The sequence below is a fragment of the Glycine soja genome, chromosome 7 (genome assembly GCF_004193775.1).
Source record: "Glycine soja cultivar W05 chromosome 7, ASM419377v2, whole genome shotgun sequence".
Lineage (NCBI taxonomy): Eukaryota > Viridiplantae > Streptophyta > Magnoliopsida > Fabales > Fabaceae > Glycine > Glycine soja.
Genome location: NC_041008.1, coordinates 6,235,824 through 6,296,365, shown reverse-complemented (window position 1 = coordinate 6,296,365; position 60,542 = coordinate 6,235,824). Strand labels below are relative to the sequence as shown.

Below are 60,542 nucleotides of genomic sequence, written 5' to 3'. Positions count from 1 at the left end.
AGATGATTTTCAAGAAAAAGGTTTGTAAGAATGATAATAGATATTTAACCTGCTTTTAAGAAGAAGAAAAAATTTAAAAAAAACTAACTCCTTATCACTTATATAAATAAAATATAATCTTAGCCTTTACTCCGATAAAAAAGAAATAAAAAATATTGAACAACCATTTAAATGAAAATAAAATCAATTTTTTATTTTTCTTCAATAGAATATTTTCTTTACATATTTCTTTTTATTTTATTAATGCAAATTTAAGTAAATATTAGAATAATTTTCTAATTATCTATTTTATAATAATATGTTTTCATATTTTAATATAATTTTACGAGGAGTGTAACTAGAAAAATAGTTAATTATTTTAATATTTTTTAAGTTTACATGCAAAATTATGTATCATAGATTGTATCAACACAATAAGAATTTGAAAATAATTTCAAAAAGTAAAATTTTATTATTATTTTAGATTATAGATTCTATAAAGTTTGAAAGAAAAAATTCCAATAAATAGTTGAGAGAAAATCCTAAGTGGAAATTCTTTATTTTCATTTGGTGTATCTACTTGAGGCAAATGAGAGGAAACTTTGGGATCGAATTTTGATAGTGAAAAATCTTATTACTTGATATAAACTCTTCCTTAATATGAGATAATTTGTGGACTTTATTTAGATTTTTTTTATTGCATATACATAGCATAGATTGAGATTAATGTAGATTTTCTTGACATAATTTAGCATGTGGTATATCAATGTTTAATCTTGGATACCTTTGTTGCTTTTGTAATGTTTAGAAAACATTAGGTCTTGGATTTTGATATATTGGATTGTCTAAAATGAACACTTAATATGAAAGAATCCGCATGTATTTATCATATTGCTAAACCTACCTATATGGATGAATCTAGCTAGATGTAGGTAGGGCTATGGCCCAAATTGAGTTGTATGTCATAAACCACACTCTGACAATATATAAATACATACATACACACACATACACACACATAAAGGTATTTTGAAACAACATATGAAACAACATAATATTATAAGAATGATATACATAATTATATTGTGTAAAATTTAAATAATATAGAGATATCTAAGTTATAAACAAAATATAAAATATAAAAATTTAAATATGACATACTTCCTTCTCAAAGGAATATGATTTCTTCAAAGTAGTTGATATTTAAAACAACTAATATGCTAAGTATTGTTGGTGAAAAATTAAATTTTGATAATGAAAATAAACAATAAATAATAAATTAGAGAATTTTAAGTAAATTATGCATATTTGAAAGTTTTTAGAGCACATTTTATTTATAACACTAAAAATAAAATATTAATAAGGGATTAAATGCATTGAAAATGAAAGAAAAAATATGTGTTCTCAATAATAATAAAAAGTCACATGTTTGATAAAAAAAGTAAGCAAGAAATCTAATTTGTCATATAAGGTTACATTTATTATTTTAAATTATTTACAGTAAATAAACTTGTTACAAACATATAAAGTCACCAAGTTCGTTGGTCTAATCGAGGACCACGCATATATAGTTTATTCCTTATTGATAATTGCAATCAAAAGATTTTGTATAAAATAATTGTGAAGTGGAATCTGAATGTACCGTATTGATAGGCTATTGTATCAATGCTAGGACGTAAAAAAAAACTTTAATCTCTCTTTTAATTAGATAAATAGATAAAATACATAAAGAAAAGAAAGAGTAACACAGAATTTATATCGATCCATATTATAATTCGGGTTTATGTCCAGTATTTAATACATAACCAAGATTTTTATTGAAAGTGTACGGAAATATCTGATTCTCATTTTTTTCAAATATTCTTTTAAAAAAATTTCAGGGTCTATATTAAGAATTTCTTTAACAAGTCTCTTCAAACTTTATTCATTCTATTATAATTGTATAATTGTTACGTAAGAAAAAAATTATTCTAAACTAATTATTATTTTAATTTTTTAATATTAATATATATTTTTTAATTTATATTTCTTATAGTATTAATGATAAATAACAAAATTCATAAATAAATTAATAATGATATAAAGTTAATTTTATAAAATTATTGTTATCTTTCATCAATTTATTATTTTTTATGCGTAAAATAATAATTATTCTAAGATGGAATGAGTATTTTTTAAAACGTCTTTTTAGACTCAAAACTCAATTTTTTTAAAATAAAATCTCTTCAAATTTCACATATAAAATCTTGTATTTTTTCTTTTTCTTTTTAAATAAAAGTATTATGCACAATTATTGTCATATGATATACAATAAACTCGAAGGGTAGATATTTATTCTAAGTTTTTTACTAATAATATACAGTAAAAGCATTTAACTGAATCTTAATTAGCTCAAATAAATGTGATTTCGTTTACAGCGAGCCAGTGACATTTAATGTTTCATTCCCGATGTTTATACTTGTAATATTATCTAAAATGTATAAATGATTTATTTATCATAATTTTATATAAATATAAATACTGTACTTAAAAATTTATTCTAACTAATGCTAAAGTTATTGAAGTAAATGTTTAATTAATTTTATAGTTCTTAAGTACGATGCTTGAAAAATATTTTAAATATAATATAAATTTGTTAAACAATGATGTTTATATAAGCAATGTCATATTATCTACTCCAATGAAAAAAGATTAAATAACATCACTTAAAAAGTTAAATAACTCATATAAACACTCAGATTGAAAATACTTTTAAGATGTATTATTTTTAAAGATTACTTCTTAGAGAGATATGTTAGGGGTGTTTAGACTTTAGAAACTTTGAACATTGGTTTGCATTTTTTGTATATATAGCTTAAATATGATTTTCTAAATCCCTTAAAAGAATGTTGCCATTTATTGTAAAAAAAATTGTTCTCTTTTATAAGAAATTTTTTATTATTGTTGCTTCATTATTGAGACTATTTTTAAAATACATTTCATTTAATAGAGAGTTTATGATTAATATCAAGTTCCAATGAATGATAGATTATGAAAAATATTTTTTTTAATTAGAAATGCATAATTTAATGAAATTAATTAATTTTTGTTAATAAATATGAAATTATTATTTTTTGTTTATAAAAGAGAACAAAGAGGTATCTTTTCACATCGATTGCCTAGTTTTTTTACATCGATGATAAATATAATCAATTAAAAATATTGTAACAACCAAAACAAGAGATGTCGCTCTAGGTGACTTCTCTTGTTACACGACAAAAAACAAGCAAAAAGTTTCACTCAGACTATAATGCTTCTTGCATCCTATGTGATAAAAACAATTCATGCCATGTAAATTATTTTCAAACCACTCTCTTTAATTAAATTGTTTTTTTAAGTACCCATTTTTGTAAGGTCCAAAGATTGCTTCCTCATCAGAGTTTTATCTTGATACCTTTTGTCTCTTCTAATTTGATTGTAATAACATCCCTAAGACGAAATGATTTAAAGACTTGTTAGATACAATGAATTGTTCAAAAAATATTGTCAGTATATTATTTAAAGACGGTTTTGTAAAAACTATCTTTGAAATATTGTCAGTATCTACAAAATATCACTGTCTTTAAACAAAGACAGTTTTTGTAACGACCGATTTTAAATGCACGTTGTGGAATATGCTATTTTTAGTAGTGAATTATTGATCATAATTTTACGAAAATGTTGATGATATTGTATATTTTTGGATCAAACAAATTGTCACTTCTTAATCATTGTATATTTAAGGTCTTTTCATGGTAAGATAAAATAAGGTATGATAAAATATAAGAACTGGATAAGAGTAAATAGGCTATAAACCTCATACATTATCGGATTTTTTATGTGCATAAGAGATAATGTTAGACTGCATATATGATATTCTGTCCTAAGTTTGAAGTGAATTATTAGTTGATAGTAGAATATGATAATAATATGACAATATTGTCCTTTTGATTAGAAATACATAGTATTTTTTTTAATGATAAGTTTGAAATATTTTTTATCTTGCAAATATTGCATAAGTGGTGCGTGAAATACACTTATATAAAAGAAGAGAAGAAATAATCCTAATTTTTTTTTCTACATACATTTATTTTTATGTTTGGTATTTTTTGTCTATTAATACACTTTTTTTTAGTGTTACGAGGGGAGTTGAGTTATTGTGATCCTAACCTAACATGTTTCCTTTTGATTGGGTGAAACCACCGTACAGTTTGGGCCGAAATCTTATTCAAGAATGAGAAACTGCAAGCAGTGAATAGGCCATGTAATAAGTACATAAACTTCAGACAAGCATATAATTGGATAATTTAGTATGAACTAGATCAAGCCACCTCATCATAACCCACTAGATTGAGTAGGTCCAGTAGGATTTGGGTAGTTTAAATAAGATCGTAGGTTTTAATCTGTGACCATTTTGCACAAAAAAAGCCACCTCATTCTGTGTTAACACTCAGTCTCCACCCTTTACCATTATTTGGATCTAAAAAAGCAACATTGTAGTCATCATAGCTCAGTTTGACAATAATATTAGTATTAATCAAACTAGGACTACTGTATATAGTATATATCAGACTACATTATCGTGTATATCTTATTATCTTATCGATGTTAATTCCACTCGTTGTCACACACACATCAATCAAATGACCAAAGGACTATGGTAGTTACAAGAATCTGTTCTAATTTGTGAAATTTATGCATCCTACACCCGCGAATTCAAGCCATTTCATTTCTATATGGTTCCTTCTTTGACCAATAGCTGCAGGATATATAGCTAGCTAGCTAGCTCCACTTTAGTGAATAAACAAGAAATCTCAGTAACCATTCTGTGATTGCAGTACAATGGTGATGTACTTTGTCTGAGAGGCACTGAGTCGTTGTGGCAGGAGAGTAAGATAGCAAGCCACAAGGACTAGTGCGTCTGGATATTCTCTGAATCAGAGACACTGCATGCAAACAAGGATTATCAAAGATAGTGATTACTTGTCAGTTGTGACGCAAGTGTTTACTCACACGGAGATCAAAGTTTTAGACCACAAATGACTAAGCATGTGGATTAATTATTGTTGAGATTATTCTTTCAGTTTAGTCTTAAGTATGCAATTGCGATAAATATTCTGAGGAAGAATTTTTTCACTTATAATAGTCTCACCTGCTATCTGGCTTGAGCAGAATTACTTCCAATAAAAAATATATGTAATCTTAAAAAAATGTTTTAGACCACAAGCACCACTTTGAAGCAATTGCAAGGTGAAAACACAAAGGAAAAGAAGAAGGTATGTGGGTAACGACACCAAGCCAGGATCCTCACGAGAGAAAGGGCCTCAGAGAGCACATGTGGTGGCAGTCAAAGCAAATCAGTGTTGTTTGCAATCCAAGTTGAAGACTCAGGACTCTGCCATTGCCCTGCTACTTTTGCATCCTTTTGGTAAGTGGGTTAATAAAAAAGAAAAAGGTTGGCTTAGTTTTTTGCTGGTTCATAATATGTTAAAAGATGCAATTGCAAACACTCTTTGTCCCCCACTTCATCACATATCATCTGTTTTGTGCCAAGGAAAATTAACTTGTTGCATCTTGATACGAAAAAAAATACCATTGTAAGAGAAAAATAATTGACATTATATATAAGAAGCAAAAATGAGGAATAAGATAAAGATCACAGACAAACATAAACATCAAACACCAATTTATTTGAGAATTACATTAATAACTATAGCCTCACATATAAGTAAGCTATCTGACACCTAGTACTCTTCCTTTCATCCAAACATTTTGTTTTATCCACCTCTATCATTACTTATAAACCATCTTGTTTATCTCCTTATATTCAAATGCTCTACTTTAGGTATTTGCATTTCTGTATTTGAGCTAGGTTTAGGGTTAAACTGGAAGCACTTTATTTCCTTATCTTTTTGTGTTATTTATTTGGTTATACCATGCTTAGGGTTCGAAGTAGTTTATTTTGAGCCTTCATCTCTACTCCTTCACCATTGCTTCTGAATAAAATACGACATAGAACGTATTTAACTGTGTTCATTCAGCCGAAATTAGGATACGGAAACAAAAATAAAAAATAAAAAACACAGAGAGTAGAAAATACAGAAAATTTCTGAGCTTAGAGGATAACTATATACATTTAGCTAATTTCCTTGTTTGGCCATAATTATTCTTTTTACTATCAACAATTATGGTTTTCAATTCATATATAATCTGCGACAAACTAAAATACCCCATAAATTCAAACATTTAGTATGATTCTATTTTTCTGCTCTGTTTTTCCTTTTCATGCATACTATCCTGCAGTGTGAAACAGAAACCACAGAGATCGGTTTATATGGAATTCTTGGTGTTTCTGTGGAAGTTATCTGCAGTCACGAAGTTCATGAGATCCTAGAAATAGTGCCGACTGCTGAAGTGAACAGTTTTGATGTTTTCTATAGAACATTATCATTATCATTATCAGTACAATGAAATTGCAAAAAAAAAATAAAATAAAGTATGTACCTGGGAATTTGTGGAATTCTTCGTATGATTAGGCTCCCCTAATATATAGGAAGCGAAAATAAAATAGGTTATCCTATTCGCTTCATATAAATTCTGGTCAAAATAAAACAAACAAAAAGAAACCCTGTTTCTTTAGATGGACAAGGTAGCACCTAGCTAGAAGTTATATACAGCAAAGAACGAGAAGAAAGAAACTCTTATGTAATGATATAGGCCAAACTTTACCAAACTCTGCATCTTCACTGTTGCTTCATTCCTCTTCTGTTCATCTGATCTTTTCATGCAGAAGAACTCAATCAGAAAGAGAAAACAAATTCCAGTGGATCATATTAACATATATACAAAGGTGTGTTAAGTGACACTGTTTTTAATTATTAATTTTTATGAGAACAATAAATCTTAATCATACAACTATACTTACATAAATTGTTAAGATTAATTTTATTCTAACTTTAATTTTTAATTAACTATGTATGTGTGGTTATATAGTTAAAGTTAATTAATTATTTGCACTAGCAACCCTTTTTATCTCAAGGTTTTGGCTAATAAAAATCTCAGGGTAAGAATAGTGAAAAGTAAGTTACTTGATAGAATGAATATTGGTGTGAAGAGGTTAATTAAACAGTAGAAAGATATATATGTTAGGGGGTTGCACAGAAGAACTTCTACGTAGAAGGGTTCACTTTGGATATGTATGTCTTGCCATTTCCTTTGTTTCTAAAATAATGTTATTTTTGGATAGCTATCTCTTTCCAAATGTTATCGTCATGATTGTTAAATTGAGTTAAGAACTAAGTCAAATAAACGTATTATTATTCCCGTGCCTTCAGTGTTAAAAGGGTATATTTTGTAACACTCGTGTACTCCAACAAGAAAAAATATGAATGAATTGTATATGAAGACACGTAGTAGCCTTAGTTAAACAAGTAGAGTTATAGATTTTTTAATTATTGGGGAAGACTGCTGAGGAAAAAAAGAGGGACAGGAAAAGAGATTAAAAAAAGGTGTGTGCTTTCTATTATATTACTCTTTTTAGTCTTTACCCACACCTGCTGCACAAATTGGCTGCAACTCTTTTCATTCCTGTGTGCCCCACAAACCAGTGCTTGTGTTTAGTCATTTTTACAGAAAAAGGGTCAGGTAGTGTAGTATATATAGTGCCATACACTTGCAAGGGCTCGGATCACACAGCTTGTATATAATAATAAATACTACTTCAGAGACAGAGAACTGAAATATTGTCTTTTTTTTTTTTTATTCTTTTGCCCTAGCTGTAATTATGAATAAATTTATTTATTTATTTATTCTAGTTTCAATATTTTTATATTCATTTACCTCATGTTGTGGTTGTTAGCTAGCTGCCCTAGTAGCCCTACCATTTGGTTATACTAAAAGGTTAAATGTAAATCACTTATGGCCAAATTGAATTCAGTCAGGGTTGACCATTGGGGTTTCACTAAATTCAACAACTGTTTTAAACGTTAAAGAAAAATAAAAGTTCAAGCAAAACATCAATGAAAAAGTAAAGGTATACAAAAAAATATTGAAAAAACAGGAAAAAAAAAAGAAGAGAAAAATAGTAATAAAGAAACAAGTTCTATAATTGCAACCTTATTGTAAGATGTTCTGGACAAGGATAATGATAAGGGAGATGTTTGTATATGAATATCAAGCTTTTAGTGCCACCAATGTGTTGTTACAACTGTACACATCAAATGTTTTGGTATCAGAAGCATATACTCCCAAAGTTTTTTTTTTTTTTCAACATTTTCATGCAGCTCAACTCAAGTCCCTCACATTCACATTACTTCCCTTTCCTTTCATCATCAGAACCGTTCATCCTTTTAGGCTCCAAATGGGACCCATCAAGTACAATGGTCCAGCCAAGTTTTCTGTGGGTCACTCTTGTTGGCCACTCCTACCGCACGCAGGGGTAGAATTTCATGCGTCTCAAACACGCGCCTTCATTTGTGGCCTGCCGTAGTAGCAACTAGCAACAGAGAAAATTAAAAGAAAATTGAGAATAAAACAATATATATTTTTCTTATAATTATAATGTTCATAGAAAGTATCTATCATCAACCTTAGTAATATTCAATTTTTTAAAAAAAGAATCTGATCAATCAACTTTAATTGAATCTTCTTCCCCAGTCATATTTTTATATCCTAGAAATTTAAGTATGAAATCATACATAAAGAATCTAAATACTTGGAACAATGAACATTATTGTAAACATTAATCCAAACTTTCCAGAGAAAAACCTTATTCGGCAACTATACTTTATCCATATTTTGTTTAGATAAAAATTAAGGAGATTTAGTTTAATTTTTTGATTAATGCGTGAGAATTATTGTAAATTTTTTATACTTGAATTTAATATTTATAAATAAGTTTATTAATATAAATCACATATATTTTTTTTATTAGAGTTCTTTTTTCAAATATTAATTACATATTCAAAATTTAGGATTTGTCTATAGTGAATGTCTTAAAAAAGGGCGTAACATGTGATTTCTTATTTATCACCGTTAGATATATTCATATTTTATTTAATGATTTGGATTGTGGATGGGCAACTGATTGGTCCAGTTGCATAAATCTACTACAATTTAACTAAAAAATGCAACTTAATCCTTTTAGGTATGGTTGTAGAGGAATGATTGTATATACTAGTAGAATGTCTAGAATACTCTCATCTCATAATATCGTTACTTTACCCTGAATTCAAAATACCATAATTCTAATATTCTTATCCCTTCCAAAAACAACCAAGATGACGACAACATCTCAAATCAACATATACTTAGATGTTCAATCAAAATTAAGAACAAACAGATGTGAAAGAAGGATCAGGATGTTCTTCAAACAAAAAGAAGAATGAACACATAAGCTATCATTATTGCACAATTATAAAGAAGAAATTAACTTAATTTCAAATATGTTGTTATGACAAAATCATTAAATTCCATAACAATAAATTATGAAGAAAATAAAAAATGAAAAAAAAATAAGAACCAAAAAGTGCAATCTCATTCTCATACAGAGGTCCTAGCCTCCTTAACACTTTGCCTTCTCTGCTCGTCGTGCAAGAGATCCAAACGAGGCTATTAAGCGCATAGGACCACCGTAACACTTCGCCTTCTCTATCTGTGACCTTCATTATGAAAATCTAGATTTTGCGAATGAGTTTTGAGGATCTAGGTTTTTAAGATTTGTACCTCAACAAATGATGTTGTTTGTAGATCTAAGTAGTTAGAACATTAGTAGATCTAGAATTCTTGCGACATTTTCAATTTTGGGTGTTTTAGACACACTTGAGTGAGTTATACGACTCGCAAAAGGGTCGGACAAGTGGCGAAATTGAGAGTGATAGATGCAACACAATGAAAATTGTTTTGTAAATCTACGAATGCCTCAAGAAATCCAATGGAAGCAATAGATTTGGGTGTTTTGAAAATGTTGATGTGACTCAAATGATCTCTCGGAGGGATGACAATGATCTTGCAAAAGGAATGCAAGGAAAAGGGGGAAAGGGTTTGGAGATTAAGGAGATAGGGAAATAACGACAAATTAGGAGGCCCATATTTGAAAATAATTGATTAAGGGTGTATTTGGAAAATCCAAATCAAGTGTAACCAAAATTCTCGTATTTCAATGCAAAAATCTTAAAGCAAATCAGGTATTACTTATGTATTGCGTTATGAGAAGAAAATAAAATATTATTTTAAAAGCCAAAATAACTTTTAATTTTTCAAAACTTTAATCTAAAGATATACAAATTAGATATAACATAGAGTGAGAGTCATTCAGAAAGGAGAAAGGAGAAGAAAACAATAATCTAATAAATAAATAAAAAACACTAGTATGCTTGAGATTCTCCAAGTTGAACCAAGCCCAACAACATTGAAGCTTTGGAGCGAACAGGTTCCCACGGTGGGATTGTCTGCAGGCAATGATTTCCTGAGAAGAATTAAAAAGAAAAAAGAAAAAAAGACAACTAAATAAATAGGTTTTGGACAACCAAGAGTGACGTGGTTGTAGCTAGCGGCAGGGGGTTCCTTTTGATTCGTGGAGTAAATGTAAATCCATGGAAAACCTAAGGACGAAATGGTCCGAGCGAAAAAGGAAACAGAAACATATGAATGAAGGGCCGAGAAAGCGAAGCAAAGAGAAAAAAACCCTGATTACCAGCCATCGAGGTGAGTGAGATCTGCGAGAGAAGAGAAACAAAGGCTCGAGCCCCAAACGAATAGTGTTCCATTTCCCCCTGAGATATTACATATAAAATCCCATTTCTACCCATCCATTTGGCGGAAGTAACAAAAAAGGTTTATCTTTATCATGAGGATCCGCAAGAACGCCAAGCTTTCCCCTCTTCTCTTCTCGTCGTCTTCGTGTCTCCAAGGTGGTTCGGTTCCGCTGGAGACCCACGTGTGCCAGTTGAACCAGTCCCCGTGGGATGTGATCCCCTTTGACTCTGACTCCATCCAGGTTAGTTCCCTCTCCCAATCTCTTCTTTCTCTTCCTTATTCATTTTTCTCGTTTAGATCCATCTCCACTCTCTCCCTCATTTAGGGTTTCCTTCTCCCCCGTTAGGGTTCCTCACCCTAAATTTTCCTCCCTTTCTTCTTCTCTTCTTCCCTCCTTCCTCCCAATTAGGTTTATTCCTCACCCTCATTTCTCATTCTTGTTATTATTATTCCCCTTTCTTCCTTCTTTATTCCCTCCCAGTTCCAGCTCGACCACAGCTTCGCCGCTGGAAACAACAATGGCAGCGCCGAAAATTCCTTCGGCGCCGTCGAGAGGTACGCAGCGAACGTATCCCAATCTCCGCTCAGTTAGGGTTTTTTTCTTACATGAACTTAAATTCTTCAAATTTCTCTATAAACTATTATCGTCGTGGCCACAGCGTCGCGTCGATGATGGATGCAGATAAAACTTCTTACCACTCGACTCTAGTGGTTGATGTGGCGCCGATAAATATCGACGCTACAACAAACATGACCAATCCTTGTCAGTTTAATGATAAGGGTTGGCCATGTAAGAATGAAGTCAGACAAGGGCAATCATTCTGCGAGCAACATTTATCTTATTCTCTGCTCACTCCCCACCACCACACCAGCAAGAAACCACAAGCGCAAGCTCAACCATCCGCCCCTGGAACTCGCCGTGGCAAGCCTCGGGGAGCGGCGGGGAAGAAGGCGGCTGCGGGGGCGGGGGCAAGTTCGAACCCGTATGAATTCTACTACTACTCCGGGTTCGGGCCCCTGTGGGGCAAACGAAGAGGAGATAGAAATGGAGGAGAAGGGAGCAAGAATAGTAGTGTTGGGGTCGAGAATTCGACAATGGTGGAGTCCAAGAATGGAGTGGGTGGTGCTGACGATGGTATTAATGATAATGTGGCGAGCGTTGAGGTTGGTCCTTCGGTTTCGGAGATGGAGCATGAGGGGATTATCGACTATGTGGATGATGACGAAGAAGAAGAAGGAGAAGAAGAGGGTGTCGACGATAGCGGGAAGAAGCGAATGAGGAAGCCCGTGAAAGCAAGGTCGCTGAAATCGCTGATGTGAAGAAATGAAGAAAGAAAGAAAGAAAAAATAGTGGGTAACGAGATATAGTAAGATCGAGGGTTGGGGTTCAATGTCTTTTGTTATATTATTATTATTATTATCGTAATTTGTTGTTCTTGTCTTTTTATTATTTTTATTTTTCGGAGTTGTGTTGGGGGTGGGATATTTAGGGTTATGAAAATAATGATGTAATTTTGGTTTCACATGACGAAGTGTTAGTTCGCGGGTGAGGTTAGTCTTGCCAACGTGACTGTAGGGGTTTTATTCTAGCGGAAAGGAGGTGGACCGTAAAATTTCTGTGTTTGAAAAGGAAAGGGTGTAATGGTAAATTGAACATGTGGATTTTAGAGTAGTTTTTTTTATTTTTCTCAAGGTGGTTCGTTTTTTACTTTGATATTTATTATATCTCGAAGCTTTATCCAGAAGTGGTGGATTGGACTTTATTAATTGGCAGTTATATCCATGCAAAAATATACTGTGGGCCACTCTGGCAGCATATTTTGAAAGTTTTCTTTTTTTTCGGGTGATCTTGATTTTTTTTTTCTTCAAAAAACGGCATTTGCTGATGCTAATATAAAATTTAAATATGTAATTTTTTTTTTGTCTTCCATCAATTTTATATACACCTGCACTTTTACTTCATGAGGTCTCTTGTTGAAAATAAAAGTAACAATAATATTAATATCAATAAAACAATAAATTTGGCCTTTTTCCTTTGGACAATGTTTTATTTATTTATTTATAATATTAGCATTGGCAAGCGTGCCAAAGGATCAAAATGTAATTTGTGAAATTAAAATAACAAACAGTTACACACTAGTATGGCAGAGATTGAACCGGCATGTACTTTGTATGATTTTTTTTTTTTATCATTATGTAACACTAACAACTGTACCAAAAAATTATAATATCTAGCAAAATTCTTATCTATTTAGCATTATTGTCTCGCTTGCAAAAATGTCAAGACAACAATCAATTGTGTCTTTAAGCATGCTAATTAAAAATTCATGTTGAATTAAAATTGACACTTTTTCTTTTTTATTCTTACAAGAGAGTTAATTCTAAACATACCCCTAGTTCATTTCATCTATTTTAAGGGTGATTAGATAAGTCAATATCTTGTTGCGTGTCTAATGAAAATATTATTACATATCTTGTTAATATACGCCGCCTAATGAGATTAAGAAAAAAGGGAACATGAAACTTGATATATCATTAGGTACTTTTTTTTTACGAATATATAATTAAGGATTTATATTTTATATTATTATTTCATGTTTTTTTCTTAAAAATAACATTATTTTGTCAGATTTTCCTTAAAATTGACAAGGAAAATGTAATAATTTTTTTCTAACAAGCTCAAACAATAACGAGAATAAGAAAAATGTAAATCTATCCGATAAAAAATGCATGTAATTTAAAAAAGTTCCTAGAAGAATTGGAAAAAGATTTTACTCCTAAAAGTTGTAATTAATATTGGAAATTGTGTAATTACTTGAGTGTTGAGAACATTTTTGTAGAAATCAATGCAAGTAATTGCTCCTAAAAGTTGTAGTCTCCCCAAATTTTAAACGTATTACAAACTGTCTTGTAATTTTCTTTTTTACTCTGTCTTGTGCATTTGGCTTCAAAAGTTTTCACGGTGTTGAGCTACGGGCATAGTTTTTTATATGATGGCAAGCCTTTCATTTCATCAAGGAATAAAATTTAAATATAGGACTTGATTGAAATAATTTAAGCTCTTTAACCTAGCATTAAGTTACAGTTTAAATACTAAATGGATGTAACTCAGTGTAATTAAGTCTCTAATGAAATATTAGTTTCATAACTTATCTAAAAGATTAAAGTTTGTGAGATACCATAAAAAAAAATCAAAGACTCTAATTATGATGATTATAAAATAAAAAATTACAGTTTGAACAAAGGATGCAATTTGACTAGAGGAATTTGTGAATAGATCTACACATAGTTGTCCTAGTGTGTTCAAATTGTGACACTTGACCTTAAGTGAAGGGTAGAATTATGAAAAGAATGATAATATATAAGTACTTTTATATGTTAAACACTTCATCAATGTCTATTTTTTTAATTACATCATATCACTAAAATATAATTGTCTCTCATCTTTGTTAAATAACATTTAGTGTACATTGAGTATTTTTCTTATTGAAATATGATCGTATCTTGGCTTCCTTGGCTAGCTAGCAGCCTAATCATGATATGGACAATATATTTTTTGCCATATTGTCATATAAAGGGTGTTAAAACTAAGATATAAGCAAAAACTAAGATATTATCCTAAACGATGACCAGTTTGCATTATTTGAAGCTTACTTAGTTTTGTTTATCTTTTGTTTTTTATCACTTGAAATACAAAATTTATATCAAGAAACAGGGGTCATTATCGTTAACACATTCTGATTTAAACTAGATGATAGCAAGTGCCAAGTGCAACCTTATTATTAATTCTACAAGCATTGATAAACGAAATTGATCTCAATCTACAATCTTAATATCATCTCACTTCTAGTTGCAATTACGTTTTTAAATCAGAAAATTTAATATTTTTTCTTCTAGAAAACACTTATCAGTTTCCACTTACAAGTCATATATGCTGAATTTCAAAGCTAGGAGAGATCTTGAACCTGTTTACTTATTTTCTTCTAGAAAACACTTATCAGTTTCCACTTACTTATTCATTATTGTCAAATTTATAGTATTGAAAATAAAATAAAAATAAGTGTTCAATGTTTCCAAAATATATAAACTCCAAAATAATAATTGTATATATATTTATACTTTTAATAGTAGTTTATTATATTTTCAATGCTATAGGTTTGCATGTCTATGTTTTCCTAACTGATTAAAATTTCTGGATGAAAATATGATATATTGTACAAAACACATTATATCTAATATGCTAAGAGAATTTTGTGGAATATGAATAGACATTTGAAGTAAATGTTTTGAAAGAGAGCCTTCATGCAATTCTTGGAGTTGATGTCGTGTGACCAGGAAGCCACAAGTTCATGTCATAGAATAATGTTGTAGCAAAGACAATCGAATTTGAAAAAGCTATCCCAAAAACCGGTCCAAAATGAGATCACAAAAGCACCTTAAAATGCATGAAATCGTACCGGGTAAGAGTAATAATATCATACAAGTTACTCATGTCTTGGTGACCTAACAGAGCAGGGAATGTGTGACAAAGAAAGCATGCCAAAAGTGTGATCAATTTGCAATTGCCAACAAAATGACCAAAGCATTTACCTCAAAAAAAGGATTACCCTGTGCTATAAAGCTTCCCTCATGAGTCATGACAGGGTCTAAGAAAGAGTCAATATTGTAGGCAACATTACCTCTCATTTACAAGAGGTTGATTCCATGACATGAACTTGTGGCTTCCTGGTCACACGACATCAACTCCAAGAATTGCATGAAGGCTCTCTTTCAAAACATTTACTTCAAATGTCTATTCGTATTCCACAAAATTCTCTTAGCATATTAGATATAATGTATTTTGTACAATATATCATATTTTAATCAGTTAGGAAAACATAGACATGCAAACCTATAGCATTGAAAATATAATAAACTACTATTAAAAGTATAAATATATATACAATTATTATTTTGGAGTTTATATATTTTGGAAACATTGAACACTTATTTTTATTTTATTTTCAATACTATAAATTTTTTTTACTTGTATAAATAACTAAACAATCATTCAACTATTTATCTTTCATATGATTTTGCATTCAATTCTTAACGATGTTCATAAAAAAGAAACATATTGAATAACATAAAGCCACTAAATTCAAGCAAAGAAACTCTGCAAACTTTTGTCCCCCATTTTATTATGCTTACTGGTTTTCTAATATATCTCATAATTTTTTATATCAAGCATTTACATACTTGATACTTGAGGTGTGATTAAGTTGACAACTTGAGTAGGTGAATGTTAACTATACCACTATAGTACACGCTTACCAGGGTTTAAAAGTTAAAACCCTTATTAACTTGTCCTAATCTAAGCAATAACATGTCACAAAAGTCCTTGTTCACTAAACTAAAATGAAATCCTCTGTTTTACTACCCAAACAGTGGAAGGAAATGACATGACAAAGGGACAACTGTTGTGTTCTACAAGTTAAACTAAGACTAAAATCTACATTGGGTCCTCCTAACCATGTAAAACTATAATCTGTATTTCCTGATGTTTAATTTGGACATTTGGTCCACATGCTGGTAAATCGAGTTAAGCCGTTAAATGTCTTAAGTGGACTCCATTATTGTTGACATGGCATGTTTAATATGCTATATTAGGTTAACAATTATGTCCTTAATTAAAATCCCTAATTCATTGATCAATTAACTTATATTTTATTCCTTCAAACGAAAACAGGCCGGAACAACATTGCATCGTGTTGTTGCCAGAATGACACATTCTTCTTTCAAAATCCTTTCTTCTTCACCCATCAAACAAATTCATGAAACCAAACTCAAATTTAACAAATCCCAAGTCAAGTGTGTTACCCATCAAAACACTCCATGGTGCTCCATGTTGTTGTCAAATGCTGGTTCCACAAGAAGCCTTCTATTGATGAGCAGGTCCATGGATAGGAGGTAATCACATAGAAGAAAAAGAAAGAGTTCTTCATATAAAGTGATAGGGTGTAGGATTTGAAAAAGTAAACATATTCAATTTAATTGAGTAATCAAAATTCTGAATTTTTAAAGATGAGGAACTAAATGTTTGAACTAAATACGAGATGAACCAAACCATGATGTTACAAAGAAGGGGATCAAATATGAAATGAAGAGGAAATAATGAAGAAAGTAAGAAAAGAAATAAAAAAGAAGGAAAAATTGTTCTACTACACGTAAACGGATGAGATGTTTAGAAAAATAGGAGTTAATAAAAAACTACTCTTTAGTAAGAAAAAAGAAGTTAAACCACATTATTTAAGCAATATTATCAAATATTAGGCACAATTAAAACACATAATATTTATCATTGTTCAAATAATGAAGTATATAAGTTCATCATTATTAATTATTATCACGAAAGCACACACAATAGCAATTTATTGCAACAAAAGTTTCGAAAAAGTCTGAAGATGACAGTAATATTCGTATACTCTTTTCCTTACCTGACATATTACAAGTATGAATATCGGCAGATAAAACATACATGTCAAAATATTCGATACAATATTTAGAAGTCGGATTATCAAACAAACTTTATGATAAAGTATAAATGTTAGTTTAAAACTTGTTATCCTTCTAGACTCCCTATAGACTTATAAATAAATAAATAAAGTGGTTTTTATGTTAAACTTAAATAGGAGTAAATTTAACTAATTTTATCATGTTATCATTTTTAAAATATTTTTTATTTAATTTTAGTTCTATTTTCAATGATATTTTTTTATTTATGATATCAAATTTTAATGAAAATTATTTTAAAAATAATCTTAATTTTTTACTTAAGATTAATAAAATTAAATGATGTGAATTAACTTTTTTAATTAATATAAAATTAGTTATTTTGTTTATATAAGAATTGAGAGCAGTGACCATGATAAATAATTTATTAACCATAGATACTCGTAAAATTGACTTTATTACAAATTATATGCTTTTCAATTTATTGTAAAATCTTTGATGTTAATTGTGTCTTTGATTTTTTCAGTTAACTTTTATATATTGTGTGAGTTACACTCTCTGTCTCTCTCTTTCAACAAAGAAGATAATGAAATTTAAATTTAAAATTTTATACAAATCATCCAAATCTTCGATAACTAAGGCGACTCTAATAAATTATTACTCTCTTTCTTCTTTATATCTTTGATATCAAATTAAATCATAAATTAATTTTGTGATACAATATTTTTAAAGAAAAAATTGACAACCTTTTTAGATTTTTTCATTATATCCTCTTAGTTCTAAGACAATAGCCTATCATGGGTATCAAAGGAATAATTATAAAAAAAAAATCAGGAATAAGCTATATATTTTGTCCTCAACCAAGTTACAAGAACGAACATTGTGACTTTTTATATGTTGGGATTTGGTAATATGACATGAGTTTATTTCGGTTTAACAAGTTGATTTAAGTTTGAGTATTGGATTTATATAATTATAAATATTTGAAGGATGAGTTTTATCATTTATAACTATTTTGTCCAACTAAAATATGATTGTTTCTGGTTGAAGATATTTTTAGTTTTCATAAAAAAATAGTTATATTTATAGCATATATTCTATTTTTTTTTATCAAGCATGTGACTTTGTCATTGAAAAATGCATATTATTTTTTTATTTCATGTTTTAATACGTTCAATTAATTATTAATATTTTCTTGTCAATGTTACTAATAAAATATGCTCCAACAAGTTTTCAAATTTACATAATTTACTTAAAATTGTCTAATTTCTTATATATCTATTTATTTTCTTAATCGAATATTAAATTTCTACATATCATACTTTACCTCTATTAATTAGTTCTATTAAATATCAACTCTTCTAAAAAAAAGTCATATTCATTAATTAAAGTAGGATGCATTCTTTAGATTGCAGCTTAATCTATCTTGATTAAGAGATCTAACTCAGTTGATTGAATAAGATGCGTGAATTATTATAAACCTTTTGATATTATCTTTGATTCTTATGAATAAAAAATATATCCTAATATGTCTTGGTTTTTCTCTTTGAAAATGATGTATGTCATTTAAAAAATATATTTTAAATTTTAAAATTCCATTTAAAAAAAATAAAATTCACATATTTTATTTATAAATTTAAATACCTTGAATGTATTTAATTTAAATTTATAAAACCTTTAATTTATAGTATGTGTGTGTAGATATATATTGTCATATCAAGTTTAGTTATGAAGTAGAGTTTGATGAAAAAAAACGAAAAATGTTTCTTTATTGGACAACCTTGAGTTGTCTATAACACACACAAAAAAAAAAAAGAAATGAGAGATGCATCATTGATTGGTTTGATTGATGGTGTGGTATGATGGAAAAAGAGAGATAAAGAAAAAATAAATATATTAATTGGGTGTTTGAAATTTTTTGATATCCAAATATAATCACTCATAAATGTCTAAAAGATTATGGTACATGTCAAACACAAGCTTGTAAGCACCAGTGATTTGTGACATACCCAATCTAGGCTATTAGGTCAGAATTTCGGGTCATGGCTTCTAAACCAATAAGGAACTAATTGAAATTCAGTTTGGGCACACTAATCCTAACAATCTAAAACTCACAATCTATAAAATTCCTTTTGTGATTTCAAAACTTTGCATAAATATCAAAGGTGAGTTTAATGGTGTGGAATAGAATGAAAGGAAAGATAATCGAGAATAAATATTTGAATTAAAGTAATTTAGTAAGGTGCAACATCCCACACAAAATTTTGAAATTTTGTTTCTCATTTCTTCCTAATTTGAACACAACCAAATCAAGGATTAGTGATTGGAAAAGAAGAAAATTAGGTCACTACATAAGGGATTTGTGTACCTTTTATAATAGAAAACCTACTCATTCACAAGGTTTCAATAGCTAATTGGTTATTCTTTCATAACACGATAACAACCCCTATTTTTGCTATATCAAAGCCAGGCCATAGCCCAACCTATATACATAACTATGGATTCTTCAAGATTAATGGTATGTTTGGTTGAGTAGAAGAGAATGAGAAAAAAAATATTTGAATTAAAATAGCAAAAAATGTCAGACTCACAATAAATAGTAAAAATTTCTCTTCAAATCATCTACTCTTCTTACCAATCAAATCACCCCTAGATGTCCATTTCCAGAAACCCAATATAACAAAATCTATGACCTAACGTTTAATTCAAAATCACACAAGCTACAAAGATATACACCAAGATTAACCATTGTTATAACAAAGGTTAAATTGTGTTAAAAATTCTACAACTAATCTTAATCTATTTCATATATGTAATAGTAAATCCAAATAGAGAATTGAGGAGAATTACCCGATAAAAAGCAAGAGTTTGCATCAACTAATAAGATTTTTCTCTTTCAAAATTAGACTTGAAAGTTTCTTCTCATTTATCTTAAGAAGTTACACCAAATTAAAATAAAGAATTTTTCACCTTCAAATTTGATAAAATCTCTTTCTAAACTAAGAAAAGTTTACTATCTGAGTTGTCTTCAAATATTACTTGTGGTAATAAGATTTATGTTGCACAATAAGATTATTTATTAAGATATATTTAAATTTTTTTAACTTTTTTTTTCTTTCTTGACTATTTGGATTTTCACTTTCAAATTTATAAAATCTCTTATTTGAAATAAATTTTTTTACTGTTTGAATTGCTTCGAATTTTGATTGGGGTGATAAGATTTATGTTTCATAATAGTACAATTTATCAGGAAATTTTTTAAATGTTTTTGAAACTAATTTCTCTCTCTCAACTATTTATTAGGATTTTTAGTTTCAAATATTATGAAAGAATTCAATATGGGTTATTAACTCTCTTTTAATTAATTCTGTAAAAAAAAATTCTCTTTTAATTAGTAGATCCTTTATTGCTACATAAGATTCAAATATTATAAACTAAATTTTTACTCCAATGGTAAATTCCAACTAAGGCTATTAACTTATTAGAGAGTCTCATTTTATCCCTCTATTCACACAATAACTCTCATTTTAATCTATTATTGGATTAAAACTTCAAATTTTATTTTTGGATTAAAGTTTGATCTAGTTTGTTTAGGCTTAAAAAAGATGGTCCAACATGAATAAAAAAAAAGATAAAATGAATCTAAAAAAAGAAGATGGCCTAACACATGAGATTGACATCGAAATAAAGATAATGGATGTGGAAAAAAGAAGATAGATGTAACTTGTAAGAGAGACTATTTTTATTGGCCAAAAACTTTAACTTGCTTTTGGCTTATAAAAAACTTAATTAGTCGCAATATTCAATCACATATCAACGTGCTACTGAATTAAATGTTTTACTAATCAGAATCGGAGTTGTCCATGAAAGAGGAATAAATGACAAACTATATATAACTGCCTTTTCAAGCCAGTATTGTAGCATTCTTGAATGTTCAAAGTTCATCACATCAACAACGTGCAAAATTAGTTTTTTTTTAATTTCTTTATACTTTTACAATTAACTTCACACTTCACCTAAATATCCCCCACTTGTCAGTTGCCACGTGTTTATTCATGGCTAGGCTTAGAGGTAGCAACTTCTTTTCACATTTACTTTCCTATGATTATGATTTATGGGAGTTGGCAGTTCTAATTGAAAGGAGAAAAATGAAATTGCAGTGTCACATTTTGTCTTGAGGACATGAACAACCTAAACAAATACTGCCTATTTTCCGGAGAAAAACGTGACAGATACAAGCTTAAAATTAAGACATGCTCATATGTTGTTTGTTTATTAAGCAGAATCATCTCAAATGTTTGTACCTGCCATGACAAGACAAAACTTTATAGCGTTATAGAGAAAATTAAAAACCTCGTGTGCCAAGAACATGAAAACTAAAAATTTTCTTACGCTGAAAACAAGAGTTGCACACCATTATCCATGAACCCTTATCAAATACCAACTTGTTGGGGAGTTTGCAGACGAAAAAAGAAGGTTGTGGACTGATATTGTAAAACAGTTAATTATTCTAAATCAAATCACAACTTATTATTATGTATGATAAGTTTATTGATTTTGATAATAATTATCTTAAAAGACATATTAAAGATGATTTGTAACTTAATAATAATATAAAACCGTCGTGATCATTAAACTCTTCACACAATTGAGGAGAACATGTAAGACTTAACGGATTATGACAAAAATTAGGTAGATAATCAGATTTTACATCTTAACCTAAAACTTTAAAACAGTAAGTATATGAGCAAATCTTTTATACATCGTGTATTCATTGATCCATTTCATAACAAATGTAAGCTAATACACAACTATCCCATAACATATTTTGGAGTGATTTTCATCCAGTACATCTGAGTCCGCATTAGATCAGATAATTGCTGGAATTTCACTGCATCCCTTTTTCTCTTGCTGAATAGTTTCTTGCCATATATGGCAGCCAGATTGTGATCGAGTGTCCTCTGTACTTGACAACAGCATGTGATCATCAAATTGTAACATGGGATAATAAGAAAATTTCCATCTGTGAAGGGTGGGGTCATTACTGTCTCATAATTTTTAAGGGAATTTGGTGGTAATTGGATTATACAAAGAATCTAGAGTTGTTTGTGATGAAAGTCAATTAGCCAAGCCAATATACTTTGACTCGTTCACTATCTCTGACATTATTTCTTTCTGTAATTTTAAAGCTCAAATATCTATCAAATCGGGGAATCACAAGTGAGGATGGGAATTCCACATTATCAGAAATCTGAACCAAGTCATAATTGTATTGCAGCTGAGTTTCCTCTGTTGATAGAGTTTCGAGCTTAGCTTTTATTAGATATATAAAAAAACATAATTTAAATTTTATGCATCATCGGATGAGCTTAAGAAAAATCAAGTTACTCAAACCAAATAAATATAGGATTTTTTTTTTTTTTGTATAACATGTTATTGATACAGAGCGTCTACCAGTTTCGTTGATGACTAATATTCATGAAAAAACCTTATTAACCATCTATATAGTGGAATTCTTTTCTAATTATATTTTTTTTATCCACACAAGATTTGAATTTAAGACTTTACTTAAAAGGAGTCGAGCCTAGTACCACTCAACACCAACAAATTATTGGTAAAAGAACGTTTCTGTCAAAAGTCTAGCTATGCCGGAAACAATAAAATATTGTTAGGTTAGTTAATCACATATATTGATACTATTCAACAATAATCAAACATGTTTATGAGAGGAAGAAAGGAAACAACAACCTTTTGATGTGGTAGTTAGGAAAGAGCAATTCTCACTTTCTTTCAAATCAAACCGGCACTGGTAAACATCATCTTCAGCTTCAGCCAACTTCACACTTGATGTCTTGGTCATTTCTTCATCATAAAACTTACCCTTGTAGTCCCATTGGATAGCATCAATAAAAAAGTTAACAGAGCAATATAGAAATAAAAGGGGCCACTATAAGGATTCGGGATAAGAATGTAAGATCAAAGAAAGTAGTAATTGAAGCTTCCTTTATTTCTGCTTTGCCTGTGTTGTGTGTTTGCTATTTTAAGGAACTTTCAGTATAGTAAGTGAAATTCTTCATTTAATTGCCAAAAAGAAAAATCCCTTTTAGTTTGATAGGCCAAATTGGCATAGGGTCCTCTCCACCCCAACCTCTTTATTATTGGTAATAATGAGAAACCACATATCTTTCTACAAGAAGCCTTTTAATTTGGAATTTGAAGAGAGGAATTAGCCAAGTATTTGGAAGATTAGTAGAGTAATGAAATAAGAGTTACTATTGAAAGAACTTTAAAAGGAGAATTTATTATAAGAAAGAATACAATGTAAGGCTAAAATTGTTGTGAGAGATATTGAGAGGAGCTTATTGGCTTAACTGAGGTGTTGAGAGGCTTATTTATAGGTAAGTCAACTGTCCAAATGTGTGGTGAAAAATGTTACTTCTAAGATTTTTGAGAATTCATTTATTACTCTATAGATACATTCACATCTTGTAAAACATGTGACTGAATCTAGAAAAATCTATATCTTATAAAACATGTGACTAAACATGTGATTAATTTAATCTAGATATTCCTTATCTGAAAATATGCATCACATTTAACAAAGCCTTGAAATTGACGAAAGATTTTTTACGGAAGAAGGATCAGACAGATTGTATTCGCTAGCACCAATGCTGTTGTAGGAACCAATTTTGTATTATTGACCTTTCTTCACAGAGAAATAAGGAATCCATATTCAGTGACCCCAAAAGCAATAAGACCGCAAAGTGTTTGACATAATGGACTTCTCAACATGCTATGTGTGAGAGAAACTACCCTCCCCCTTTCTTTATTTTTGGTTTTCAATTCTAGGCTACAATTTTTAAGATCAATTAGAGTCACTTAAAGATTTATGCACAGTGTGATCAGTTGGTAGTGACTTGCGTTATATCCATTTATAAAAATATATATAGTTTTTGTTTTGTATCCATGGATTAAAGGGGTGAAGATCAAACTGTAAGAGAGATAAAAGAACTTATTGATACTCATGTGATAACATATTGGATTGATCGAAAAAATGTACAATACAGAGTGAAGATTACTCTTATTCAAAGAGCATCTTATACCTAACTAACTTTTCAACTAAATTTTTAATTTTCTATAACCTCAACGGAAAAAAAAAATCTTAAGCTGGTTAGTGAGGAATCCCTTTTTGGCTTAATTGCATTTTTAGGTCTTATTTAGTCTGTGTAATTTTAGTCTTTTAAGTTTTTTTTTTAATTAAGCAAAGCTGGCTCTATAATCTAAAATCCTTTATTCTCATTTTCTATCCAAAAATTTGTAAATTTATGATGAATTATTTGGGATTTAAAATAATTTTAAAATATTAGAAATAAAAAATTTAATGAAGTTATTTGAAATAGATGGGCTTGAGCTTGCTCGTCATTCTAATGGACTATTAGTAGCACTCGTCGTACAGAAAGCCCAAGTTTGATAGTGATAAATATTTACTGCAATTACAAGATTAAGAACTTCAACAAAAACCAATTTCATTAGCATTACTATTACCTACACAATTCTTAAATTCTGTTATAAAAATAAATCCTAACTTCTGCTAAGAAGTGCAGAAATAAAGTTTAAATAAGCTAAGCATAAGGGAGGGATCGCACACCAAAGCTAAAAAATCTGTTATACGCTTAAATTTTCTTGTAACACCTAAACTTTCTAGTTCCTCTTTGAACTCGAACGCAATTACTTTCAATTTTGAATTATCGCGTTATTTTTTTTTACTACTTATTGTTCACAAAATAATTAAGATATTTCTTAAAAGTGGTTATCACGCATCCTTTTAGAAATATTTCAACACCATGATACAAAGATTTTATGTTAGTCCGTCCAATCTCAACCTTACTAATAACTAATAATCTCATATCCAAATAAAACACTAGTAGACAGCACTTGTTTTTGTGTTCCTAATTCAAGTAATTTAGAGATAAGAATCGTGACATGCCTTGATTTTGAAATGGGATAACTTATTCCATTAAACTTTGGTCACCAAGTAAGAATTCAAACCTTTATAACTAAACCTTGTTCTACTTATGAAATAGCAATTAACTTAAAAAAAAACTTAATGAATAGCAATATTACTGAGGGAGTTAGAGAGACAAAAGTGTACCAATGCATAACCTCGTAAATTCTGGAGCATTTTTGCTTTTCATAGCATTCATTCATTTAAATGCTCACGAGAAGTGTTCTGGGCCTCCAAGTAAGGCCTTTTGTAGTTTTATTCACATAATTTCTTACATTTAGTTCTCGTGTTTATCTTGACCGAATAAATAATAGTATGTTTGGATGAAGTGATTTAATAAGAGAATTTATTTTTTAAGAAATTTAAAATGATTCATGATAAAATAAATTATTTGGATAGAGTATTTGAAAGGAGATTTAATTTTTATTATTTTTATAAATCATTTTGATTGATTAAGACAGTGAGATTTAAAATTTTCTAAAAAATATAAAATTTGAAATTCTTTTTTTTTGAGATACTTACTCTAATTCACGTTCTTGCTCGTGACTCTTTCTCTCTCAACATTCATAATTACTGGTAATCAAAGTTTTTATGATCGATATTGACATAAGTTGTTTTTCACTGACGTTGACCGAGATTTTTTCGGTTAGAATTTTTTTGTATAATGTCAACCAAATCTATTTTTTGTCGATATTGGCTAAGATTTTTTTTAGATGATGTTGGTTAGGGTTATTTTCTCATTGACGCCAGTCATGAGAAATTTTTGCTAACGTCGACCAAGGATTTTTTTGGTTGTTGTCATCCACGTTTTTCAGTTGATGTTGACCAATAATTTTTTTTGCCGACATTGGCTAGACTTTTTCTACTGACATCGGTGATGACTAACTTTTGAGTAGACACTTGTTAGGGTTTTTCAGTCGACATCAGCTAGGTTTTTCTAGCCAACATTCGTCAAAGCTATTTTTTAGTCAATATCGGCTAGGATTATTTTTTAGCCGATGTTAGCTAGGGTGTTTTGGCTGATGTCAACTAGATTTTTTTAGCCGACGTCAGTTAGGATTTTTTTGTTGACATTGACTAGGATTTTCTGGTTGACATCAGCCATAACTATTTCTTAACCACATTAGCTAGGTTTTTTGATTGATGTTGACTAGGAATTTTTCTACTGACACCAGCTAGGTATTTTTGACCGACATCGGGCATGACTATTTTTAGTTGACATTGACTAGGTTTTTACAGTCGATATCCACTAGAGTTTTTTCGGTCAACATCGGTCAAAGCTATTTTTTAGCCAACATCAGTCAAGGTTATTTTATAGTCGATGTTGGGTAGGGTTTTTTGTTCAACATTGGTCAGGGTTATTTTTTAGCCAACTTCGACTAGGGATTTTTCAACCAACGTTGACCAATGATGTTTTTCAGCTGACATCGGATAGGTTCTATTGGTCGGCATCGACCAAGCTATTTTTTAGCTGATATTGGATAGATTTTTTTATCAACGCCTGCTAGGATTTTTTTTGGCCAACATTGACTAAAAATAGTCTTGGTCAATGTTGTTTGAAAAGATTCTAGCCAATGTTGGTAAAAAAATCTAACCAATATCGATTGAAAAATAGACTCAACCAACGTTAGTAAAAAAATAGCTCCGACTGACGTCAGCTAACAAATATTCTCGGCTACTTTGACAAAAAAAAAAAACTCTATTTGATGTTGATCGAAAAATAGCCTTGGTTGATGTCGGTTTAAAAATATTACTGGTTGTAGTCAAACAAAACAACCCTAGTTAAAATTATTAATATTTTATATTTATAAATTATTAAAAATTAAAAATAATTTTTAATTAATATTTCATAATTAGATTGTGCTTATTTTCTATAAAGTTTAATATTAAAATTTCATATATTTAAATTATAAAATTAAAATTTTGGATATGGAAGAAATTGAATTGTCCTATCCAAACAAAACATTTGAAAAATAAAGAAAATTAAAATTAAAACAATTCAAATTTTAGACATTTTAAATTCGTTGAAATTTTGAAATTCATTATTGAAAAATAACGTAAAAGTTCTCTTGTTTATGAGATTCTTGATAATTGCTCATTGAGAGGCACCAATCAGAAGGTTACAAGGCATGCTCCTGGGACAAGGATTCAGAGTAAGAGACGAAGAAATTGACAAATGTGAAGTAAATAACGTGTTTAAGATAAAATGGGAGGCGATTATGAATTAGTAGTTAAGATTAGATGAGTCAAGCATTAATTTCAGTTCATGAGATTTATTTGATAGTTTCTAAAAAATGAAACACACTAATCATTTTCCATTTGATTGTATTTTTGTTCGGTGATATTAATTTAATTCCCAAAGTAACGCAGTCAACTAGCTGACCAATGACCAGCACAGAAGAAGTTGTTCCCATTGTTTGTGTCCATTGTGGACGCCATCTATCTTCACTAGTTTATTGCTTTTATGATGGACTTTGAACAAATTCTTTACGCATTCATTTTGGTTTCTTCTGGGGCACCTCCACTCACTGCTTACCGTTTTACCATTCTTATCCACATAAACGGCATTTATCACTTTCCTTTAAACTACGTCATATGTAGAGCCCAGATTACTGCTCCATTCAGACTGTAGAAAATTATATTCATTAATTAATAGAATAATACCATTTGCTTGTTCTTTAATATTTTCCACATATTTCGTGAAGAAAATGAGTGTGTTGATCGCCTTGTAAACCTTGGTGTGATTTCGAAAGGTTTAACATGGTTAGATACTATTTCAAATTTTGTCAGAATCCTTTAGCAGGGTAGATATGGATTACCAAATTATAGATTTGGTTGATTTATTTCTTGTTCTAGCTCTTGTTTTTCAGACTTTTATTGTACTTTTCCATTTTTTTTAATTATAATATTTGGCTTGTGGCAGATGAGAGGTTGAACGGATTTCAATGTTGTTGGGATGCCAAGTGTTAGCTTTGATGTTCGTCTTAAACAAGTATCATGTTGCATGTATCAAATTTTTTTTATAAACAATACAAAATATTATCTATTAATCACACTACTTTTCTATCCCTAAATATATCAATATGAATGTTTTCAAATAATTAAAGCTTATTTTTATACAGGGTAATGCGTGAGCTGAATCTTCCCACTCGCTCGTGCACAACCAACAATGGTTTTACATTTTAAACAAAATTAAATTTATAAGAAAATAATTACTATTTTTAATTAATGCTATCTTTGTAATCATGTTAAAATCATGACGTCACCATAATTTTCCACCACTATAACGTAATTTTAAAATCACCATGTTTTTCAACATGATTTACCTCCATTCAAAATATGCTATAAATTTGTCTAAACAGCTATAGCCTTTTTGACACTTTACTTCTAGACAATCTAACACTTTCCTATTATATTAGTCACTACGAGACAAAAATGTTACAAAAATGGAACAAGATACAAGTTCCTCTTCAAAACACATGTATACTAGAAAAAGAGGAATCTACACAATCTAGGTGGCATTCAAACTGAAATAATTACATAAGAGGCTAAAATTTGTAATTTTCCCGTTAAAGTAGAGATAAAAAGGAAAAGAGAAGCTCACCACCAACTGCAAGTATAATTAATTCCTTTTAAAACATCATATGCCGAAAGCTATTCCTTCCCTTTTAAATACTTGTAAGCTAAGGTAAGTAAGTACCACCAATAAAAGAATGGATCACCCATGAAAAAATATTTCACTTTACCATTTATTTTAAAAATATAAATTTAATTACTCATTTGATCCTTATAAAAATTAAAATACAAATTATAAGAATTAAAAATATAAACTAAAAAATTAAAATATAAATTATAAGAACTAAAAAAATCATTAAATTAAAAAATAATAATCCTAAAAATATGAATGAAATCAGTAATTTAACTAAAAATATATTATTATTTTAAAGCAATATTCGGTGACCCCAAAAAGCCACACTAAACAGAGGACATTTTTTCCCAAGAGAATCACATTTCAATTATAATAGTAGTAATAATCATTAAAATAATAACTTAATCCTCTACTGACAACCGTGGTTCACAAATTCTATTCAATGATTCACAAGCCACCGTAGTAGTGGATGAAATTCGGATAACACCACTATCAATAATAATAGTAACTAAAAAGTGTGTCCATTATGCAATGGCTCAAAATTTTCATTTTTTCTTTTATTTTCGGTTTTGTTATATACAATTCGCTTTCATGATTGATGATGAGAAGTTCAGAAAGAAGAAGTGTAATCGGTGTAAAACTCGTTAACCCCAGAAGCAGCCCAGAGGCGTTGATTATAATCATCAAGCATATCATCTGGCACAAAGGGGGTCCTACAGAGAGGGCAAGTTTTCTGATCGTGGTCGATCCAACGGTCCACGCAGGTACGGTGGAAAATGTGCTTGCAGTTGCGCATGCACCGAATCTCCTCCTCCTCGGAGAACTCGAACAGGCAAACCGCGCAGGCGCAGCCGTTTTGTCGGGCGGCAATGTCGGAGTCTCCGAACTTGGCGACGGGCAGAAGGTCCCGGATCAGGAGCGCCGACACGGAGGGGGGGCGTGCCTCCGCCGTGTCTGAGGGGCGGGGGTCCGGCCAAGCGACCTCGGTTTCGAAGAAGTCGGAGAGTCCGAGGAGGTGGAAGAGGAAGAATACGAGGTTTCGGAGGAGGCCGAGGAGGGCCAGCGTGTGCAGGAACGGGTTCGGGAAGAACACCTCCACGTAACCGACCGGAAAACCCATCGGAAAATAAATAGGAGGCACGGTTTTGTTTTGGGGTCTTAGAGAGAGGCGAGGAAGAGAAGCTTCGATTTTGGGCAGCGAGCGAGGAATATATAGGCACGGCTTGTTTATAAAACACTTCAAAATACATTATATATAGTCCATAGAGCAATTATTAAAGCCCCTTTAACAAGGATACAATGACATGAATTAATAAAGAGAAAAAATATATTTATACACGTAAGGTAATTACACAAGCATATATTTTTTTAATCATTACTTTCATCTTCATTATAGAATATGTTAGTTTAGTATTTGATGGATTGTGAATATAATGTTTCAAAACATATAAAGGGGTATAGCATTATCAAAAAGGGTGAGTTATGTGTAATTGGATAAAAGCTCTCTTGCTGTAATTTGTTTATTTATTTATTTTTATTAAACTTTTGGTTATATGATGTTTAATTATAGTTAAAGCTCATAAATTTTGATTTATTGGATCAATTATAAAACTAATTTTTAATCTAGAAGTCATAATTATAATTTCATTCCTTTCCATCGATATATTTTATGAGAACTAAATTTAAATTTTTTTTTTCACAAACTTAACAAATATTGTCAACATATTACCAACTAAGTTACATTGGTTTTATATAGAGAGTATTCTCAACTAAATTAAAAAATAATATCTCAAAAAGTAATAATATTAATTTAAGAAGTTGAGTGTGTATGCTTAAATTTTAGTTAGGAAATTTCAAAAGTATTTTATTTTAAAATAATATTTTTTTTAATTTTATATTGTGAATTAGAATTTAAAGCCGTGTACTGAAATTTATTGAAGTATTTTTCCAAATTTTATCCAAACATTATGTGATCTTTATTAATAAATATTCTTTCATGTATACAAACTCCCAAACTCATATATCAAATTTCTTTTTCTTTTTTAATAACAGAGATCAAATTTTTAATTATATATTTAAGAAATAAAATTATATGTGAGTCATATTATAACATTATTTTAAGAAGAAACGATTAGTTCTCGTCAGTATAAAAATGTTTAAACAATTATTCAATCATAATTTATTATATATAATAAAATTATTAATTTTTAAAATAATTATGTTAAATAACTATCATAAACAAGGTAAAATAGTTTATATTATCATAGACCTTAAACTCTTAATTTTATTCAATTATTTTTTATTATATAGAAAACATATATAAAAGTGTAACCTTGGTTTTTGTATAAAAAATTACTTTTATTATTTAAAATCAATCCTTAAACATAAATAATCAATAACATCCTAAAAATGTGTTGATAGTCTTCTTCTGGATCAAATAAAAGTGTGACCCGACTTTTTTTTTTTGAATTAAAAACTAAACTGAACTGATGTTGAACCATAGGTTAGGTTTGGTGAGAGTAAATTTAATAAAAGACTAAGTATACGATTTACTCTGTCTTTCACAAATTTTGTGTGTAATACAATTTGAAAAAACTGCCAACTGCTTTTAATAAGGAATTGAAAGACTGAAGAAGTAGTGGGTTCTTGATCACCATCATCATCTGTCTGATTTAATTATCCATTCTAGTCGTAGATTCATAATTGGCTTTATATAAGAGTTATAAAGGACAAGACGATGATTATGGAAAACATAAATAATTCGTATCCAATCCCTAAATATTTGATACATATGTCGTAAGTGACTTTATCAAAATACATCTCATTCGTTAATCTGAATAATAAAAAATAATGAAGTTAAACATGCTTTAACTTAAAGCCATGATTAAATAAACTACTTATGATATTAAAATAATTATAAAATCTAGCTAACTATTTTCTTAAATACATGTTAAGAAATCTATAAATAATTTTTTTATTGGAAATTAAAGTAAGAATGTATGGAAAATCGTTATGAAAATGTTTTGATAACATTTTTTTTAAGTTTTCTATTTTTTATTCTTTCATCAATGTTAAAATAATACTTATTAATATTATCGATAATTATATTTAATATACTCACTAAAAATTATTGTTGATAATATTAATTTATATTTTTTTAAGTTTAATTATTCATTTAGTCTTTATAATTTTTAAATTTATATCTTTTAGTTTATATAATTAAAAATGAATTTTTTAGTCAAAGTGAATTTTTTTAGTATTTGACTTTTATATTTTAATTTTCAAAAAGTTCTTGTTGTTAATTTTTTTTAACTACGGTAGTTAAACTTTTTTAACAGCAGCGATCTTTTAAAAATTAAAATTTAAACTTCAGGAATTAAAAAATTTATATAAAAACTAAAATAGATAAATTTAAAAATTATATAGATTAAATGAGTAATTAAACCTATTTTTTATTTATTAATATGAGGGATCCCATTTTAAAAAGCTGGAAGACCTTCTGCTATATATGGTTGAAATTAAAATGGCGCAAAGGAAAAGGAACCCAATAATAAGGTGTCATTTTACCTCAACAAAATATATATGTTTTCTGCAACTGCTGGGAAAGGTATATTTTCATTTTAGTCCTTAATAATTTATCTTGTTGTTTGAGGCCTTATAGTGTCATAATTTTGTAATATTTCCCATGAAGTAAAACTTTTTCCAAATAAGCTAGAGAACGTTGAACCCTATAACCCAACGTAATTGAGAAAAGTCAAAGCGACATATATATTACAAATTCACCGTATACACCTCACCGATCCAAGCTAAGAAATGGATTTCATATATTTTAAAAACTAACTACTCAAGAAATTCTAATTTGAGAATAAATTTCAAAGCAAGTTGTTAACCATTTTTTTTTCTTCATCTAATAAAGCCTACACCATTCATGAAAAATTGCTAGGATCAATGCTCTCCGTAATATATACATGCTACAAGCCTAAAGAATCGTCGCATAGCCATTTGAATGTTCTTCCAAATAGTAGCTTCCAACTAGTAGGTTAAAGTGGCGTAGAATGCTCAATGCTACAACCAATAGTGACAAAACTCGAAAAACCCTTTGATCAGTTGGCAACATTTTAATTCCATTGCCCAAAGGTTAAACTTTATATAGTCATACTAACAATTGATTACTAGAATGTAGATGAAAACATAAGTCAAAGCGACACGCGTAGATGGAACATGTAGGGTAATATTTCAATGATAAGAAAAGAATCACTTTTATTTAAATTTATTTTCACACCTCTTTCATTCCTTTAAATCAAACCCGTCCTAAGTGACATTGTCACAGGACATCAAAGTCCCTCTCCTGAAATGAGCAATGGCTCATATCCGAATGGGAATAGTTTTAGACATGCTGTGAAGATAGTGCTTTCCTTTTCAAGTGGAGGTAACAATCATACGCCTTTCTTTTTGTCTTATCCAAATCAATGATCATCAAAGTTAAGGAGGCACAAGGATTTCATTTTCAATTTGTAAAAGCGTTGGAGTAACGAATGGAATGGAAATCGAGGGTGAACGAAGATTGGCAAGAAGAAAGAGTCGAAGAAATGAGGTTATAGTTGAAAGGTTTCCACTTTCCACCCACAAAGATATAATGTATGTTTGGGATGTTATTTGAACCCTTCCAAAAGTATGAGAGTAAAAGACATATTAGAGTTCTTTCTTGCGAAACGATAATCCAAACATAATTATAGTGTAAGGATTATTTGGGGTAAGGTTATTTTAGTTTAATTATAGTTTAATTTTGTTATTATAATAATTCTATTAAGTTTGAATATAATTGTCTATAGCAAAAGATACACATCTAAAAGAAAGTTGTATAAATTGTTGACTAAATCTTCGTTTAATGCTTCTTGGCGCCCACGGGAAAGTTATCATCCATGTTGAATTAGTTTTGATTGAGGGAAGTAGTAGAATACGATTTTACATTTACTTATAAATTCCGTCATTTTCCGCAAATAATCTGTTTACTTAAGGATTAAAACTCAATTTTGAAAAGTCATACTCTAAGATTCAACTCCTTCATCAATCTAATCCCATCATTATAAAAGTTGCTCTGGCAACAGATAAATTTTGATGGTCCATTAGTGGGTAAAGTATATCGTGGTCCCCCCTCAAGTAAACACTACCTCATGAGCATAATTACTATAAGCAAAACATAAGAAATTTTAGATCTTTAATTCTAATATTCGTCATATATTGCCTTGCTTGTGTATTTGTCAACCTACCTGAAATGCGGGTTATGAAATGATCAGATAACTTCTTCAGTTTTTTTTTTTTTTGTGTTTTGAGTTTTTTTTTTCAATTTCTCTCACCATGATCACTTCATAGTTCACACACATTACACCAATGTTTATTTGACATTTTCAACTCTATTAATTTAATATTCTTAATTTTATATCTTACTCCGACTTTGATCTTACAAATGTCTAAAAATTGTATATTTAGCTTCTTTCTCTGTATTTTATTAACACATGATTCAAGCCCATTTCTAGTTTTTGAGTTTTGTGTTATTTTTTTAAACTATATATAAAAAATTTTGAGCGAGGTTAAATTAAAATTTTGATCGGTACATGGTATATATGTTTTTCTTTGTGTTTAATCTTCAAATGATTTTCTGTAAAAAAAATCTTCAAATGTTTTTTTTTTTTTACTTTTTTTACATGAGAAAACATTTATAAATGTAATTGAAATTTTTATACTGTTAATTAGATTTTATTAAGTTGTAAGGACATGATTTCATATAGGACAAAATGTTAGCCCACTCAATAACATTTAATGTTTCTATTATTAATTTTATTAAATAATGATTTAATAATCAATTTTTTCTTTCACGTTATTAACTAATAGATATTTTAACATATAAAATCATAATAAAAAACTAGAATAATTAAACACTAGTGACTAGGGACTAAAATATTTTTTCATAATTTAAGAGACCAAACCGATTGATAATAATAATAATAATAATAATAATAATAATAATAATAATAATAATAATAATAATAATAATAATAATAATAAATATTAATTATGTATTACCATAATGTTTATTATTTTCCTTAGGTAGTATCTGTTTATTATAGTAGTTCACTTCAATGTTAGAAAATCATGAAAACTGAAATGACATATATACTGCCGGAGTATTTTCAGTTAAAAAAAAAAAAACTGTTTTTTAAAATACTAAGATTTATTTAAAAGTATAACTTGTTAGGACTTAGTTGTGTAAAACATAGTAATTCAGGAGTGATTAAAAACAAATGCCAAAATACGATTTGATCGAAGGAAATAATAGCAGAAGGCTAGCTAGTTAATTTATTATTTAGATGCAAAATTGTATTAGTATACTACTTTTACTAGTATATAAGTATAAGTACCACTACTATTAAATTTAATTAGCTAATGATTGTGTTTGCACCTTGTCACTTTTCTCTGTGTTGATATAAATATGGCAAATGTCAAATGATTCATAGTAATCTAGTTAAAAATTTAAAATAATATTTAGTAGAAAATTACTGTATTACATAAAAAATAATACGATTTAATAGTATTAGTTTTAATTAATTAAAAATGTTAAGATAAGGTATATTAAATAATTTTTAATCAATATCTTATTTAAATGACTTAAAAAGTCGGATTTAACAATAAAAACAATAAATTTGTGCTGAAAACAAGGATTAAAGGTCCACATTGGTCTGTCGATGGCAAGCATAGCTAACTTCGAGAAGTTGGAAACTTTTCCCCGTATCTCATCTCATTCACGGTTATAGACTTATAGCTAAAGGTCTAAGCATAGCTCAATAATAATAACAATAAAAAAGGTATAAGCATAGCTCTATAATTAATTGCACTAATTCGTGTTGGTAATAATTCAGGTTAATTTTGATCCTTCATGAGTTCATGTAGTGTAAAAGAAGTTTAAAGTATTGTTCAATTATAAATTATTATATATAATAAAATTATTAATTTTTATAATATTTACTTTAAAAATTTCTACATTTTTAGGATATTTTTTAATTAATTGATAGTGTAAAAATCCATATATTAAAGGATATCAAAATTAAACTCATAAAAAATGTCAGTATATTTAAATGTAAAAGCACATTGTCCATTTTGAAATTGGGTGGTTTAACTTATATATTAAGCTTCGTCGTACAAGTTGTGTCAAAAGCTTGAATGAATTAGGAGAAATCTATTGTGCCTTTTCCTGTTTAATTATTATTTCGATTTCTCGCATCTTTCTCGTGTATGTTATTGACTAGTGTTGTGCTTATGTTTAATTAACTTTTATTTGCAATCGATGAGAATTGAAGTTGTAATATAGAGTTTTTCAATTTACTCTTTAAAAAAAATTGAATGTGCCTTTTGATATGGTGAATGCGATATTATTTTAGATGAGCAGTATAAATGTCACCCTTTGTGTTGTGCCTTTTCCTCGTCTCACCACAATACGATGCAGTTATGCAAATAGTATTTATTCCCCTCCTCAAGAACTAAAAAGTAGAAAAACATGCAAAAAAAAAAAGTTACCTATTATAGAACTTTTAGTCACCTCTAACATTAAACAACATCTCCGGTAACCTATGAAGCACAGACACTCTAGTTCTTTGTCGTGTCCGGTGTTCGACACGCGTCTGTGTCAGTGTTTGACACTGACACGACACCCGTACTACGTTCTATATTTTGAACATTACAGATGTTCACGTGTCCGTATCCGTACCGTGTGCGGTGTCCGTGTCGATATTGGTGTTTCATAGCCGGTAACACGATCATGATCCCATTAAATCTAAAAGTGACAACAAGGTCATACATAACATTGCTTCACTTTAACAAGAAGTGGGGTTAAAACCACACAGTCTTACACTGAAATGGTTAATTATTTCAATAAAGAAAAAAAGTAAAGGTGGACAAAATTTCCATGCAGATGTGGGTTTGACATTGAAACTTGGCCTACCCAATGTTCGTGAAGTGTCGTCGGAAATAATGGCATAAAGCACTATTGAGAATGTGAAAAGAAAGATTGAGATAAAAGTGGGGATTAAACAATGCACCACAGAGGGAGGGGGAGTGGGCCCAAGTGAAGCAAGGTGGGCCAGGCCCACTCGAAAGTCCATGACAAGGATGGTGGAAATAGAAAAGGAATCAAAAGGTCCATAAGGGTAGGTCAGTGGGGGAGGAGAAAAGAGACAGGCAAAAAATATGGACCGTCGGTGATGAGAACCCTAGCCAACCAACACAGCATCATGGCTGGGTTAGGAGGCCATGACCATGACCCTCATGATAAAAATGGAAGTGGCAGAAAGGGCTGAACCATGCATCATACAAGAAAGCATGTATATCTAACATTTGGCGGTTTGATTCGAATGCAAAGTTTTGGCTTTGCTTAGCTAAACCAAGACACCAATGAGGCAATGATCCAAGTGCAGTGTCACTACCAATCATTTTATGGAAGCACTTTAGGGTATGGGATACGGGTAGATAACCTAAGCATAGAATGTTAATCATTAGCCTTTATTTTCACCTCACATTTTTGTTAGTTGAATTTTAAAATAGAATCTTGAAAGGTATTAAATGTTATATGTTTTAAATTTGCTTAGAAGACGATTTAGTTCAAGATAGCTCAAAGCCATTGAATATCAAGTTTATCCCTAGATTATGTTTTGTTTTTTTTTTATAATAGTCTCATTGAAATTAGAACTTATGGTGACCTCAACTGATAATGGATATTAATATCTTGCAGGATTAATTAGTTTATGGACTTGACTGAAAAATATCCTAAGTTCACACAGAAAAATCTTTTATAGAAAAGATTATAGTATTTGGGTTATTGTACTTCCCTATATCAAGAAAGTTTCCTAATTTTTCAAAAACATTTTTTATCCAATATTTTGCAAACATCACGTTTTCTTTCATGCAATCTTGTTCACAGATAATGCAAAAATAGTGGACGTGTTAGTCAAGTACAATATAGAAGTGTTTTCACCAATAGATGAAGAAATTGATGGTGAACATGAAGAAAAACAACTACCGTTACTAGGGATGAAAAATGATTTAAGAGAGACATAGTTTGATGGATTTGGAGACCTTATTTAGGACTGATATTAACATCAGGGAAAAGAGTGCAATGGATTATAATGGGTTTTATCTTCAATGCTTCAATGCGTTGTACGGAAAGGGTAGCAAAGAACAAAGGTATGTGTGATTGGGAAGAGTTTAATTTATTTTAGCACAAGCTTCAAATGACCAAGTATGCGGAGTTCAAAACAAAGCCATGTTTGTCTACATTTGTATTATGTCTTTTTCCTAGTGAACTTGCCTCTACCTATAAGGGATTAGCTAGTCTTAAATTATATTAGATTTTAAATTCATGCATCGATTCAATTAAATTATATTTTTTATATAGTTGTATTTATTATTATTGTAAAACATAAATGTACATAATAAAATTAATTTTAAAATACTTAATAGCATATTAAATATAATCACAATAAAATTAATAAAGATGATTAATTGTATTTTTAATTAAGCAGATGTTGAATAATCAAATTATTTCTTTATGATATTATAAAATGATTAATTATATTTATAAAAATGACAATATATATTTTAATTAATTATATTTAATACATCAAAATAAATATATACACAAAATGAACATACATAAATTAGTCTTGGTATTTTAAGGACTGATTTGTGTAGATATATACACATTGAAAAGGACTAAGACAAAGAAGAACAATGCTTTTCATTTTCAAGCTGTTGGATGTCTCATTCAGATTATGGAGTTATAGTTGATATATTTTCACACATTAGTCTAAGACATACAAAAATTAGTCTAAGCTATAGTTGATATCTTTTTACAAATGTTCTTAAGCACTTTGCACAAATTTTGCTACATAAAATGAAAGTTGGTCATAAGTATCTACAATTTATTTTGTCTCTACAAACTATCAAGAAAGGTTTGTCATTTTAAGTAAAAAATATAAAATAAATTGATAATACGAAAATATACATAAAATACTGAAAAATAGCATATCCAAATATATAAGTTAGAGAGAAAAAGTAGTATTTAAACTTCAATTTATTTTTTGGTTCCTCAACAATAGATTATTAGCTGAACTTCATATATACTCCCAAAGCCTCTTAATATTTTTCTATCCAATCTGATAAAAATGCTTCATGTGGATGCATGTAAATCAGAATATGAATAAATAATCATACAACCTTGGATAATACAGACATAAAAGAAACCACACGCTCCCAGTATATGCTAAAATTGTCATGTATACCCGTTATTGAAATGACCAAAACAACAAATCAAATAACTTAAAACAAAGAACAGTGGAAAGGACATAAAAAGGCAAACAAGAAAAAATCCAAAGAAATTAGCTAATGTGTTTTGCACTTAAAATCAATCAAAGAGAAAAGAGAAAGGAAAATAAAAGAAAAACCAACCTAAAAAAAGTGAAAAAGAGGATCACAAATTTCATAAACAAGAAGAGAAAAATAAATATCCAATATTATTAATTTTGGATATTAATAATGTCGTCACCTCTCAAATCAACCCTCAGGACCAAGGTCTATGCATGGTTAATTTAAAGGAAAATGTTAAGAATATATTCTCTATTATTAATTGAAATTTATTTAAAATTATAATAAAGTGTGGGTCTTAAGTTTTATTTAATAATTTTTAATAAATAAAAGATAATGTATTAAGAAAAGTTTATTACCAACACTTCTCTAATTTAAATAGGGAAAGGAATGGTGAGTTGTGTCTTCTTTATATACTTTCTCCTCTCTCTAAAGAAAGCCAACCTATACAAGATTGTTATTCTATTTGAAACCATCTATTTATGTTGATTGAATTATTTGACAAGTTTTAAGTTTTAGGTCTTTTGATTTGTGCGTATTGAAAAAGTAGACATGAGATCTACATCCTCAAGCAATGACGGTACTACAACAAAAGTATTATAACTATGTTAGGTAAAACATTTTAATTAGTTTTTAGTTTTTTTATCAGGTGAAAAAATTATTTGATTGTTTGATAAATAATTTTTTATTAATTTTTTTAATGTTTTGTTAATCTTATTTGAAATAATATTTTTTAAAATATTAACTTTTAAGTTTTAGTTTTTTTTTTATTTTTAACTTCAATATATTTATTCAATTTTTTAGTTATTCTTTTTAAATAAATTATTTTTTATCATTTTAAAATTTTTAACTACTTTTACGGTTAATTTTATTAAATATTTATAATTTAATAAATTAATTTTATAAAATACTTATAATTTAATAAATTAATTTTTTAACTTTTAACTTCTAACTAACTTTTGATTAGTTTCCTCTAAAATAACATATATACCACAAAGAAAATGGGATAACACAAGAACAATTGTTAATTACAACGAAGGGAGATTATATATTGGTGAACCAGAGAGAAGAAAGTGACGTTAACATACTACAGAGAACAAATTAAAGTACACGTCTAATAGTAGAATGCACATGAATGTTTATATATATATATATATATATATATATATATATATATTTTAAATTATATCCTTTAAATTTATGCACAATAATGCTTTTTTTTTGTATAAATTTATATACCAGTTTAATAACTTTTATATCCTTTTTTATGACTATTTGTTTTTTCAACTAATATCCAAGAATTGTACCCGTAATGTGGAGCTGAATGAGAAACTTTTGAGATAATGTCTTGATTTGAAAGAGAGATTTTTTCTTTTATGTCACATATATATGAATGAATATGAATTATTTTAAAAATGACCAATGCTGAACATAAATGAAATTGAAGGGACCCAATACACGAACAAGATGTTTGATCTATGTCTCCTGATCTCACTTTCCATATCAAGCTTGCACACCCACATGCTTAGGTATTATTATCTTATCTCCTCTAAGAAGTGGGCAACTACACTCTTCATTTGGATCTCTTCTAGAACTGACATCTTTTGTGGTTCTCATGGTCTCTTTAGTCCCCTCCTTAACTCTCTAGATCTCTCTCCTTTTATTCATTTTGATTTATCTTGTTCTCCGATGAAACTTTATTAGGACATGCTTCTCTGTCACATCCTTTCATTTGAACTCTCTAATTGTCCCTCAAGATTCCTACCTCTCTTCTCTGAATCATGAATTTTTTTTTATTTTTTTTTGTGGTAAAACTATTTAGTATTGGAGTAGGAACTAGTTAATATATATAGCTAGATTGATCATTACTGGTTTTAATTAGTTTTGTTGGGTTTATATCTTGGGTTGGACTTAATGCTATGAAATACAAATCCACCAACTTTGTTATTTTTCCTTGGTTGGGTATTTATGATCAAGAATGAAAAAAAAAATGACAAAACAATAAATCAGGTACAATAAACTGAAACCATCCATTAAGTGAAAAACTTTGGTGATAATTTTCAGTCAAATACACGCAACATAGATCACATACAAAAAGGATAATTTACTATATTAACTAGTAAACAATAATTAAAAAAAAGAAACAACCAAATTAATTATTTATCCGTGGAAGTTATGAAATAAACGTTTATTCAAAATTTTATTACAGGAGATAGTATTTAACAATATATCTAAGTTTTTGTGAAACTCTCACATTAGCTCCAAAAGATATTCTAGATTCCCCACATATATCCTTAAATGTTGTCACCAAATAAGTTTCTGAAAGATCATGAAATGTCACCATGTTTCATCATTTGCTTGTCCACTACTACAAGCTTAACGACATGACACATTAAATGTTGAGTTACATTGCTAAATGTTAAGTAAATATCAATGTGGCTATTGTGCCAGCCAATTGGTGGACATGAGAGAGGGGTCCGTAAATATATGATTCTTTTCGATAGTTATATATTATATATATATAAATTTTTTATTTACCAATAACTTTGATCAGAAAGCTAAAATAATACATTGTAAATAATATATTTTAAAATAATACTGATTATAGGATTAATTAAATTTTTAGTTTCTTAATTATTTTTTTTATAACTTTTGGTCCTTCGTTAATTTTTCCTAAGCACTTTTAGTCCCTCTAATGTTTTATGCTCATTTATTTGTATTGTTCAAAATTAGTTTTAAATATAAAATAAATGAGAATCTAAAAATGAATAAGTTCAAGGACTGAGAATTAAAATATGAAAAATTTAAAGTAAAAACACTTAATTAATCCTTGATTATAATATAAATTATAGTTTTAATTATTTTATCTGACATAACATTTATAAGAAATCTTCTTAATATATGAAATTCGATTGATGAAAAAGAGAAAATTAAAGAATAATGAAGAGAACAGTTTTTTCCTAAAATTTTCTTTCTTCTCATTTTCTCTTCAGTTAAAATTTCAAACTTTAAAAATTAAAAAAATTGAATTTACAGTGAAGTCTTCACGTTTGGTATCAAAATAAATTGAAATAATAATAATAATAATAATAATAATTTGATAATTGAAAATTATGGATAAAATTATATATGCAAAATATAGATAAGTTATCAATAAAGATATAACATGATTGATAGATAATCTTGTCTCTTAAATATGCAGTCATGGATTTAATCCTTGGTCTATGCGTATGAAAAAATATATGTTAAGAGATATCAATCCTTCAAATAAATCTTAGTATTTTGAAATATTAGTTTTTGACTTTTAATCGAGAATGCTACACTTCAACAAAAAAAATATAAACTAGTTATGTTTAAATTTTAGATCTTTTTTTCTCCTAATAAATATTAAATAAGTGAAATATTTCTAATATCCATGAGAAAAGAGAGATACAAAAATAAAAAAACAAAAAATTGATCATCACCAAAATTTATAAGTTACCATCAAGGGACAAAGAGTAGATTCATGAAGGTTATTGATCTTATACTTCTATTGGTCCGATCCTAGTAGATTTTCTTGGACTAAGGTTAAATTCTGGCTTGCAATATGCCATAGTACCCAAAGTCTTTTCATTTAACATCAATATTAAACGCCACTTGTTCCCTAATTCAAATAACCAAATCATAGCTTAATGCGGAGAGAAAGATAAGATATGTATCCCACAAAGACGCACAAGTGCATGAGCACCCCTATGTTGTATTGGGAAACGTCAGTTTTCCTCAATTTTAATCCAAGAAAAGGGAATATTATTTGACAAATGATGTTTGGGGTGTATAGTGGTGACAAAGAAGATGATATTGATAGGAATGTGGTGATGTCAATAGCATGGTTAAAATGGCAATGAATGGTGGTGGTCCTCTTAGTGCAATACAATGGAAGACCATGGTGATGATGACACAGGGATAATGGCAGTGATAGATGGGCCTGTGAGCATTATTGTCAATTGGATGGTATTGATGCTTCTCATGGTCTAATAAGGTCGTGGCATATTGGCTATGTTTGATACATTGACTATGGTAAAACATAGTGTTTTTCTTCATCCATTTTTTGGATAACCTATGTCTATGGATAAGATGCTCATAATGTGCCTATCATATCATGTCTAATTATATTTGACATTACAGGAAATTATAATTAATATGATTAAGAAAATAGGATATTGCATATAAAACACATCTATGGAGAACTATATATATTTGATCAAGGTTGATAAATTGACCAATAAGTTTATATAATCTGTTAGTATAGGATATGTATCTTTCATTCAAAGACAACACTTATAAATTTAAATGTTTTTTTATATATATTATCATCCAACCATTATATATATATATATATATATATATATAGTAAGATTATGCTAAATTTCCCGTAGTTAGAAAAAAAATAGTAAGATTATGAAGATTATTAAAAAGTCATGGGAAAATGTAGAGGAAAAATAAAAATTCTACTAAAATTAGTCATCCAGCTTCTCTAATAAAAATTAGTATCAACAAAATTCATACTTTATGCTATGATATGGTAACCTAAAAAATCGTGTTAAAAGTTATTTTTTTTTAATAATTGATAATGTAAAACACCTTATACCAATAATATATCAAAAACGAACTCAGCATTTATAACAACATAAAAATTAAAATAAATTACTTTTTTATACATAAAACTTGTTATTTAAGAGGATATATATGTGTGTATGTATTTTGCTAACATACATCAATTTTAATTGGAGTATACTAGCAACTTACATCATATTTTTTTTATATATGAAACAAAACTGAATTAATATTAATAGCATGATTATTTTTTCCAATGATTTTAAAATATTAAAATCAATGAATCCATCTCGTGAAGTACATCGCCGTTGTCGTCCTCTCTGCCGCCACCGTTGCCGTGCCAGAGATCATGGCCTCCGGCGGCATCTTGACCGGAGCAGTAACTTCTTATAAAGCGAGTGAGAGGCTCGCCTTTGAATGATTAATTGAATTCTTAGCTGCTAGTGTTCGCAAAAGGTTTGAAATTCGAAGGTTATTTCTATTCACTTAATGTTATTCAACTGTATTGATATATCTATGTGTATAGTTCAATTCTGTGCTGAATCGATGAATGCTTCTGTGTTGCTTTAATTTGCTGCTCGATGAAGGAACCGAATGATTATCTTGTGATGGCTTGGTACTGTTCTTGCGATTCTTTTTATGTTTAAAATCGAATAATGTTTGTTTCGCTTTTAGATTGCCGCACGTGTGTGTATTCGTATGTTACTATTACTACTTGCTGGCGTGAAATTCATGCTCTTTGTTTTAAGCTCGATAATTTTGTTCATAACCTCTTGTTGGTGACTACATAGTACATAGCATGGAATCAGTTTGAACTTTGAAGCAAAAGTTGAGGCAGGTTTTATGATTGTGAAAGTTGTTTTCTATTAGAGATGAAGTTAGTGATTAGTAGTGAGCCTATATAAACGCTTATGTAGTTATCTTGTAATTACCACTTCACTTTCAATCTAATAGCATTTCTCAGTCTCTCAGATTTTTTCATTTACTCTCCTCTGAAATCATGTTTACTAACATTTTCTTTTCATTTTGTTTCAAATTAGTGTCATATAATGGAATCTTATGTGTGTGTTTAATTGGATTGATTTTGATCTATTAAGTGTTAATTAGATGGTCCATTGGATTTGAAAATAATAGAGCATGGATTGCTATCCTTCCATTTACTTATCATTCAATCCGGTCCAAGTTTTTATTTTAATTTTAATTTTTTTTATTTTAACAAGTGAATGAATTGGATTGGATTTTACATGTATGGACCAGATGGATCCCGGATAAATAGATTATTTTGTCACCCCTACTAATTATGTTGCTCTGTTTATTGTGTATTCCGTAGTCCGGTGGCTTAACAGTGAATTGATTCATTTTATCTATCTTAAATTTGCAACAACTTCTTAAAAACTGAAAAGAAATAAATGAAACTGAAAACCATCTCAAACAGGGCCTTAGTTTTCCATAAGTAAGGAATTGGGTTCTTATATAATTTTGCTTGGCAAGATTACTCTATTATATATGCTTTACATGATAGGATGCTTTACAAGGTTCATTGTCTCCCCTAGTTTCTGCATAGGACACTGGAGGTGAGAATTTAACCTTCATATTTTGGGAGTTGAGAATATATGATGAAATTCAACCATTTCTTCTTAAAAATAACAATTGCTAAACTTGAAGGTTCTACTGTCAGTGAGTAATGCGATTTATATTTATTAAGGTTTTAGCTTGATTGATTAAATCTCTGTATTTTATTTTGTTGGATTTTTCATTTTTAAAAATGCCACACCAGTGATAAGTATTTCCAAACCCATGCTTGCAACTCTTGATGAATCTTGGCACGAACTTTCTAGGCAGCTTGTATTGCTTTGAACCAATATCCTGTTATTCATTTTCTTTACTATTATGTTCTTGGTCCTCATCGGAGGTTTTTGGTGTGATTTGGTAGGGATATGAACCACCATCAATTGATTCAGATCAATTGTCTCCCATGTTTTTAGGTTGTTTATTTTTTTTTCCTGCAGCCGGAAGCAATCATTGGCTGAGGCCTGAGAGGCTGGTGCAAACTCTAGAAATCATTTTTGCTGTTGCTAATAGCATGAATGCTACCTACTATACTAACTAATAATTTTTCTTTGTAGCAACACATCATCCCTGGAGCAAAGTGCTCATTCTACCTCTGTTAAGAATATTTTATAAAACTATGCTATACTTACCTGATATCAGAGAAATAACCCTCTTTAGATAATTTATATTTTATGTTCTTCATTGGTTTATAGTTGCAATGACTTCATTCGGTTTGTCCCTTTCCAATATTTCTCTCTAGTCTCTCCTCAACAATGTTGCATAAATATGTCTTTATTTCTCTAAACCTTATTTTTATACTTAAGTGATCTTATGATTTTTATTATTATTTTATTTTCGTTGGCCTTGTATATAGTCTCCAAACCCCTCATGTAAGTGTCCTTTTGACTTGAAGTGTGAAGAATTGTTTTGTCTTGTGTTGAAATCCAATTCATTTAGAAGAATGGGGGTGATAAGTGTTGAACTCATAACCACTTGGTCATCGAGCATTTGATAAGATTTCAAGGACCAACTCTCCAAAATGCTTAAGCTGTTAGGTGGAGTCTGTTTTATATATTTTAAGTCTTCAGGTGGACTCTGTTTTATATATTTTTTGCCTTAGCTGGTCAAGAAGCATCATGAGTGGAGGAATTGTGAAGGAGAAAGTACGGCAAAGGGAAGAACATTTTCGTTGAATGCAAATCACTCAGAAGCAACTAGTGATCACAAGCAGTTGGTAACTCATTTTTGTTCTCTTTTCTTAGTGCATGTTTGGATACCAAACAAAATCGATTCTATCCCCAAAAATCATGGTGAATAATTGAAAATGGAGAAGCAACAAAGTGTTGCTTTGCTGTGGACCATGGAAAAATAAGCGAGGTGCGAGCCTACCCAAACACACATTAATCTGTCACAATTCCTATTTGTTATGACCATGCTGCTAGTTTCTTTTCTTTTTTCAATGAATACGTTCCCATTCCCTAAGAACCATCCTATTTCTTTTACATCATAATCACAAATCACATGTTTCTATAAAGTTTAATATAGTTTGAAATTAATTTTATCAAAATCAACTCTAATTTTAAAATAGAAAGACCTTTAATTACTAGGACTGTCTGCTTTGGATGATGAGCAGCAACATAGTACTTTATTCGTTGTTCACTGTGCCGAGAATAAACTAAATTCGGCACTTAGAACATGCAACATGTAAAAGGCCAAGAAATTAACAGGAAAAGAAAAAAAAAAACTATCGGAGGAGTAACCATTGTTTGTTAATGTTGCTTTATCACCGCTTCAACGATTTATTAACAGAAGACCATCGACCTCCTATGATTCAGCTGCTCCTTAAATGCAAACCTTCAAAAAGAAAATCACATACGGGTGGGGCTCATGCAGCAACTTGGGATCTCAAGAATGAAGTAAACATCCATATCGGATTTCATGTGCTTTAGGACGTGATTTGTTCTCAATAGTTTATCTTCTGTTTTTTGTTTTGTACCAAATAAAAGGGCAACAACACAAAATAGGAAGGGAAACCAAGGGAAATGAAAAATGGGCCACGTTAGACAATCCATATAATTCGTGCATTTAGTATAAAAAAGTTTTCGTACCATCATTTCCCTAAAATAGAATTGTTTTATTTTCTTTTATTAATTTTAAAAATAATTACATGTTGGACGGTTCGTGCATTTCATACCTCTCCTATTCGTACCAAATATTATTATTATTTTTTATGTTGTCCTATAATTTTTAGGATGAATATTTTATCTTTTTATTTATTTTTTAACTTTTTAACGTAGTGGTTAACAAGACCCGGGAATAAAAATAACAGTCGTTACGAAGTTATCGGTGGTTGTGAAAAGAAAAGTTACACGATTGATACATCCAACCTAATGAGCCTCCTTCTTATCAAAGAAACAAAGTTAATTATCGAAAGGAAGCAACTTCCCACACTATTTCCTACGAAGACTTCATGAGATTCGAAAGGAAGCAACTTCCCACACTATTTCCTACGAAGACTTCATGACTATTGACTATGTTCACACTTGAGTGGTCAATTGGTCAATCTATCATTTCTATATATCTACTTCATACACACACACACACACAAGAAAAGAAAAACTTGCTTTGCTGTGTTACCAGAATCAGCATCACTGCAAGGATAATTCAATGGGATCTTCTTCCACCCTAACCTCAGGAAGGTTATGGTCCAACCATGTTTTCTTGAGTTTCAGGGGTGATGACACACGCAAAGGTTTCACTCACAATCTTTTTGCTTCACTAGAGAGAAGGGGGATCAAAGCATATAGGGATGATCATGATCTTGAGAGGGGGAAAGTGATATCAGTGGAACTCATCGAAGCCATTGAAGAGTCCATGTTTGCACTCATCATTCTCTCATCAAACTATGCCTCCTCAACATGGTGTTTGGATGAGCTCCAAAAGATTCTAGAGTGCAAGAAAGAAGTTTTTCCAATCTTCCTTGGTGTTGACCCCTCAGATGTTAGGCATCAGAGAGGAAGCTTTGCCAAGGCTTTCAGAGATCATGAAGAGAAATTCCGAGAAGAAAAAAAGAAGGTGGAAACATGGAGACATACCTTGAGAGAAGTTGCAAGTTACTCTGGATGGGACTCTAAGGATAAGTAAGTTCTCTCATCATTGACTTTGTTATTTTACTTTTTGTTTGTTAGCCCAAATGATATGTTATGCAAAGTTATCAAATTGGGGTTATTGTGAATCTCCAACTAATTTTTAAATCGTGAATCATATTTTGTATTGAATTATTAGATTCAAAAACATTGAAAAATTATTTAAATATATCGTATAAATAATATATAGTGTTCGATATAAAAAAATTTAAACTAGAAACAGACAAAACAACTTAAGCACAAGTTCTATAGAACAAAATTATTAGTTATATGGGAGTTTGTGAAGTCTTTTACTTTAGAAGAATGGAAACAAAGCAATTAAAGAGCTAAATACAGTACATATATTGAATGAGTGAGTGACAAATAAAGTAGTGTAATAATCAAATATGATAGGTTTAGAAATGTTCCTTCAAGTCCTTTTCATTGAACAATTTAAGCTTATATAACTTTTAATTTTGTCATTAGAATTGGAGAAATAAAACTAAAAGAAAAAAAGAAAAAAAGAAAAAAAATGATTTGTTGAACCGAATGATTTGTATCGATGGTATGAAATTGCACAGGTTCATTCATGTATCGTAAGACACAAATTCATATAAGATCCATCTCATAAGATGAATCGGTAGGTAGTTGAATTGAAAGATTTGAATTGTGAATTGTAAGAATCTGATAAGTATAATGTTTTCATCATTATATATATAAAATACAGAATGGATCATTTTTTTTTTCTATGATCTATTCAATCAACACCAGGACTACACCTCAAATTCCCCCGAAGCTCCATTTGATTGCAAAAGAAATACGCTTAAATGTAATTTGATCTTCCTATTTTCTTATTTTGCTCAATTCACAAGATCTCTCTATTTTAAAATAAATATATATGATCCCTTATTTTATAAATCCGTACTTCGGTCAAATTTTTAAATTTGTATGTTCTTTTATTTTGGTCCAATTTACCAATCATCTATATATATGTTGGTTGGTGATAATTCCATATTTTTCAATCATCGAAAAGTATTTTATTTGGTCATTTCATTGCAATCTTATGATGATAAATGTTTCTCCATCCAAAAAAAAAAAAAAATGCATACAGGAGATTAGATATAATACATCAAAGGCAACTATTTGATACACGTATCGGTATAAGACAAAGTTACAATAAGGATACATTCATTACACCAATTTTGAAGAGTTCGTGAAACAGAGATTTTTTTTTTGGTTTGTGTTGATGTGGTACATTGAAAATTAAACTTGAGAACTCTTGTGGAAAGGTTTGTTTATCATTTTACCCTGGGTTTGCAAAATATAACATGATAGATTGTTTTCTCTATCTGTTGTTATATTTGTTCTCACAAAAATACGAGTCTTCGTTTTGTCCTTCTCACTATACAGGCATGAAGCAGCACTGATTGAAACAATTGTTGGACACATACAGAAAAAAGTAATTCCTGGATTGCCATGTTGCACAGATAACCTTGTTGGGATTGATTCACGAATGAAGGAAATGTATTCACTAATGGGCATAAGGTTAAAAGATGTTCGCTTGATAGGAATATGGGGCAGGGGAGGCATAGGTAAGACAACCATTGCTAGAAAAGTCTATGAAGCAATCAAAGGGGATTTCGATGTTAGTTGCTTTCTTGAAAACATTAGAGAGGTGTCTAAGACAAATGGCTTAGTTCATATTCAAAAGGAACTTTCTAATCGTGATGTTAGTTGCTTTCTTGAAAAGCGTAAGACTTTAGTTCCCATAGTAGAGGACTTTTTAGGTGATCATTTAAGAATCGTTGATTTTGATAATCTTCATGATGGGAAAATGATAATAGCAAACTCTTTAAGCAACAAAAAGGTTCTTGTTGTTCTTGATGATGTAAGTGAGTTAAGCCAATTGGAGAATTTAGCTGGAAAGCAAGAATGGTTTGGTCCAGGAAGCAGAGTAATAATCACAACTAGAGATAAGCACCTGCTGAAGACACATGGAGTGCATCTAACTTGTAAGGCTAGAGCCTTAGCCCAAAATGAAGCCCTTCAGCTCATTTGTTTGAAAGCATTTAAACGAGATCAACCTAAAAAAGGGTATTTGAATTTGTGCAAAGAAATGATTGAATATGCAAGAGGCCTTCCATTGGCACTTGAGGTGTTGGGTTCCCATCTTCATGGAAGAAACGTTGAGGTTTGGCATAGTGCTTTAGAACAAATAAGAAGTTTTCCGCACTCCAAAATCCAAGATAAACTGAAAATAAGTTATGACAGTTTACAACCTCCATATCAGAAAATGTTTCTAGATATTGCCTGTTTCTTCAAAGGGATGGACATAGATGAAGTAAAAAATATCTTAAGAAATTGTGGAGATTATCCCGAAATTGGAATTGACATTTTGATTGAAAGATGTTTGGTAACTCTGGATAGGGTGAAGAATAAGTTGGGGATGCATGATTTGCTACAAGAAATGGGTAGGAATATTGTATTTGAAGAATCTCCAAATGATCCTGGCAAACGCAGTAGATTGTGGTCTGAAAAAGACATTGACTATGTATTGACAAAAAACAAGGTAGGTACCAATTTTTCTAGTAGTACTGGATACTTGAATGATGCTTGCAATATTTTTCATCTTTAAGTTTGTGTTTGATCTCATTCTACAAAATAACTTGTCATCCTGTTTTTCTAGGGAACTGATAAAATCCAAGGCATGGTTCTGAACTTAGTTCAACCATATGATTCTGAAGTGCTCTGGAACACAGGAGCCTTCTCCAAGATGGGTCAGTTAAGGTTACTAAAGTTATGTGATATGCAGCTACCCCTTGGCCTTAACTGCCTTCCTAGTGCACTACAGGTTCTTCATTGGAGAGGATGCCCTTTGAAAGCCCTTCCACTTTGGCATGGGACAAAGGTAAACACCATTTATCTAGAGCTCTTTCTAAATTTTTTTGTCATCACCGTAGTAACTCAGAAAGCTAATATAGTTTTTGTTTCCACAATATTAATTTTGAACAGCTTCTGGAAAAGCTGAAGTGCATTGATTTGAGTTTTTCAAAGAACCTAAAGCAGTCCCCAGACTTTGATGCAGCTCCAAATCTTGAATCATTGGTTCTTGAAGGATGCACAAGTTTAACTGAGGTTCATCCATCCCTTGTATGCCATAAGAAGCTTGCTATGATGAATTTAGAAGACTGCAAAAGGCTCAAAACTCTACCAAGTAACATGGAGATGAGTTCCCTGAAATATTTAAATCTTTCTGGTTGTTCTGAATTTAAATATCTTCCAGAGTTTGGGGAAAGCATGGAACAATTGTCATTGCTTATTTTAAAGGAAACTCCTATAACAAAACTACCCTCATCACTTGGATGTCTAGTTGGCCTTGCTCATTTGAATTTGAAGAATTGCAAGAATCTTGTTTGCCTTCCAGATACCTTTCATAAATTGAAATCCCTCAAATTTTTGGATGTTCGTGGCTGCTCAAAATTATGTAGCTTGCCAGATGGTTTAGAGGAAATGAAGTGCTTGGAGCAAATTTGTTTAAGTGCAGATGATAGTGTAGAGCTACCTTCATCTGCCTTTAATCTGGAAAACCTCCAGATTACTTTTGAAGTAAGATCCTCCTTTTGCATTTAGTTACCACCTTCTAAACTGAATCTACCTTCTCTTAAGAGAATAAATTTAAGTTACTGCAATCTTTCTAAAGAGTCAATCCCAGACGAGTTTTGTCACTTATCTCACTGGCAGCAATTCTGTTATCCTGCCTAGTTGCATTTCCAAAATCACAAAGCTTGAACTCCTTATCCTAAACTTCTGCAAAAAGCTTCAAAGGTTGCCAGAGCTTCCTTCAAGCATGCAACGATTGGATGCAAGCAATTGCACTTCATTGGAAACTTCCAAATTCAATCCATCTAAGCCGTGCAGTCTCTTTGCATCACCTACAAAATGACATTTACTAGGAAAATTGGAGGCCTTCTTGAGGTTTGTACCCTTGTTTTCCCCACACTCTCAAGATTGTCTGTGTATAACAATCATCTATTTTTGTTGCTCATTCAACATTACATTATGTGTGTATTGTTACAACATACAGGAACTCCGTCTTCCCAAAGCAAGATTTGACATGGAGTGAAATTCCATCATGGTCTGTCCCTCCAAAATATGTAGTCCCACCTGAGATGCACCAACATGAAGTTGAATGCTGCTTGTTTAGACCTAATGGTAAGGTGCTTATCAGCTCCAGGATTTTACCTACCATGGAGCCATGTATATATATATATATATATTCTCTATTTGCCCTTTGATAAATCGTGTGACATAATTTATGAAGACGGTGATTGCAGTGAAATTAAATTTATATTAAAAAGGTATTGTTGCTATTCAGTATTCATTGGAAATAGTGAGGTGTGGGTGTCGTTTGGTATGTAAGCAAGTTGCTGAAGATATTTATTGAAATAGTGTCTAGGTTTTATCCTTGTACTTGTAGTTTTGGATACAGTTGGTGCTTGAAACTATGTATGTCTTGGTATTCCAACACTAGTATCATTTGTTGTAGGGAAGTCTGTTTATTGATTAGTCTGATATTATTTAATTTTAGTTGTGACATCTGTGAACTATTTTCCTCTATAACAAAATCTGCCCAGGTTGAACACAAACTTGTCGGACAGAATGTGCTTGTATGTTGGCTGTGGTGATCAACATAAATATTGGTTTTAAAGAAGGGAGCTTTCTTTCTTGTTGCAACTGCTTTCTTGAAAGTCACTTTACACTACACTGGTGATTCTCAAATTTGAATTATTTTTACTTTATGATTAATTATATTGTTTTCCCTCTTTCCTTTGCATTTTACTCTACTTTTAATGTAAAACATGAGGGATAAATCTTGCAATAGTAGCATAAATTTAGTGCTTTCTTGTAACCAGTAATTGTAAATGATTTGATGCATCACAGTAGTGAAATTATGACTATTTTCATTAGAACTTAGTAATTCAAAATGTTACTTCTTCATATTTCGTTTATTGTATATTAAGCATTATAGATTACCAACTTGTAGAAATAAAGCCAGCAGTTTAAACTAAGCTGAAAGGAACTGGATAACGCCACTCAGGATCTGCAGTTTAAGATGCAACACTTGTTTAAACAAGATTAACCTACCCTTCATGCGAAAGCTCTGAGGATCTTCACATAAGATGCAGTAACTCTAACCTGTTTGAAGGACAGAGTGAGGAAATTCCATGCACTTTACTTAAGACAGAAAATGCACAGGATGCTACTAATGCCACAAGTTCATTGCTTTGAATTTTCTAATCCATGAACATAGAAAGATGGATCCCAGGTGTGGTTTGCAACTCCAATTTCCATGTCAGTCCTCTTTGAAGAGCTGATATAAACTCTGCTAGTGGAATTATCTTGCTTAGATTCCTCAAAGAATGAGAATACCCAAATATTTAGAACACAGTAGACCTTAAAAAGATTGGTTTGACAAATGGACACCACAATAAACAGACTTCTCATGCTTATACCAATTCATACCAACTTAAATCAAAGCTCGGAATACGAACATTAACTTTCTTATGATGAAACAAAATTCCAATCACGAAACAAGTCATCATCAATTTATTTATTTTTCTAAGTGCCACTTGGAAAGGAACATATTAGTTTCACACTTTCTCTACTATATATTTTTGTTTATTCTTTTGGTCAGTCTCTGTTTTTTCTTGGATATTTCCTGCAGAAAACGGATCCAACAAGAAACAATTTTGTTACCCTACCAAGTTGCATTTCAAAACTCACAAAGCTTGAACTTCTTATCCTAAACTTATGCAAAAAGCTTCAAAGGTTGCCCGAGCTTCCTTCAAGCATGCAACAATTGGACGCAAGCAATTGCACTTCACTGGAAACTTCCAAATTCAATCCATCCAAGCCACGCAGTCTCTTTGCATCACCTGCAAAATTGCATTTTCCGAGAGAATTGAAAGGGCATTTACCGAGAGAATTGATAGGCCTTTTTGAGGTTTGTACTCTGGTTTTCCCCCACATTCTAAATTTGTGTCTATGTGTGTGTGTAACATAATCATCCATTCTTATTGCTTATTCAACATTGCATTTGGTGTGTTAGAACATGCAGGAACTCTGTCTTCCCAAAACAAGATTTGGCATGTTTATCACAGGGAGTGAAATTCCATCATGGTTTGTCCCTCGAAAAAGTGTTTCATTTGCAAAAATAGCAGTCCCTCATAATTGCCCTGTAAATGAATGGGTGGGATTTGCTCTGTGTTTCCTATTAGTAAGTTATGCTGTTCCACCTGAGGCATGCCGTCATGAAGTTGATTGCTACTTGTTTGGACCTAATGGTAAGAAGATTATCAGCTCCCGGAACTTGCTTCCCATGGAGCCATGTTGCCCTCACCTTTATAGTCTCTATTTGTCCATTGATAAATACCGTGACATGATTTATGAGGGTGGTGATGGCAGTGAAGTTGAATTTGTACAGAAAAGTTATTGTTGCCAATCATTGGGAATAGTGAGGTGTGGGTGTCGTTTGGTATGTAAGCAAGATGTTCAAGATATTTATGGAAATAATTTCTAGGCTTTAACCTGATAGTTGTAGTTTCTAACACAGTTGGTGCTTGAAAATATATCATTTCTTCTAGTGAAGTGATCAGAGTGGCCAGTGAGAAGGTGTGAATTATCCCAAAACTTGTCATGTAATTACGATTGTCTTGTTATTTGTATAGAAACTTCTCATTCTCCATACTTGTGGTTTGAACTCAACTTTTGCATGTTTTGTTGAGATGATCCATGCTAATGAGAATCAAGATATTAAGGTAAACTCCTCTTTTTATATCTTTACTTATATGAAGACCTAAAGTTAGTTTGTTGGCTACTAAACCAGCTCCCACTTTAGCAATGATCCTTAATTCCTTGTACTAATGTACTAACATGAAGTTGAATGCTCTACTTGTTTGGACCTCATGGTAAGGTGTTCATCAGTTCCAGGATTTGACCTACCATGGAGCCATGCTACCCTCACCTTTATATTCTCTATTTGCCCTTTGATAAATTGCGTGACATAATTTATGAAGTGATTGCAGGGAAATTGAATTTGTATTGAATAGATATTATTGTTATTCATTGGAAATAGTGAGGTTCACTAACAACTAACATTTACCGGTAAAATAAATTGTATAGAAACTTCTCATCCTCCATATTTGTAGTTTGAACTCAACTTTTGCATGTTTTATTGAGATGATCCATGCTAATGTGAATCAAGATATTAAAGTAAACTCCTCTTTTTATATTCTTATTTATATTAAGACCTAATTATTGTTGACAAACCAACTTTCACTCATTTAAATAAAAGCAACAAAACTAGTAACTAGTAAGTCCATCAAGGCTGACTGAGCCTAAGACTACTAGGTTCTTCCAGAGGTTGATATTATTAACATTTTGCACCCTTTACAACAATGAGTAAAAATCACCAGCTAAAGCTAATGGACTCAAAATGCAGATTGTCAGCTAAACCGGATGAGCAAATGGCTGCAACCTCCTGCTGCATTTTTTTGGGTCCCGAAGCAAGAACTCCCACACTTGACTCTTTGTGTTCAAGTAACATTCCTGTAAAAAGTGGGGAAAAAATTGGGTGATTTCAATCTAATTGTAGGTCTCTAAGTCATAATAAAAGAAATTGGAGGTGACTTACTTCTTAGGTCAGGTCTTACACCATAATGCACATTGGTAGCATGAATAAGGGACTGATATGGAAGGCTTTCCAATTCTCTATCTGCATTGCAAACCATGGAGTTTGGTGACGCTGTCGGTGTTGACCCTTCCAAGTTCTGAACCTGTTTTGCTTCTTTAGCATTATGTTTCTTGTTCCAAAGAAAAACTGCACTAGCAGCACTTGCTATGGACACACATATTACTAGCATGTTAAGGAACGCATTCAAAGGGAATGAGAATATTTTATTTGAGTTATGATCAATTGGGAAAATGTAGTAACGGGTAATGATCCCTATCAAGATAAGGAAAATGATGAAAGAGGATGATATTATAGCACCAAGCCAGAGCCAACTGTTTGGACCTAATATAGCATGTACTGGAGTATCAGATGGATTTGGCTTGAACCATATGGTTTGAGGGTGAATTGGGCAATCTGCTTTAAGCTCCTTGTCTCTTGTGATGTAGGCCTCAATTTGTAATTCCATATTAGAAATGTCAGATGGGGTGCCAGATATTGGGAGGATCATATCTAGCATTGACAGAGATGAAGAGTTCTTGAAGGCACAAATTAGGACAACTTTTGGAGTTTTGCATTTGAATGTAGTGTTCAGATATATTAGTTCCCGAATGATGGAGATAAAAGGTGTGATGCCACTTCCTCCACTCACCATCACAAGAGTATCATGTCTGGTAAAGAGAAAAAAAAATTGTTACTAAGAACTCATCTTTAATAAAACATAAGGTTTGAAGTTGTGTTTTTTTTCAAAGATGCAAACCTTAGATAATTGGTTGAAGCAGGTCCATAAGGACCTTCAACAGATACAGCAAGGCGATCTATTGTGGAAGGAGTTGAAAGCATCTGATAGAGCTTCTTGGTCCAAGTTCCTTCACCTTTAACAACAACACTTAACTTGTCTCTCTCCAAATTACTATTAGAAGTAACAGTAAATGGATGCCATTGCAACTTAGATATGCTTGGTACATTTATGAACATCACACTTGTGGGGTTATAGGTTAATCCTGCAAGAAAACATATCACATTAGCTCTTAAAAACGTCTCAATAAAAAAGTCATTTCTCAAGAAGTAACTATAGAGGTAACTTTAAGATAATGAGCATGGATAGCCATGTTAGTTACCATGGCCCTTAGAGAAGTTGAGTTCTACAGCTTCACATGGCAAAACCCGAGCAGAAACCAAACGAACTTGGCGCCTCGATTGCAGAAACCGCAAGTAACGATCAACCACAAAGAGGTAGAAACCAGGGAGCATAATGCAAGCATAGGAAACGCCAACATGAAAGATGAAGAAGACTATGAAGAGGATGTAGAGGTGATGAGTGTAATAGAACAGCTCAAAGACTTTTCTCCTTATACGGGGAATAGTTGTAATCCATAGGAACAAACCAGAAAGCAGAGATATCTCTCCAGCCACAATTGATATATCATTCTTTTTCCATTCCAGCATCTGCAATGAAATAAAGCCATAGTAGTCCCATGAGCTTAATATATACAATACTATAAACAAACAATAACATAAAAGATTGCATGTCCTGAAATCAATAAATTTTTTATGTTCTTAACTAACCATAGAAATATGATCAGTAACTGCCCATAGGATGATGTAGCAAATGCCATGAGAAGTGAAGAGTAACATGGCTATGTGTCCAAGCCAAATATGGTACTTGATGCAACTCTCCGAGGTGAGGCCAAGCAGTGGCAGCACGCATGAGCCACGAGCCACAGGAAAAAACATGAATGCCAAACATATGTTTCCAACCACACCCAACCTTAGTGCTACACTATCTAGCTTCTCTTCCCACCTGCACCACCAACATGTATCACAATCAACTATAACAATCAAAATCCTCAACTTACTTATTATTGGATCTATGTACTAAAATGATTGGAATAATACTTAAGTGTTTAATTTATACGCATTTTTATACGATTAATTAATCAAAAATCATGCTAGATATAACTTCTATCATACATAATATACATAATAATTTGTGATTGAAAGACATGAGAGTGTAAAAATATTTTCCATGCATATGACATTGTAAAAACCTTTTTACAGTTTCAATGCATGCACTACTTATCCTACTATTAGTATTTATAAAAATAGAGTAAATAATTTATACACTAACAATATAAAAAAATTTATCCTAACATCTAATGATACATCATTAGTCATTATTCATGATAAGCAGTTTAATTTTTATAGTAATTACTTTAAAAATTGTACTTATAATAATTTTTTAAAAAATTATACTTGTAATAATTTCAGATTAGTTAACAGAGTCAAACTTTAGGCATAGAAATTAAACTCTAATAATAATGATAATAAAACGTTACATTTTCTCGCCATCCTTTGCTGCTAATTGCGGGGTGATTGTTGCAAAGCTGTTGTGTACAGAAGTTGCAAAGACCCAAATTAGGAGTAGAATGAACATAAACAAGAATGCTAGCTCTGTGCCAGAAACAATGCCAAGAGGGCCTTTTATAAGCACTGGACGCTTCCATATGGTTGCCTTAAATTTCTTTGCATTGCAGCTGAAAATACATGGGATAAGCCAATTATTAGAACTAGAATTCTTTTCAGAAGAGTTTAAATAAAGACTTCGTCCCCACCTTGACATCATATTCTTCTAGAGTTGAAAATTTTAACATTTTGATATTTTTTTTAGATAAACTTGTGAATAAGCAATTATAAGATTAAAAAGAAGGTGAAAAATGAATTATTTTTTTTTTCATTAGCTAAAATTAACTTATGTATAAGTTAAAATTATTTTTTGGATATACTAAATGAAAGAGTTTTTATAAGCTAGTTAATTTATATATGTTAATTTTAACGTATGTGATAAAAAGCATAATTTATTTTATTTTATTTTTTCTTTTCTTTTCTTGTAAGTATTTGTAAAAAGTTATTCAAAACAGACCTTAATCTTTTACACAAGAAAAATATTGTCCATGTTATTTGTCACAACTATGAGGATAATATTACTTTTTCATATATTTACCATCTTTACTGAAATTTAAATTTAGTTGTGCAAGTGTTTTTTATGCTTTGTTTTACCTGGAACTTTTGACATTTAATACAAAAATTTATATGTAAATTAGTGAGATAAAACTTCAATTCCGATTAAAGAATAATACAAAAATATAGAAAATTTAATATTATAAAATCCCAATTAGTTTGATAAAATTAATATTAATATAACATTGACAAATGGTAAAAACACATCCGTAAGCATTTTTTTTAGTAGAGATCATACAAAGCGTTGAATTATCCTGAAAAACAAAAAACAAAGTGTAGATTTTTTTATATAGGGATCAGAATAAAAAGTAGTGTTAGGTAAAAAAGCCAAAATATTTAACATTTTTATTAATCTTACAAAGAAGTCATGCAGCGAAGATTATAACCAAAGTAAGTAGTGAAAAATAATGGCACCTCTCTGTGTTGGAATCATTTACTTTTTTGCCTATGTGAAGGTAGACACATCCCAAAGTAGCAATGAGTAAGATTGGGAAAGTGTACAACAGAAGATAAGCACCTGCAATAAGAAGATCATAGGGGTGTATATTAGCAATAAATAATTAAACCAATGCAAAAACTGAAAGTAATAAATGAATAAAAAAAATGATTGCAATAAATGAATAAAATTAATAACACCTTTTGAACCAAAATAAGTTGTATTATTAGTTTTTGCTTTGTATCGAGGCAGCCATGCTTGTCTAAAAGTATTTGTGGGTGACATTATCCAAATGAAAATCCAACCAAGAAACAATACCAGCACTAACAGCCTTATTGAAAATTGAACCCTCCCATATTTTTCTTGAGAAGGTGAAGTTTTCACCCCGGTTTCTTGAGCCATCTTGTTTTTTGGTTGGCACAATGTGGCAAGTTTGTGTGAAGAAAAGAGAAGATTGCAGTGAGGAGAATCTCAGTGGAATGTACCTATTTATAGTTGAAGAAATGTAATTCTTGTTATTGGACAATAAATTAATTATACAGATATAAATGATTAGGCATGGGACACCACCACAAGGATAAAAACAAAAATGCATGCTTCATGTCCCTCCCCTAGGAATGTAGAAATTAGTAGTATATTTTTTTCATCATAGTTTGTGGGCCCAAATTAAGTGGGTCACATAGAGTTGACATGAATCAAAAGGTCAACAACCATTTCAGTGTTGTGAATAATGCCGAATGAGAGAAGCAAATAAGCACAACTTGAACCCCCTCCTC

At 30.4% G+C, this 60,542-nt stretch overlaps 3 protein-coding genes and 1 pseudogene across 3 annotated transcripts; 2 read left to right on the top strand and 2 right to left on the bottom strand.

Moving 5' to 3' along the window:
* Nucleotides 1-10,639: 10,639 nt before the first annotated feature.
* Nucleotides 10,640-12,444, top strand: LOC114418445. Its single transcript, XM_028383785.1, has 3 exons — nucleotides 10,640-10,993; nucleotides 11,234-11,307; nucleotides 11,412-12,444. Exons 1-3 carry the CDS (start codon nucleotides 10,844-10,846, stop codon nucleotides 12,070-12,072), a joined length of 885 nt encoding a protein of 294 aa, XP_028239586.1. The 5' UTR covers nucleotides 10,640-10,843; the 3' UTR covers nucleotides 12,073-12,444.
* A 16,879-nt stretch (nucleotides 12,445-29,323) lies between these two features.
* LOC114418773 (E3 ubiquitin-protein ligase RHA1B-like) lies at nucleotides 29,324-30,115 on the bottom strand. The gene has a single exon (XM_028384276.1). It carries the CDS (start codon nucleotides 30,016-30,018, stop codon nucleotides 29,509-29,511), a length of 510 nt encoding a protein of 169 aa, XP_028240077.1. The 5' UTR covers nucleotides 30,019-30,115; the 3' UTR covers nucleotides 29,324-29,508.
* A 14,035-nt stretch (nucleotides 30,116-44,150) lies between these two features.
* LOC114418410 lies at nucleotides 44,151-55,403 on the top strand (annotated as a pseudogene).
* Nucleotides 55,404-55,847: 444 nt separating this feature from the next.
* On the bottom strand, nucleotides 55,848-60,246 carry LOC114418409 (ferric reduction oxidase 2-like). The gene is made up of 8 exons (XM_028383726.1): nucleotides 59,967-60,246; nucleotides 59,745-59,847; nucleotides 58,649-58,846; nucleotides 57,879-58,113; nucleotides 57,431-57,758; nucleotides 57,070-57,313; nucleotides 56,274-56,980; nucleotides 55,848-56,188 (listed from the first exon to the last, which is right to left on the bottom strand). The coding sequence occupies exons 1-8, from the start codon at nucleotides 60,166-60,168 to the stop codon at nucleotides 56,049-56,051; spliced, it is 2,157 nt and encodes a 718-aa protein (XP_028239527.1). The 5' UTR covers nucleotides 60,169-60,246; the 3' UTR covers nucleotides 55,848-56,048.
* Nucleotides 60,247-60,542: the final 296 nt, after the last annotated feature.

Coding starts and splice junctions, on each gene's coding strand:
- LOC114418409 (XM_028383726.1), bottom strand. CDS start 60,168: ATGGCTCAAGAAACCGGGGTGAAAACTTCACCTTCTCAAGAAAAATAT. Junction 58,847..59,744: donor AATGATTCCAACACAGAGAG/GTGCCATTATTT, acceptor ATGTATTTTCAG/CTGCAATGCAAAGAAATTTA. Junction 56,189..56,273: donor TGTAAGACCTGACCTAAGAA/GTAAGTCACCTC, acceptor CACTTTTTACAG/GAATGTTACTTGAACACAAA.
- LOC114418445 (XM_028383785.1), top strand. CDS start 10,844: ATGAGGATCCGCAAGAACGCCAAGCTTTCCCCTCTTCTCTTCTCGTCG. Junction 10,994..11,233: donor TTGACTCTGACTCCATCCAG/GTTAGTTCCCTC, acceptor ATTCCCTCCCAG/TTCCAGCTCGACCACAGCTT. Junction 11,308..11,411: donor TCCTTCGGCGCCGTCGAGAG/GTACGCAGCGAA, acceptor TCGTGGCCACAG/CGTCGCGTCGATGATGGATG.
- LOC114418773 (XM_028384276.1), bottom strand. CDS start 30,018: ATGGGTTTTCCGGTCGGTTACGTGGAGGTGTTCTTCCCGAACCCGTTC.